At 20.4% G+C, this 59,966-nt stretch overlaps 8 protein-coding genes across 8 annotated transcripts; 5 read left to right on the top strand and 3 right to left on the bottom strand.

Annotated features, from left to right (window-relative positions):
• Positions 1-1,600: 1,600 nt before the first annotated feature.
• Positions 1,601-2,534, bottom strand: MKS88_005244 (uncharacterized protein; the record flags this gene model as incomplete). Its single annotated transcript, XM_067218488.1, has 2 exons — positions 1,601-2,302; positions 2,460-2,534. 2 exons carry the CDS (start codon positions 2,532-2,534, stop codon positions 1,601-1,603), a joined length of 777 nt encoding a protein of 258 aa, XP_067070459.1.
• Positions 2,535-8,372: 5,838 nt separating this feature from the next.
• On the bottom strand, positions 8,373-9,252 carry MKS88_005243 (uncharacterized protein; the record flags this gene model as incomplete). Its single annotated transcript, XM_067218487.1, has 3 exons — positions 8,373-8,620; positions 8,678-8,990; positions 9,166-9,252. The coding sequence occupies 3 exons, from the start codon at positions 9,250-9,252 to the stop codon at positions 8,373-8,375; spliced, it is 648 nt and encodes a 215-aa protein (XP_067070458.1).
• An 8,597-nt stretch (positions 9,253-17,849) lies between these two features.
• Positions 17,850-18,434, top strand: MKS88_005242 (uncharacterized protein; the record flags this gene model as incomplete). Its single annotated transcript, XM_067218486.1, has 2 exons — positions 17,850-18,026; positions 18,174-18,434. 2 exons carry the CDS (start codon positions 17,850-17,852, stop codon positions 18,432-18,434), a joined length of 438 nt encoding a protein of 145 aa, XP_067070457.1.
• A 6,572-nt stretch (positions 18,435-25,006) lies between these two features.
• Positions 25,007-30,251, top strand: MKS88_005241 (cytoadherence linked asexual protein; the record flags this gene model as incomplete). The annotated part of the gene is made up of 7 exons (XM_067218485.1): positions 25,007-25,772; positions 25,880-26,455; positions 26,781-26,843; positions 26,985-27,302; positions 27,524-27,682; positions 27,830-28,596; positions 28,785-30,251. 7 exons carry the CDS (start codon positions 25,007-25,009, stop codon positions 30,249-30,251), a joined length of 4,116 nt encoding a protein of 1,371 aa, XP_067070456.1.
• Positions 30,252-34,543: 4,292 nt separating this feature from the next.
• Positions 34,544-36,104, bottom strand: MKS88_005240 (uncharacterized protein; the record flags this gene model as incomplete). Its single annotated transcript, XM_067218484.1, has 2 exons — positions 34,544-35,857; positions 36,018-36,104. 2 exons carry the CDS (start codon positions 36,102-36,104, stop codon positions 34,544-34,546), a joined length of 1,401 nt encoding a protein of 466 aa, XP_067070455.1.
• Positions 36,105-42,465: 6,361 nt separating this feature from the next.
• MKS88_005239 (uncharacterized protein) lies at positions 42,466-43,191 on the top strand (the record flags this gene model as incomplete). The annotated part of the gene is made up of 2 exons (XM_067218483.1): positions 42,466-42,545; positions 42,678-43,191. The coding sequence occupies 2 exons, from the start codon at positions 42,466-42,468 to the stop codon at positions 43,189-43,191; spliced, it is 594 nt and encodes a 197-aa protein (XP_067070454.1).
• A 5,288-nt stretch (positions 43,192-48,479) lies between these two features.
• MKS88_005238 (uncharacterized protein) lies at positions 48,480-49,495 on the top strand (the record flags this gene model as incomplete). Its single annotated transcript, XM_067218482.1, has 2 exons — positions 48,480-48,581; positions 48,698-49,495. The coding sequence occupies 2 exons, from the start codon at positions 48,480-48,482 to the stop codon at positions 49,493-49,495; spliced, it is 900 nt and encodes a 299-aa protein (XP_067070453.1).
• Positions 49,496-57,412: 7,917 nt separating this feature from the next.
• On the top strand, positions 57,413-57,908 carry MKS88_005237 (uncharacterized protein; the record flags this gene model as incomplete). Its single annotated transcript, XM_067218481.1, has 2 exons — positions 57,413-57,499; positions 57,693-57,908. 2 exons carry the CDS (start codon positions 57,413-57,415, stop codon positions 57,906-57,908), a joined length of 303 nt encoding a protein of 100 aa, XP_067070452.1.
• Positions 57,909-59,966: the final 2,058 nt, after the last annotated feature.

Here is a 59,966-nt window from a genome sequence, read left to right as displayed (position 1 = left end):
TTTTTTAATACTGGATTTTTTTATGTGTAATTATATTAATTTAATTTTTATTTTTAAATGAACACTATATTATTAATAAAAAGAAAACAAGATTTATTTTTCTCGCGCAATATAAGCTGAGTATTTAAGTAATTAAGCAGACATTGATGTAATTGGAACAAATTGTAATTATCTTTAGTTATATTTTGCTATTTATATGTAAGCATGAAAAATAACATTCTTAAATAAAAATATTTTTTTCGTAAATTTTCATTTTTCATATTTTATGAAGAACATAGAATTTATATTTGCAAAAACATTATTTAAATGACAAAATATTGCACCTTTATTTTTAGAGAAAGCAAATTAGAATTTTTGTATTATTAAAATAATTCAAATTTCAAATACTTCATAAAAGTATTATAACTCCAAATTATCATAAAAAAGAAATACGTCTTTTGCTTTAATTATATAAACAATTATATATATCCATATATATCTATTTATATAGATATAAATATATGTTTATTTAAAATTATTGTTCTTACACATTATGGTTAAGTTTCTTCGAACTTAAATATATTTTGTTAGCATAACATTTAACCTAGTATTTTACACAATATACAATTCGAATATATTTTTTAATAAAAAAACGAATAACCATATTTTACTAATTACAGTTAATCAACTCCACATTAACGTGAGTTATTATCATTTCCATATATTTTTTTATTTCCTGAAGAATTCTTTTTCTGTTTAAAAAAAATTATAAAATTATAAAAATAAAAGTAAAAATGTTTTTTTGGTAGTAATATTTGAATAAAAAACTTTTTGGTTTTCTTTTATTTATACATTAAATTTGTATGCATACAATTAAAATAATGAAGGACTCTTTTTATATTTGAGTTTTAAAAATATATTATACCCATTTACAACAATAAATTCAGTTTTGTAATGTTATTGCTATATAATAAAAGTTAAAAATAAGGATAAAATAAAGTTATACAGAAAAAAAAAAAAAAAAAAAAGAATAAAACCTTTAGGCTCTAGAAAATTGTGACTGAGTACATTATTATATATTTTATTAAATAATAATAACAATAATTTCTTTAATTTGCGTCTTAAATTTTTTAATTTGAAACAACCAAAATTTTGGAGACAGATGAATGGGCTTATTTAACATAATATATAAATAGTCGTTATTATCAGTTGGAACATAGAAAACATTAATACATTCGCTAATGAATATATATTTATATATATAAAAATGAGAGAAAACTTTTTAAAAACATGCGCCGTGCGTGCATGAGAACTAACAAAAAATTTGAGATTTATCTAAATTAGAAAATATTATTAGCGTAATACTTAAACCTAGGTTCATATATATAATAAAAACATATTAAAAAAGATTAAAAAAAAATAATTTATATATAACCATCATATATAAACTATACACAATTCCGAAATAAATAAAGGTATTCTTCAAATATTATATATATATATATATTAATTCTATTAAAATTTTTATATAAAATTTAAAAATAAGTTATAATAATAATTTTTTTTAAAGTTATTATTACATAAGCATCTCAGTTGATTCATTCATATTTCTTTCTTGATATCATGCATGCTTATTTTTAAATTTTAAACGTTTTTTGACCTTCATATACTTGAACAAAACAAAAGCTACGGAAATTGCAAAAATAACTAGAATTCCATAACCAAGGTTGGTATATTGTGATGCAAACCTAAAAAATAATCCTAGAATTCCTAATATTCCAACTGCTGATAACAATTTATATTTCTTTAAAAAACTTTTTAAATTACGTGCCTTATTTTTCTTTCCGTTCGTATTATATCCATTATCCTGCATTCCAGAATTAATTAAACTAACCATTTCATTTTCAACTCTTTTATTTATATTTTTAAAAAAGTTTCCTAAGCTCCTCTTCTTTGGAGCATTACTATAATTATCATATTCTCCATCATTATCTTCAGTAAATAATTTATCTAGGCAATAAGTAAATTGGGCTTTTGGATCTATATTGTTAATCATTTCCAATAACGATACTGAAGATCCTCTGCCATTAGTAATATCGTCTTCCATCATGTCATAATAATCCTGTGTTAAAGCATCATATCGACTTTCATCATAATTTTCACCATTGTCCGCATTTTGTGAATTTCCAGTTTTCATTGTTGTTTTATTTGGTTTATGGCGTCCCATTCCTTCACGTTCACTTAGTGATCTTATAGTCCTTACATCTGACGTTTTAGTTTGATTGTTGTTATTCCATGATTTACCAAAGGTCGTAGTTGTTATCTATAAATTACGACGAAATACAACGTATAAAAAAAATATTTTTTACTTTCATATATTTAACAGAAAAATATTCAATTTAAAATCAACAGTGCAAGAATAATATAAAAAGTATATAATACATATTATTCGTTCGTATAATTATTTATTATAATCCTACATTATTAAAACAACTCCATGATAGATTTAAAAGGATAAATGTAAGAACATTAATAAACAAGCTGTAGTTATTCATTTTTTCTTCCTATATATATATAATATCATAATAGCAATATCAAATAATTTCTAAATTTATTGCATTTAAAAACTATAAAAACTACTGGAAGTTGTCTTTTTAATATTAAAAATATATTCAACAAATAACTAAATTATTCTATTTTTTAATTATTATAAGACTATAATTACAATCTTAAATATTTTTTTTCCTTTTATTCAAATAAATAAATAAATATATATATATATATATATATATATATAATTATATTATTGTTTAAATAACAGAAAAAAAAAAATACATTTATAAAAAAATTTCGCAAATTGTTTTATATATAAAAAAAAAATATTATTTTAAAAAAATTTTATATATATTACATTTTAATAAAAATAATTAAAAAAAATTTAGGTTTTTTTCAAATAAATACTCAAATTTTATATAATTATGTTAAATACAGTTATTCTTCAATAAAAAGATATTTGAAAAAAGAAAATTTAAAAATAACATATATGGGTAAATTTTTTAAAAATATTAATAACATCATAAATACAGTTTAAAAATAACTCTTACAATAAACAATAATAAATATGTTTTATAATATTAAATTATTATTATTAAGCGTACGGGATCGACATATCTAATTTATTTTTTTTTTTCAAAAATTTATTTTGTAGGTTTAATATTACAAAGTGCTGAGATAATAAATAAAAATATATATAATAAAATATAAAATATTTAAAAAAAATATAGTATGTTTATAGGATAATTTCATTATAAAAAATAAAATAAAAAAAATAAAACAATAATTAAGTTGTTTCTATAGTAATACGAAAAATTAATAATCATTATGTGTATAAAAATTATATAAATGTTATGTTTAAATAATAATATTTTTGCCTTTTTTATATTAATTAATCATTATTGGATGGAATGAATTATAAAATTGTATCCTTCTATATATAGGTTGCATTACCTTTTGACGTCAATAAACCCATATGTGGGTTACTTTATAAATTATTCTATTTACATGTTATTTATATATTATTTCTTTATAACTAGGTATAAAGAAACAACAAAATAATAAAAATTTAAATACTCGTAAAATATATTTTCTTTATTGAAAATATTTTTTTATTTAATTCTAATTAAAAAAACGAAAATCCAAAAAAAAAAAAAATACAAATTTCACAGAATAGTAAAATAGGTTAAATAATACAAAAAATGGCGTTTTTAACGAATGAATAAAGGTATTTTTGTGGAATCTTAGCTTTAATAAAATAGTCAATAAATGGATGTAATAAATTAATAAAAATTTAATTGCAATATTATAATAAAAGGAATTATAAAATCCGTTAGATCAAATAAGGTTTTATATCAGAAGTTTTTATTTAGTATGAATACAATACATATAGCTGTTTGATTATTGTTAAAATAAACTACTATACTAGTAGTATGTGATTAATTAATGAATTCTAAATTTAACTAACGACGTAAAATATAGGTTGAAATTGTTATATATAGTATGAAATATAAAGCAAACACATATATTAAAAATACTGCTTCATTATGGCATACTTTTTTCTGTTACAACATAAAAAGAAAAAGGATGTGGATTTTTTTATAATTAAAAAAAATAGTTTTTTAATTCCATGTAGTCAAGGTATTATGTATAGCAAAAAGGTTGTTAAAATAAATTGAGACACTAATAATAAAACATGTAAGTAATGTTTTCTTCGATGCAAACAAATATCATCTTAATATAATTTTTTTTTTTATAAATATTTGTTACTAAAAATTTTTTGAGTACAACATTTGGACTTATTTTTTTATTTGCAGAAAATACTTATTGTTATCTTTTATTTAAGAATTCCTAATAACCAAATGTAAGGTCTTTTTTGTTTAATATCTCCATAAGATCTCTAGTTTCATATTTTTAACGGAACACTTCATTAAATTATAGTACATTCAAAATAGGCATTTAATTTTTTTTTGTAAATACTTTTTATCAAATGTTTTCTCTATCTTGTGTGTCTTAAGATTAGATATATTTTTTCTTTTTTTCTTTTCATTAACGAAGATCCATTTTAAATAAGCATTGTAACAATTTTATATAAAAATATATGTAATTTTCCAATTGATATATTATTGTAATGGAATTTTATTTCTTATTATACTATTTTATATGAAAATAAATTGTGAAAATTTTCATTGTTCTCGAATGCTTTAAATTCAGCGCTGTAAATTTTATTGTCTATTATAATGACATACAATAAATGTCAAATTTAAAATGAGACAACAAATATAAGTAAAACTCCTAGTAACAAATTACTATGTCAAAGTATTTTTGTAAAAATAATTCAAAATCAAGCTTCAATTTAAATAAGCTTTTATTTCTTATGCTATTTTACTATATGGAACTACGAATTTATAAAGAGCAAAATGTTAATTATAAATATTTTTTTATAAAAAACTTTAGAGGAAATTTATTTTTTAATGTTACATTTTCACTTTTTTGTGGTGCTAACTTGAATCATACCCCCAGGAAGGACTTCACTATAATATTATTTAAAATACTTCATATAAGCAGAAAAAAAGAAAAAAAAAATATTTACAACACAAATTAATAAAAATATAGAAAAATAATATATTTGTTGAAAGTATTATCCTCGTTTTAATGTATATTCATTTTATGGTAACCGGACACTACATAATTATTATCTAGTTGTCATGAATGAGCAGTAAAATATAAGCTCTTAAAAAATTATAATCTTCTTGAGTTTCCAACTTAATTAAAGGAATAGTGAAAGAATTATAATAGATACATGTTTGCAATTTATGGATGTTGTTTAAAAATTTACTACAAAGAAGTTCTATAAAATGTTGTAAATGACTATATTATCAAATTAGTGTTTAGCAAATTGTGGCCTCCTTAGAAAGTAGGAGTTATATTTAGCAATATTCATACATATATATATGTATAAATAGTTTGAAACATAAGAAGATCCTGTGAATATGTCAATGGTGCAGTTAGAGCATGTAATTGAAGCTTTTCCTCAGGCACAAACCATAATGACGATTTCAAAATTATAAAAAGTAAGAAATTATCGATTTTTTTGAAAAAACTAGCTGATATTTAAAAAGATCAGTTTTATGTAGTAGTTTTGACATGTCAATACGTATTGTTTTCACTGCTAGATCTTTATTTAACTTCACACGTAAAATTTTATAGGTTTAAAAATGTGAATAATTTTTATATGTTAACCAAATTAAATAGAATAGTATAGAATTAACAAAAATATTAATAAGCGCAATATAAATGTAATTTTTTATGCCATTAATATAATGAATAATGATACAATACTAGATGAGCACCAAAACGGTGTTATGACAAAATGAGTATTATATTCACGATATACTAAAATGACGAAAACGTATACTTATATATATGAAAAAAATGTATATATGCCAAAAACTGAAGAATGTTGTAAATTAATGATATTATGCCTCCATTGTTATTTTATTTCTTTATATATTTTTATGGTTTACGAAAATCATATGTTAAGACTACAAATTATATCTTGGGAAAATTAACTTTGAAATATATTATATATAATGTATCAGTTTTTTATTATATTGTTGTAAGAATTTTTTAGTTAATATGGAAAATTTATTATTACAAACAAATTGTATATAATTTTCATTCATTTGACTAATGGGTTAATTAATATGCATGCTAAAGTATTTCTAAGTCATCATAAAAGTTAAAATGAAATATAATTAACACATTCTCAAGTGATACAGAAGTAATCCTCAATAGAATAACAAGGCAAAAATAATGTTTTACTTGTGTTTTATGATGTAAAAAGAGCTGGAAATACTAATATATATTTCCTCTTACTAAGGGATATCGCAATAAGAAAAGTTCTGCTTGTTCATAGAACTCTATATAAATAGAAGGAAATTATATAAATTTTTTTTAATTTTTTATTTTTTATATAATAGCCTGTACTTATTTTATATTTTATGGCATAGTTGTTCTAATGTGAATATTTTATTCTTATTAGATTTGACTTATAAAACGAAGTGAAAAAATGTACCCTATTCGAATAGCAAATAATATAGCACATAGTAACGATTATATTATAGCAGGACTACATTAAGGTTAAATGTTAAAATTTAATATGTCTTGAATAAATAAATTATTATTAAAAAAAATATATCTCATGAAAATCATATGTTTTAATTTATGTATACATGTATGTGTACAATAATTTATATAATACTTTAGCATGTACATGGATTTCCCAGTCACTTTTAGAATAAAAGTGAAATAGAACTTTAAAGATGTTATCATGAGAGCGCTTAATCAGTAATTAAAAAGTGAAAAATAAGATATATAAAAAGTATTATAACAATGTCCTTATGAATATAGATTCTTTAAAGAAATATCATGTCATTGTACTAAAGGAAGGAGAATTCCGATTGCAGTTAACATAAATATTATGTTCAATTTTTACGAACAGTGCTTATATGGTTTTATGTTTCTGGAAAATATAAATGTATATATATTTATATATTCATATATAAATTTTTTTTTAATATATCTTTGTAGCATATTTTTTTTAAGTAGTAAAATTTGAATAGAATAATGAAATTCAAAATGCACAAAATGAATAAAAAAGGTATTTTGTCTTAAACATTTCAAATTATGAATTATACTGATGTATTTTATTATGTAATTTAAATATAACAAATACATATTTTTACAGAGGGAACTGTAATTTCAGATAAAAAACATTAATTCTTTTACCGTATAGAAATTACTTTAAATAACTGAAGTACAAAACATATTTTAAAAAGCACAAAGAAGAATATAAATATGAATGCACAGGAATATGCGGCATACAACTCTTAACGTAAGAGAATATAAATAAAATTAAAATTAGGTTTTAAAAGAAGATATTCGTTTTAACAATTCTCTATTATGCTTTTTCGTATTTTCTTTATAAATATATAATAGTAAAATAAAGCATCATGGACATTATTGGAAAATTTGCATGAGATTTATTGTCTATATGACTAATAAAAATAAGAAAATGTATAATACCTTTGTTCATTTGACACAATATATATTTTTAATAATTGTAGATTCCTTTTTTGTATGGAATTATAGACATATGAAGTTTTTACTTATGTTTCAGTTAAAATAAAAAATTCATACTTTAAAATTTTATTTAAATGAATCATTTAAAGATGAAACAGAGTTCCTGCTATCTATAAAAATCTACAAATACATATATACACATGTATGCACGTACTGTACCATAACATCAACATAATTACATAGAAATTAGGTCTAACAGAAGTTAGGTGCAGTACGCATATATATATACATATATATATATACATATGTACATTTCCCTTTTTTTTTCATTCAAAAATATATTTGCGTGCAAAAGACGCCTATAAGGATAACACAATTTGCATGACAAAGAATAAACACAATTTAAATATATTGGTAAATTATGAAAACAATATAAGATTACAAAAAAAATAATAACATATATTTAACATTTTTTTAAAAGCGTAAAATTACGAAATAATAAATTACTTATAAATTATTCATGAATGTGGGAACTTTTAATTATATTAAATTTATGTTATTATATATACTGATTTATATTGTTTACTTCTTTGAATAAAGAAATTCTCTACATATTATTAATTCCTAGCATCTATGTTAATTATTTTTTCGTGAACAAAATTTTTATTAAAAAAAAATATACGTGGTTTGTTATCATTTCACATTTTTCATTTGTGCAGTCAAGAATATGTAAAATTCTCGAACAGGTCAAATGATTAAAATAGTTTTAGCAGATTACGAAAAACATAATCCTCAACAAATGAATAAACTTCTTTAATCAGATATAAGAAAATAAATGGAGTAAACATAAAAATATACTTAACAAACTTTTTAAATTTTTTTTTAATGTTTTTATCACCATTTTCACAATCATTTTTTACACTCCAATTTGTATCTTTACATTCATCCATTGCATCTAATATTTCATCAATGGATATAATTTCTTCTTTATCCACATTTAAATCTACATTTAATTTAATATTTTCCACATCTTCATTATTATGCTTCCTTGAATACTAACTGCATACTTCAATCTCTTTCTCTTTCGGAATATAAGCATTCTGTTTCTCTAAAGACGCTACATATTTTTTTAATCCTGATTTTGATGTTCGTTCCGTACTTTTTTTTAAATAATCATTCGTCTTTTCTTCTAAATTTTTATAGAAACCCCCCTTACTATATTTTTCCCTTTCATTATATATATCCTCATCTAAAATATTTACTTTAGGCACATCTTCAAAAAGGTAATCATATTCTAGTAATACCCTAGGAGTTTTAAAACATTGTTTGTTGTGTTCAATTTGTCCGTTATTCCAGGGTCTTCTAAAAGCACTCTAAAAATAAGAATAATCATTAGGTGTATATAATAATAAAATAAATATTTTAATATTAATGAAAAAATCATAGTTGTAATTAAAAAAATATTAAATAAAAAAAAAAAAAATTATATATAAATATATATACATTTATATATATGTAAATCTTTATATACATGTGATTATTTCTCACATTATTCAAGTATTGCAGTGCCAAAATGATAAAGGTAATTAAATATCGTTCTGTGTAAATAAGAAAAAAATTCCTTTTATATTTCATTGAACATTCATTTATATTTTTTATATTTTAAAATTATAATTTTAATATGACCGTATGGATTTTTTCTGGAATAGAAGTATATTCAGAATAATAATATAATAATGTTTATTTTAATTCTCCATTTATTTTTAAAATAAAAATATATTTTAAAATTATTTATACACAAAAATTAATACTACTAAAATATTTTAGTACTAAATAAAGAATATCAGTATGCACAATGTTGAAAACATGCATAACAAAAGATTACAAAATATACGTTTTAAATTTTAAAAAGGAAGAAAATATTGAATATTACACTAATACAAAAGTTAAACATTTCGTAATTATACATACATTTATTTAATTTTTTATTTTTTTTGTTGATAATTTAAAAAAAAAAAAAATTGAAAAATGAATATAATGGAATAGATTTTAAAATTTTCAGGTAATTAAAAAAGGAATAAAATAAAAAAAATAGAATAATTAAAAGTTTTGTAGGACATTTAAAAAGTAATAAAACTTTTTTTTTTATTTTTTTCGTAATAGATTATAAAAAAAAATTAATATTGGAGCAAATATTAAAAAAGTATGATATACACTGTCAATCATATATATTATATATAATTTAATAATGATAAACATTTTATAATATTTTAATTTGTAAATATACATATATTTAGTTCAATAGGTGCATAAACATATTTATTATATATGTACAGCATTACAGTTTTAAAATTTTGAAGCCTGAACATATCAATAATTTAATGTACTAATTAATTTTTTAAGTAATTCTGAGTAATTTTCATTAAGAGCACACTTTAACAAATAAATATCGATTTATAGTAAAATTTATGATTCAAGGATTTATTTGACATAATTTGAATAGTATGGATATAAAACTGGTAATATTTTCTATAGCATTTTTCCATAAATGTGTTCTTTTACTACAAGGAAATATATAAATAAATACATGTATGTTTACTTTTTACGGATAGCACTAGTTTATACATAAAATACTACCTATGAAGAAGTTAACTAATTTTTATTTTACATTTATAAGATGTACTTTTAAAGTATATAATAATGAATAATAAGTTTATTTCTTATTATATGTGATTGAATATATAACGTATTTTTATTAAATACTCATTTTTTTTATGAATTATCATTTTATTTCCAATTTTGTATTTTCTTTTTTATTCTCGTATTATTAGTTCAAATGTTATAGTTAAATGTTGTAAAATATTTTATGTATTTTATTGTTTTCATAAATTAATAATATGAATACGTCAAAGTATGATTTTTTTTTTTTTTAATATATTTACCTGTAAAATATAATTTATTTAACAAATTGTACGTTAGTTAAAAATGATGTTTTGTTTATTATTACTATTATTTATTAATCTATATGTTGCATAATTTAATGTAATTTTTTATCATTACTAGCGTTACACATTCGATTATCTATAATTAAGAAAGGATTAAGAGTGAATTATTTGGTTGTCAATGACATAATCATTAAATATATTAGTAATATTTTAATTTTATGATTCACCACTTATTATGTACATTATCTAGTTAATTTTTTGTTTATAAACTTTTATTATGTGCAAATTTTTTAATGAATGTTGTGTTTTACCATAACCGTCCATATGACAAATATTGGAAAGAAATCTTTTTGTGTGTGTTCACTAATTTTTAGAATTTTTATTAAATGTCATTTGCTTAAGAATTCTGATTTCCACGTATAATTGGCCTATGGATGTTTTTACACATTTAAAAGGTAATGCGTTTATCCCAAGTTTTTACGTGCATTTTTTTTTAATTTCTTGTTCATTGTAACCATCTATGCATTCATCAAATTTTAAACATGTTCCTATGACGTTAATTTATGTTTTTATTAAATGAATGTCTTTTTATATGTGTTCCGAGGACGCATTGCGCGCATTTTTATAGTTTTATGGCTGATGTATTTTGTTTGGATTGTACATTTTAATATGTTGTAGAATCCTAAGATAAAATGTAAAAATTCATCGTTCAAATATGATTCCATTTTTTCTACACTGCATTTAGCTACACACACACAAATATATATATATATATATTATATATATATGTGTATATATAACATAGGATCTGTTAAAACAGTTTTTACCTTTATATGTTTGTATTAGATTCAATTATAAAAGTCCATAAATTTTATTATATTACGAAATTTTTTTTTTTTTTTTTTTTGACGTACGATTAAAAAAATATCTCGCACATTTTCAATATATTGAATTTAGTATATAATAACATTTTGTATAGTGTCATCTGATTTATAAATTTGTGACTACATATTTTGAAAGATTTTATAGTAATTCACATGTTTCTTCTAAATAAAAAGATCTTTAAATTTGTTATTACGTTCACATGTAAATGTATATAGCACACATAAAATATATTTAATTTATTTTTAAGGAGATGTTAATAATAAGCAATCTAACATATTATATTATAATATTAGAATAATTCAGATTAGATGAAACTTACATTTTTTGTTAAAGAATAGACAAAAATGGTTTATACAAAAAAAAAAAAAAAAAAATAGTGTGAATATAACAAGTGTGTTTTTTCAAAAACGAACTAGTTGAATTTAAGATATCAGTTTGATAATATTGAACGTTATTAATTCGAATGTATAATTAAAGGGAGGCTTATTTTTCAATATAAATGATTGCGTTTGTTCTGTGATTTAAAGAAATTAAAGTTTATGATTGAATGGGTTGTGTAACTTCTTGCTTTGTGTAAGCTATACGTACAAATAATATTTCAATTTAACGTATAGAATGATTGTTATATAGGATTATAAAGCATGTTTTTTCTCGTTTTTTTTTTTTAATATATCCATTTATTGATTTCCTATATATATATATATCTATTCAAAATATATATTATTTTTTTATAAAATTCATATTCATTAGCATTATAATATAAATAACTCTATGTAATTAGTAACAAATAATTTTATCAAACATTTTTTATAATTAGCGGCAATAAAAGAAACAAATTTCTTAATGAAAAATCACAATTTTCTAATATTAAGAAAGCATGATACATAAAAAAAGAAAAAAATTGTATGTATGGCAAATTCAACTAGCACATATATATGTATACACTTACATAATATACTTCGTATAAATAGAAAACGATAAAAATTTTTATTGGTTATTTAATCACGTTTTTAAGAACTGCTTTTTGAATTTATTCCTTATTTCACATATAAAAATTAAGTATGTTCTTATGGTTTAAATTTGTTTACTTTCAGAGTTTATCATTTTTTATAAATCAATATAACTAGTTTCTGTTGAAAAAAAATATATAACAGATAACATCAAGATTAGGAAATTTTTATTATTTGGATCTTTTAAAGTTTTTATTTATTTTTTGTATGTTTATTTATTTCTCTTTTTCGACAACTATTGATTAAAATAAATATTTCCAAATTAATAGAAGAGAAATTTTAACTTATTTAATTTGATCCATTATATGATCTATTATTTATGAATAATTTTTTCTTAAAAAATTGAAGTTTTTCATTTCTATAATCAGCACATTTGTGCTTCTATGCAAGTATTTATATCTAACAAAGTATGTTATCTATTCATTTTAAATTAAACACGTTTATCACTTTTCCATTAAAATTATTTATTCTTCGTAATTATTTATATATAAATTTACTTTGAACGAAAAATTTTCATTGATTCTTTTATATATTCGTCCTTTTTTCTTTCCATTAGGGGAAGAAATTTCCTTCTGTACTTTATATAGTCATTTTACCAATTTAGTATTGTTACCATTCCTTTCAACATTTATTTTTTGTATTCAGTTTTCTATGTTAACCATGGTGTACTTTTTTCAAATAGATAATTATACAGTTCTTTACTGTTCATACATTAAAAAAAAATTAATATTTAGAAATCTACACATTACACATAATATTATTATAAAATGCTTCCCTCTTTTTTTTTTTTTTTTCATAATACATTCAACCTATAAAATTTCATGGTGTATTAATGTTTCTATTATCACATATTTTTCGTTATACCAGCACTGGCTCTGTGATTTTTTTAACTAATTCTTCGTTCATTCCTTTTTTGTTTTTCTTTAATATCATTTGTTTATTTCATATTTCATAGACGCGTTTTATTGTGTCCCAGCAATTATCAAATTATAATTAAAAAGATTATGAACAACTGGCATTTTTCTCTGCTTCGTCTTTTTTACTACTTTTTTGATCTGCTCTTATTTTAATTACTTCATCATCTAAGTCTTTTTCTGTTCTTTCCTGAAAAGATTAAACGATATATAAATTATTTTTAATAAGAATAAATTTTTTATGATATTAAAAAAATATACTGTATAAAAGAGGTAAAAATGTTTGTATAAAAAGTTGTATAAAATTTTAATATTACCATACTGCAGGTGTTAAGTAAATAATTAGCAGCATATACCGAAGCTATACCTATAATTATAGCTACAGAAAGTGTAAATGTATTAAATTTTAAAAATGTCTCAGAATTACATTTTAGAAGTAAATTTTTCAATTCAGAGAAATCAAAGCTTCCTAATAATTCCTTAGCTTTATCCATGTTTTATATATTTTAATCAAAAATAAAAAATAAAAATTATTTAAATTAAATATAAATGTAAATAAATAAATATATATATATATATATATATATATGGGCTTTAAAATACAATGGCAATTCTGTATAAATTTTACTATAATTAATATTCACTTTTTTGTATTTCGAGAGAGAAAATTAAATTACTAAATTTGGTTCTACCAAAAAAACTTAAAAAATAAAATAAAATAAAATAAAATTACAAAACAGTATCAAATTTCTAGTTTAATCAAAATATATATAATAAAATTTTATAACATAATTCGTAAAAGAATAACCAAACATACATAGAAAAATTATAACTCTATCCTTTTAAAAATTAATTTTTTTTTTTTTTGCAAAATTATTATATAAGCTTCCACATTTAAGAATAGATTATTTTTATGTATTTTATTCATGTACGTATATTTTATCGATTTGAATTACCTCTATGATGCAAAATCTTTGGAATATTTTATACTATAATATTTATTTATTTATTATTATTTTTTCTGTTCTAATTTAATATTTTTCTTAAATATAGAAATAAAGAAAACATGAAAATAGCGTTAAAATGTTAATTAATGCATAGTGAATTGTCTCGTTTTTATTTAATAAATTTCATTCATTTAAAAATATATATTTTTATCAAGGCTACAACATTTTATGGTTTCGCGCAAACATTTTTTTCATATATAAAGCTATAGTGCTAATCTTGTTATACTGTGAAGGTTTCATATTAAAAATATCTTTATTATATAACAATATTTTAAATAAATACAACTTAAAAAAAATTACCCATATTATATGTATATATATAAAAATAGATATAAATAATTAAAACAAAATATAAAAATTCAGGATAAATTTTAGCGTAAATATATGTGTCCTTTAAACATAAATTCGTATATTCTTTAAAACATTTGAGTTTATCTATCTTTTTTCTTTTTTTAATTGCTCTCAAGCAAACACCCCTCATATTTTTTAGGTAAAAGCACACATAATTATTTTTTTTATTATATTATGTATATCGTTAAACAGATAAGTTTTTTTTTTTTTTTTAATTATCACATTAATTTTTTCTCATGTTAAGTGTAAACTTTTTCATATATAAAAAAAGAAAAAATGATATAAAAAGACATGTTTAATGGCTTACTACGAAGATTGTTAATAGATAATGAATTAACAAGAGACACTACAACCGTATTAAACATAATGATACCGGAAAATGGTATTTCAATTTTATGGAAAATTTACTATATACACATTTTATAGAAATTATATTTATTTATATATAAGCGGGGTTATTTACCTTTGTACGTCATCCTTAAATAATAATTTTAGCACATATATATTGAAGACATTTATTTATTTATTATAATTATATTTATATTTACATTTCTTTTAATAATAACCATTGGGAGAGAAGCATAATGTTCTTTTACTAAATGATTTAGCTATTGATATAACAATAAGTAAATTATAAAAATTCAAACCAAAAGGTGTGTTAAAATATTCAGAATTCGATGCTATATTATAAATTAATAAGAGAAAGGGTTGATCAATTATATAAAAATTTACGGAAAAAATTATTTATATAATTTTATTTGTTCATTTAAATATAATTTTTTTTTTTTTAGATCTGTAGTATGTACCTTAGATAATTTTAAATTTTATCATATTTTAGTTATCTATTAAACTATGCATACTGTATGAAGTAATCTTTTTTTTTAGAAAAACCATATATTTTATTAATATAAGACATTAAGGAATTTTTATAATTAATATTTTCGACTAATTTCATTGGATTACATATTAGTATAAATTTTGTATTACCGTAGTTATTAAATATAACGTTCTAAAAAAGATAAAAGTTTTACACTTTCGTTCATTATGCAAGAATTTCTATTTAAAATATAATTATAACTTAATGTTTCGGATAATACTAATATTAACTTCTTTTGTAACATTTAATCTTGCATATATAGAATGAATATTGTATGCATAAGTTAAACTTTATATAAATGATATTTTAGAAAAATGTTGAAAAGGCAAATATTTAAGGAAAGAAAAAATATATAAAATGATAAAATTCATAATAACTAAAAGAATTCGACTGAAAAAATTGAAGTAGGTTAAATTTTAAATTTATGTATATATATATATATATATATATATATATATATATATATACAAAAAATCAGTATGTACTATCAAGAGTATTCCACTTTGGATGTAATGTAAAAAGTTTTAATGCTGTTCTATTATTTAATACCTTTTCAGTAAAAAGGTAGAAAATATATGCACTAAAAATAATTATAATAGAGTATAATAAGGATTTAATATAGTATGCAAGGAAAATATTTATAATTTTAAAATTAATTGAGAATGCCAAAAAAAGTATGTTATATTAAAATAATATACATAAGTAGTTTATGAGTGTAAATGATAAATTATTTAAGATATTTTAGTGTTCCTCCTTTTATTGTATATAGTTTATAATATAGATATATGGAGAAGAAATTTACAGATTTTAAGAAATATTTAGTGAAGTGAAATATAATTTTATTAATAAAAAAAATAAAGTTATAAAAAGTAAAAAGGTTTACATTAATTTAAATCTTAATGATCATTTAATATATCTTAACCTTCTAAAAGAGTTTTATGTAATTTACTACATGTTAAATATAATTATTGCTTAATTGTTATTTGTTCTGTTAACATAAAGGGTAAACGAATAATATGTTATGTAATTACGTAGGAATGAAATAAGAGAAAACTACCTTAGGAAATGCACCTTTTTTTTTTTTTTTTTTGTACTTAATAGATCATGTTTTTATCATTACAATAATAGAAAAAGTTAATTAAGAAAAATGTGTAACTGATTGATTAACCAAAGTAAGCGTAATATGTATTTTGTTAAGAATATTTAAGAATATTTTACATATTATAACATTTTAAAAAGTCAATACATTTGCTTTTTAAACAAATTACATTATATATATATCAATATTTTATTCTTATGTAAAAATTAAAATTACCATGTTCAAATTCGTTATGTTAGGGGGACACTTAATAGTTCATTAAATAAAAGCATAATTGCTTATAGTATTGATAATATATATATATATATATATATATAATTATGATTATTTTTAAAAATTATTAGTAATATGTTTTTTAAAGCAAATATGGATGTATGCATAAATTTTTATTAATGATTTTAATACTTCCGCATTTCAATATAAATTCATAAATTTAGAGACAGATTCAATAAAAGTTTTAAATATTATATTTAAAAAAAAAAGAAAAGATACATTTCATAATACAACATATAATATAAATAATTTGAATAAATTGTTACATGAGAATAAATTTACGAAGATTATGTACTGAAAAAGTTTTTTTATATGTATAATACACACTATTACCATTTAAGCTTTTAAAATATAAACTAAATTAGCTACTATGTAAATGTTCAATATTTAATGATTTATATCATCTGTAATAATATTTCTCAATAAATTAAAAGTGCAGTACGCAAAAATAAAGCTAATTTATATATTCCAAATTAATCTAAGTTTATTTTTAACTTAGTGTAAAAAGGTGAAGTATTCTTAATTATGTCTTCGTTACGCTATATTATTATAAAAAAAATTTTCCTATCATTTTTAATTTTGATATTATATAGTTCTTCCTCTATAGGTTCCCATTTTAAATGAAATTTAAAAGAGGTTAAGAAGAAAAAGCGTAAAGTATGAACATCAAAATAAGTATTTTATAAGTTAAAATTATATATTTATATTTCATTTTAAGCGTGTTTAAAAATTATTAATATTCCTATGTATAATTTTAAATATTAATTTACTTGAGTATTCATTATTGAATATTTATTTCTAATGCTAAGTAAATTTATTTATATTTTTATATTGAAAATAATTGAAAGTCATTTAAATTAGTAGTTTTAAAATGCCAATTTACTGGAAGAGAACGAATGATCGATTTAAAGATAAACCATTTTCAACAGAAGGTATTTGTACCTTAACGAATAGTCCAAAGAAAGGAATAATAAGTTCATTGAAACTTACTATCAAATATTTTATTTCAGTCCTTTTAATTTTGGCCATCCCAAGATCCAATAACTATGTAATTGATTAATACGGTTTATGTATAACTTATAATAGATTTTGTGTGTGTGTGTGTGGGTGTAGGTGTTTTGTTTTATACAATTACATTAAAAATAAGAAATAGCAAATATATACTTTTATATTTAATTCAATTATAAAATCTTAGCCCTCTTTTATAGAATACGAGGTTAGCCAGAAAAATTTATTAAAAACATTAGATTTAATAAGTAAAAGACTATTGGGTGAGAGTGGAAGTTACAATGTATTAGGAGAAAATGTACATCATAATACGCAAAATGTTAGAAAGAGAAGCGAATACAATAGTAACTCTCGTTATACGTGGGGAGAACATAGTGATACAGAACCATACACGTATGGTGGAATATATAATAATATAGATACTAGTGAAAGGAATTATAAAACATGACTGATATTAATTTAAATGATTTAGATATTAAGATATATGAATGGTTAAAGAAATATGATTTATATCTTATACCAGGTATTGTAAGAAGTTATTATGCGTGGAATACTATGGGAACACAAAGTTTTTTATTATTAGTTACTATTATGGGTATACTACTATTTATAAGATATTTCTCGAATTAAATGAGTTTATGAGGGAAAATGAAATACAAAATCCTTTTTTTTTTTTTTTATAAAATATTAAGTATTAAAAATGCTATTATGTAAGGTTAATGGTATTTTTTGTTTATATTACACATTAACGAATGCACATTATAAAGAATCATTTTATATAATATTTTGATATTGCATAATGATTGAAGCGTTAACGGATTGCTATATAAGTATTGAATATATTGATTATATTCAATATGCTTAATACTGAATATACGTAATTCCTTTTTGTATTGCGAATTTATCCTTTTAACGTATTTGTATACGTACACATTCCATTTCTGATAATGAATGTATCACGTTTTTACTTTCTATATTTATTCTCTTTTAACTTGCATAGTTGTAGAATCAATTGAGTGTTATACACATTAACGCTAAATCTTGTTTGTATATAAATATATCCCGATTTTATTGTTTTTTATGCATAGGGTAGATAGTTTTATTGTGATGAATATAATTTTTTATGTTTTCCGTATCCTTCTACATTTAAATGAATAATTTTAATTTTAAATTCGATATTTAATACTTGTATTAAGAACTAATTTTTATTTTTATTTATTTATTTATTTTCAATTACATTTAAACATTTATTATTAAGATTACGAAGAAGTCAAAATGATTGAATGTTTAACGTTGTCACACGGTTTATGTAAAATAAAAACATATTATATATAGGAATATTTTACTGCTAAAGATATTTTTAAAAAGATTGTTTATGGTGTGTGTCAATATTTTGCTAGTACTCTATATTGTAAAGAATAATATCTGTTTATACGAGAAGGATGTACATCTTATAAATAAGCCCAATTGAACCAGAGCACAAAAATTTTTTTTTTTTTTTTTTAATTATTATAAAATCAAAAGTTTTATTAATAAAGTAGTTATTACTTTTGCCATTAGGGCATACTGGAAAGGGTTATTCTACTAAAATGATACATGAAAGAGTTCAAAAAGAACATGTGCTGATAAGAAAATATACCAATTCCTTGCGAAAGCAAAAGGAACTCATTTATTGAATTAAAGTTAATAGCATGTTCAGAAAGGAAATTAGTATTTAATAATTCTTTATTTTCTGTCAAAAACAAAAAAAAAAAGAAACAAAAAATAGAAGAAGAAACGTAAATATATTTTAAATTAAAAAAAAATATAGCGATATTAATGTGAATTAATATTTTTATTAAAGAAACATATTGTTAGACTAATTAGAACATAACCTATAATAGAAAAAATAACTATTAAATTTAATTAAATTGAAAATCGATGCAGGAACCGATATATTGGAAGAAACAAAATAATGCAAACTTTTACTTTAAATTATTATGAACAATATAGTATGTCATTATAAAATTACAATAAAAAGAATATAAACGTTTTATTATTTTATTATACATAATAAGCTAAGGATAACCTTAATAGTAGACTTTTTCTGTTAGATAGATAAGATATGTTAGTTAAATAGTGTTATGAATAAAAATTAAATTAGATTTTTTATATTATTTACAGCTGGAATTAACCATTTTACGAAGAAAAAGTTTTGTTTGTATTATAAAATTAAAATTTTTTGTAATATATTTAAAAAGTTTTAACTTTGTGGAATATTTTGTTCTAATATCATACTTTTTTATTCGATATTTTATAGGAGTTAAAAATGACGATTAGAAAATGGTTTCTATAGGTACTATATTTTCTATATATGTGAACGCAAAACATGGTAATGGAAGGCATAGTATAGATTGCATCAAGTATTCATAACATATGTTGAATTTTTAGAACTTTAATATTTTTAAATTCTGGAAAGAAAATTTGTTTCAAAAAAAAAAAGGAAAAAAATGTTTTTCTTTCGGTTATTTTTGGTTTAAAAAAGAAATTTTCCATCTATATGTAAAATTTTAACACTTAAAATTATTTTTTGATGGCTTAATATTTTATTCTGTTATCAAATATTGAATGTATTTGTTAAAATATAATACCTCTGACTTGCCAAATTGGTTTGTAATTTATTAAATATTTACTCTTTGAAAGTACTGTGAGCGATTATACTTATTTATAGTTAAAAGTAAAGTGTAAACATTTATAACACTGTATCATATAATTATTTTTTATATATGTGAAAATTAACTTTTGTAAATTACAGATGTGTATCCGTTTTGACTCAAATGTATGGAAATAAGCATGTACGAATGGTATCTATTTATAGGTGATAATTTTTCTATATTATAGTTTTTATTTTACTCAAAACATGATAATATATTTTGAATATCGAATATTTAGTAATGCTAAACATTAAGTTAAATTAAGAATTTACTTTGAGAATATTAAATATTTCATTTGAATAAATCACTATTAAAAACTGAATATATGGTACTGTTTATTATTAAACAACAGTACTTGTACCTAAAATATTAATGTTTACAATTTTGTATTGTATGCATATCGATAGTGATATTGAAATTGTCCTTGCAAAGAACAAATCGTAATACAAATTAAAAAGAAAATAAAAGATATATTCAAAAAATATGCATTTTGTTATTGAACATTCTTTTCTTTTTTGTACAATTTATTTTAATAATAATTTGAGAATAATATAATTTTAATTAAAAAAATTTTTTTTTGAAAGTATATTACTTAAAATTTGAAATTATATTTATATCCCTAGAAATGAGTTTATTCCTATATCTAGGACTTTTTTCGTACAATAATGTACAAACTAAACTGTGAAAGTACTTTAAGACTTTCCACATATTTTATTACATTCATCAAAGAGGATACTGTCAATTCATATATTTTACTAAGTCTTCACAATAAGATGAACCTGATGGTGAAAATAATATATTAATAAAAATATAACTTTGAATTATTTTTGATTATTGCGCAAAAATGCTCCAACACATGAACAGCAAAAGGTACAGAACTTCAAGAAAAACTATTTTGCTTTATAATGCATCGAGCAAACTTTATCTAATGTTATAATTACTCTTTATAAAGAAATATGTTGATTTTAGTTGCTATTAAAACTTATATTAACTAACAATGTGTATTGTTAACCACTTGGTGAAAATTTATTTATTTTTACGGTTCATCGTGTAAGTCAAATATTAAATAATTAAAATTATGCATACATATATATATATATATATTTAATGAATATATTATATCTGTGAAATGAACAATCCAAATATTTTATTTTGCTTAGAAATTATTGGTTAAGGAAAAAGTATTCACATTTGAGCTCGAAGTATTTAATAGCAATGAAGAAAGTTAAGAAAATTAAATATATACCAAATGCATTAAAACAAATTAAGGCAGTTGAGGATTTCATTACTGAAAATTTTGTGGTGTAAAGGCATATATATTGAAATATTTTGAAATGGCAAATATTATAATAACCAATTAGGTTATGAATTATGAAGCATTATATTTATATTGTTAAATAGAATATAAAATTATATATATATATATATATATATATATATATATATATATATATGTATCAATAGTGGTATACATTTTAGTGGATTAAATAACCGATAGTTTAGGAAAAGAAAAATTCATGTATTTTTAAAACTAAAGATATGTTTAAAGTGATGTATAAATAACATATATAATTAAATATTAATACATATTCTACATAAGGAAGCAATAAATTGGATATAACATTAACTTGTCATAAAATTGGTTAAAACTTTCAATTTGAAGTTAGTATTAATCCGCATTACCACTCTTTATACGAAAAACGAAGTTATGTTTGTGAGATTATGAAAATTTCCTTTTTATATAATAGTCCCCCAATAGATGATAGACATTGTTGTATTAGAATTTGTCAACTTTTTTGGATACTATAAATAAAGTTATTGTTTTAATATTCTTCAAATAAAAGTGATTGTGAATAAATGAAGAAGCGCCGATGTGCATTTACTATCATAAAGCACCCAACATTAGTAAATTTATAAATGATTTCAACGTAACAAAAGATATGTATGGTATTTTTTATGGGTATAGTTTTTGAATTATGTATCTAAGGATTTCTTATTCACTACACAAAAAATTGATGGATGTTAGTAAAAGGAAGATCATTTAAGTTTTATGTTTGCAGTTGTAAGAAATATTCATATATATACAATTGATTTAGGTGTTATTATACATTAAATACTTTAATAAAGGTAAACATGAAGTTGAAAGTATTAAAGAAGTAAAATAATTTGGCTTATGCAAAACATTAATATATATAGTATCTTAGAGAAGGAAAAATTAACCTTTAATAAACATATTTTATTTCAATATAGGAACAAGTAAGAGCTTTAACATATGCTATGTTTCAATGTTTTTAGTTCAAAATACTCCCATTAGTGAGGAAGGATTATATTTGAATTAAAGGACCAATTCAGATAAACTCAGTAAATGAAAGAATAACATAAATTTTGAAACGTTACAAAATTCTGGTAGAAAGAAAAATTCCTTATATAAACTGTATAATTATAACAAATTTTAAAAAATTAATAGGAAGACTTCAGGAAAACTGTTAGATAAAGAATTATACAAAAATGAGGGAAAATGTTAATATAGTTTCATTCACGGAAATATATATGTTAAAATAATACACAAAAAAAGATTCCAACATAAATTATAACAGTATGTATACAAAAAACAACAAAAAAAAAATGCTAATAAATTAGAGTTAAAATTAAAAATCAAAATGATTAAGATGTATAAGATAAATAAATAACTACCCAAGTTTATTTATTCATTACATGTACATCTCCTGAACAATGTTGCATGTTACAAACGTCCTATAAAAAAATTATACAATATTAAAATTTTAAACTAAGGAGATATAAAAGTAATATGTGTTATGTAATATAAATTCGTGCATTACCAGTAATATAAAAAAACCTTAGAGTTCACATGCGAAGCGAAAAATACGACATAAGTTAGAATTATAATCACAAATGGTGCCAAAATGATAGTGGCGTTTATAATTGTTTTTATCACGGAAGCAATGATATTTGAGAAGTGAAATAAACAAGTAAATTTAAATAAAAGGGAATACAAAAAAAAAAAGAAAGAAAAAAAAAAATTAATTGAAAGAGTAAAAAACAAAATCTGCTTGAAGTACCTGAATAATATTTTTTTGGGTTTTACTAAGAATAAAAAATTTGGTGAATATATACACACAAAAAAATAATATATATGTAAAATGAAGCAATATAATTGAAAACCACAATGTATGAAATATATATTAAACAAGTTGTAAAGTAGTTAATAAAAAATGAAATTATATAATATTCTTTATGAATTAATAACTTCCATTATATTGCTATTTATCTTATATATCCTTGATTAAACATACGTAAAATATTTTAAAGGCGTTATAACAAGAAAAATTATATTTTATAGTATTTTACTGAATATTTGAAGTAACAGAGATGTACCGTCTAATAATATATTTTTTAATTTTGGAGATATATATTTCCCATATTAGTTTTCCTTTTTACGTTTTGAAATATCATATAATTAATTTAAGTTTAATAAATATATGTGTTTACAACCAATATTAAAGTGTCTTTACATATCTTAATACATGCATATAGAAGTAAATATATTTTTATATTATATAAAAAAAAAAACAAATTGTGGAAAATACATATATAAATGAATTTCCTTGATTACAACGCAGATTTAACATAAAAATTCATTTATATCATTTCAAAATAGAAATAAAATACGTGCGCGTAAAAACAATACTTTTTAAAAATGTTTTACCAGAAAAAAAAGTTAAACTAAAGTGTATATTTTTTATTTATTGAATTCTACGTTTTATATTTTTATTTGTTTCACTTTATAAATTTGACAAAATTTAGATTATTGTGTTATCATTTTATTATTATTTTTTACGTACAGAAAAATATAATTTTACAATTAAAAATATTTGTACTAGCTAAAAAAATGGTGTAAAAAAATATTTTTTTTAAGTTAATATTTATTAAAAATTGAAGTAGCGCAAACATTTTTTAAAATAAAAAAATTATGCGCATATATGCATAATTGTCAAGGAAAATTAATCTATAAAAGTAAAATAAATCTGTATTTTCACAGTTCATACGAACATTGAAATTACAGTGTTTATCAAAAAAAGAGGAATACTCTAAAAAATCTAACATAATTTGTAAGGAGAAAAAATAAAAAATAATACAATTATTTATTCTTTTTCAATATGATAATAATAATTTATTACGCGACGCATTTTAGTAAATTTTTAGTATTTTTTTATTTTTTTTATAAGTTAAATTAATATAAGACAACAATTTTAAAGGATATATGGAAAAATAATTGTAAAAAATGGTGCAACTGCTTAATATATCTATGTTCATTTTGCTTGCGGTCATATTTATATGGGAAAAAGTAACTTGTTATACAAATCAAGATAACATTGAACAATTAAAATATATGATTGCCAATGATGATTTATATAATAATTTATTAACAACAGAAAAGTTAATAATAGAATTTTTCAAACACGATGAATTAAAATTGCCCATATTAAATCCAGGGGTTTCGGAATATCTAAATATGTCTAATTTTACCATAATTAAGCATAATGTTGGTATAGAAAATGAAACTGATTATGTTATACCTAATATAAGTGCTAGTGCTCAGGATTTAATAAAATATGAACATATTACGAAACAGCAACTGGTGAAAACTTATAATGCAGAGGAAGCAGATTTATATAAGAAAAAGAGTTTACTTGTAAGATCTTTAAAAATTGTAAAATTTATGTTAATACCCATGGATTCTTATAAAGAAACAAAAGATTTAAAGAAATCACTGATGGCATTAAATGATATCCTCGTGGAAAAGGATGAAAAAAAAGAAGAAGAGAATTCGCAATTATATTCTAAATCGTATTTTCAAAGTATTTTAAATTATATTAATGATATAAAGAAAATAAAGCCAAAAAAAAATGTATATTCATATTCAATAATAGGTGATGATTTGTTAAAAATACAGAATTCGAATGATTTATTTTTTACAACAAATGATAATATTGATTTCATGAATAAGTTAGATGAGTTGTCACGTCATTTTGGCATATCTTTGTATAACTTAGTTGGTTCACATCTTATAGGTATTACTATGATCGTATTTGTAAATTTAGAATAAATTATTTTATTTTATTTTTTTTTTTTATATTTTTTTTTTTATATTTTATTTTTTTTTTTTTTATGTTTATAGCATTAGGACATTTTGTTACCCTAAATTTAGCCCTTAGGAAATATAATAATTTTTTTGTATTAGGAGATGTGAAATTTTTTAGTTGGGAAAAACTCTTAAGTTTTAATATATCAGATAGGTTTAAAACACTTGATTCAATGTGTAATGTCAATAGTTTATATAATATAGAAAAAAAAAGAAGAAGAAATTATTTGAGTGATAATAGAAGATTAGCATTCGATGAATGTAATATATTAGAGTTCTTGGTTCACAATTTTAATAGATATCATATATCGCTACTTATAAATATTTATCAAGATAATTTTAAACCCAATTTATTTTTAGAACATACACATACAAAAAGAGAATTCTTCAAATTTATATGTGGTGATACAACTAAATGTAACATATATAATAGTGGTCATTTTGCAATTGAAGGTGAAGATATAACTAATTTAAATAGTAAAGAATCTGATACTGATTCATTAAACCCATTTAGTATATACAAAAACTTTTTACATTTTTCAAGATGTTATACTAGGTTCACTCCAGAACAAATTTTATATATACACTTTTTAAATTTAACTGGAATTTTAAGTAATTTTTGTATAAATAGTATCACCACATCTACACATATGTATCATTATATTATTTTTATTAATTTTTTAATCATAATCTAATATTAATAATAATATATATATGTATGTATGCATTTGTTTAATATTAACAGATAATGAGAACAAAGCTTACGTGAGTTCTCTTTACTTACCTGGATACTTCAATGGCAAAGGAAACAAAAAAGAAAAATATTTCATGTTGATATGCATTAATTTCTTTTATAAAAATATTAGATAGAGTTTCTATTTTATAATTTTTTTAAACAAAATTTAGTTATCCTTGACATATTTTAATTTTTTTACAGCTATTGAGTTAACTTTTGATGAAGATTCTAATCTCTCAGATCTAATGGATAATTTACTACAATGTAAATTTTAAGGATTTAAAAAAAAAACAAGGATATAATTTTTATTTAATAATTTATAAAAAGAATTTTGTATTTTAGTTTATATAATAATAACAATTTTATAGGGAGAAATTATAAATATAATTATATATAAATTTTTAGGTGTTGAAAAATGCAAATCATTAGCTACAGAAAATATAGCATCAAAAGATGAAAATAATAAGATCTTAGAATATGAACAGAGTACATTTACAAAGTGTAATATTTGTAAGGGAGCACTCGTATATATGAACTTGAAGCATGAAAACTCATCGTCCATGTTGCAGAAGTTTTATATGTATACTACTAAAGTTGTTAACATAAATAATATAAGTACCTTAATAAGAAATATGAATGTTTATGAAGATTATGATAATTTTTTAACGAACGATTTAAATTGGTATACATTTTTATTATTACTGAGACTTACGTCTTTTAAGGGTAACTAAAAAAAATTAAAATTATAAAATTTGATTCTTTAAACAAAACGAAGCTAATAAAAAATATATCAAATAGTTTTAATTAGACAATAGAAAACATTTTATACAACCATTAAGAAAAAATAATAAAAATAAAAAAATAATTAATGAAATTTTTTTTAATATAATTTCTATTATTTTTTATTAGACAACAAAAAATATATATGCTTCATTATTCTATAGACATTGCAGATAAAAATATAGGAGAAGCTATGTATTTAAGTTTAGAAAAGGAAGATGATTTTAATAAAACTATTACTACAAATTATTGGTATCCATCCCATTTGAAAAAGGCTTATACTTTATTCGTAAGAAGTAATTTAGCTGTTAACTTAGTAGAAAGTAAGATTTAAAATAAAAGGTGACTGTGTATTATTTATTTATTTGTAACATTCTTTTTAAAATTTTTCTCCCTATTTTTATAAAATATTTTTGAATATAAAATTGTAAACTATTTTCACATTTATACCAACCTTTTTATCCTTTTAGAATTAGAGAAATTGTTAAGTTCTGATGCCATAGAAAAAATGAAAAAAAGTATAAGATTTATAGTCCACGTAAATTCCTTTTTACAATTAGATTTTTTTCACAGTCTTAATGAACCACCAATTGGAGAACAACGTTCATATCCTCTAGCTTTGTTACTTGAGAACCAATTTTTACAATGGTTTCACAATTCTAACTTAGGCTATTTTTTTTTAAATTATGATGATAATAATACAAGAAAACGAATGCATGAAAAAGTTCTATCACAAAAATTTATGGCACCCAAATATGTTAGTTGGATTTTACATTTGAAAAAGCATATAAATAAAGCATATGCATCATATTTTAATCAAAGGCATGTAAAAAATATATATAAGAATCATAATATTTTTAATATAAATAATAAAATAATGCTAATGAAGGATTCCTATGAACTTTACGAAAATAACTATAAAGATATAATTTTTTTTGCAGATATATTTAATTTAAGAAAATATCTAACAGCTACTCCCGCGGCAAAAAAGTTTACAGACAGGCTTCTATATTTCATGCATTCAATTTATGGTAACGCTTTAAATTTTTATAAATACGGTATGATATATGGGTTCACAATAAATAAAACATATTTGAAAGAATTTAGCGAAGAACTATTTTCAATTTATAAATTGAACAAAGATGACTTTTCAGATGTCTCCTTTTTACAATCAGTTTATTTACTCATTAGAAAAATTGAAAATAGTTTTCATGGGCATAGGATAAATGATAAAATAGTAAGACATATTTATGCACATACACATGTATATATACAGTTTTAAGGTTTACTATTATGCAGTTTATGTGCTATTTCATTTTGATATTTCCTTTTTTGTAGTTTTTTACATTTGTACTTATTTTACTTAGGAAAATATATAAATTATATTATACTATATTATATATATATTTTTTTTATTTTTAACAGAGTTTAAATAATTTGTTTTTTTTCAATGTTTCAAATCACTATTCAAAAATGAGCAAAGAACAGAGATTTGAAGAACTCAATAATTCCATGGCATCTAGATTCTTTTCAAAAACATTATTTTCTATATTTCAAATGATGTTTTCTACAAAATTAAGTAATTATGCAGATGAGCTTGATAGAACGTATGGAAAAGAAGAAATGCTTGGTTTAACCGTAAATGAAAAGGCCTTTTTTAATTTTGCATATGCATATTATGGTAGTATAATGGATAATATAACAAATAGTCTTTTGCCTCCGTACGCCAAAAAGCCAATAACTCAATTAAAATATGGAAAAACATTTATTTTCTCAAATTATTTTATTTTATGTAAGCAAGTGTTTTCATTATTAAATTTAAATAATTTAAGTCTTTTATGTGAAAACCAAGCAATAGCTAGTTCTAATTATTATTCTTCGAAAAAAATGGATCAATTTGTTGATAAAAAGTTTGTATCTGTTGTTGTGGGTTTTGCGTATTTAAGAGTTTTAGATGTACAGAATAATGCAAATGAATTGCAAAAAATATATAGTGAACTTACCGATTTTCCAGGAAAACCTAATCCTCTGCTTTGGCTTGGTATACATATGGCTACTAATTTATACTTTGATACTGGAAGATTTTTTCCTGTATCGCTGACTGATAAATTAAATGAACAAACTGATCATATTACAACTGAAAGTGCTAGCATAAAACCAGGAACTTTTGGATTCTCAAAAATTTACCCTTTACAACTGCTTAATGGATTGACTTGTGTTTTTTTTGTAAATACTCTTTTTCGATACTATGCTTTTTATCAAAACTTTTCCTTTTTTTTTATAAAACCTGTTCGTTTTATGACAAGATATCATACTGCATTTGAAAGTTATGTTAACAATATTATAAGAACAAATTTTAGAAAGTATACGACTGATGAAATATTAAAGTTTGCGCAAACAACTTATTTAAATATTAAAAAAAGGGGTTTCTTAAAAGAAGCTATAAAAGCTAGGATTAAAGCTAAAAATGTTAACTATCATCCTATTATAAAAAATTTGGATGGAAGTATGCCTATGTTAACACCACAAGAATACGAACGTTTAACAAAAGCTGATTATACATTGTATGTAGATGATGGTGCATCTTTTGATGAAGTAGATGAAGATGAAAAATTCTTAAATGATAAAGATTATATATGTTCTAATGATTTAAGAGGTGAAACCAATGCTTTGTCACAGTCTACTAAACTTCAGGAAGAGGAAAAGAATAAAAATGATAAAAAGTTAAAACACAAAAATGAAGGAATGAACGAAACAAACAAGCAACATCAAGAAGAGGCTGATAATGAAGACAATATAAAAGAGAAAGATGAAGAAGGTAATAAAAAAGAACAAAATGTTAAAGAAGGTGTGGTTGATGAAGTCCTTATGATTACAAGAAAACCAGATTAATTGAAATAAACATCTTAAGACCCTATAATGTTTTATATATTACCTTGGAAAATATGATTATATTAATTTCATTTTTGCACTATTATTATTTAAAAACGCTGTATGCGTACATATTATATATATATATATATTAATGGAAGTATTAACTAAAAGCAAATATATTCTTATCCTGTACAATTTTAAAAAAATATTTTAATTTATTTTTCGTGCTAATAGTTACTTTATTACTTTCATTTGTTCAAAAATTATTTTTTTTATCTTTGTTTTTTGTATTTTAAATTGTTCTAAGATTTAATAACAATTTGAAAGTTTTTAATGAAAACCATTAGATTTTAAATAAATCTTTAACTTTTCCTTTGAAATATTAAATAAATTTGTAAATATATACTAAAGTGTACACTTTTTTGTATGTCAGTAAATGGTTTTCTTATGGAATTATAGCTAATAATGGCAAAATTTTCCCTTTAAATATAGTAAAATGGAGATATGTGGACAAAGAATATATAAAATTTAAAAAGTAAAATAATATAAAATAAAATATATTTAATGTATTTATATATATATATATATATATTAGAATACTATTTAAATATATTGATACATTTAAATACTACATAAGTTATTTTAAGACTAATGTAGCCGAAACCGAAGAAAAAGAAAAAATTACTTATCCTTATTCCCAATAAATACCTAACAATGAAAAGAAAAATCCTTTCCATATTATATTAATAATAATTATAATTTTTTCTTTTATTTCATTTTGGAATTTTTTAATTTTTGAAATAAGCATTTTGTGAATATTAGTAACACACAGTTATAGTAATAAGATAATTACCAAATCAAATAAAATGGAATGTTCTAAGTAGAACGTTATTAATCTTCAAAAAGAACTAATTTTTCCTAAACAAATGACTTTTATAGTTTTTATAACTTTATACATATATATATATAATATTCTAAAGGAATTAAAATTATAAATATTTCAATACACATTTTTTTACACTTTTGTATATTCAAAATAAATAGTATTATTTTCGAATATATTAATAAGCATTATGCAGAATAAGTGTAAATCTATGGTTAAAGATATAACGATTAACCAATTATTTGTGCGGTGTAGTAGTTATATTTTATATGTAATTTCGTTTTTATGCTTTTTTTTTAATAAGAGAAGTTTATCTTGTTTAATATTAGTAATGGTACTACAATTTAAGTATAAATGATAATTAAGCAAGATATTTTTGTATGCACTTTTTACACTTAATAATAAAAGGATGTACAATGCAATAATGGATTTTGTTGTGCTATTTTTCATATGTAGGTACCTATATTCTAGCAAATTTGTTTATATAATTTAAGTCGTACATCTAAAAATAAAATGGAAGCTAACTAAAAAATTGAAGATAACGCAGATTTTCATTTTTTATTAAAATGGTTGCATAAAAGATATAACTTGAACACGTTACTTCTCTTTATGTAGATGTATAAGCTTTTTAAGAAATTATGTATATTTTAATTTATATATCATATTTTTTATTTTTATTTTCTAATATCCTTAATGCAAGAATTACCTGTAAATGAATTTTATGGAATATATAAAAGTTGGTATGATTTATGATTATGCAGACATAGAAATATTATAATACAGACAGAAAAGGAAAATTAAGAAAAAAAAATTTATAATCAGAATAAATAGACTATAAAGTTAATTTTTAATGGTTGCTACTATTAATATTATTTGTCTTATTAGAAGCTATCCATCGCCCTTCATTAGGAAGCAAATTGTCTATATTAGAATATTTAAAAAAAAAATGCATATTAATCATGGGATTAGTGTAAAGGTCAAATTAGTAGAACACTTGGTATAACTAAGATATATCTATTTATGTATTTTATTTTAGTTAAATTAAAGCTTCTTTTAAAAAATTATATTACGTTTCGATATTCAAATTAAATAGTTTATAAAAAATAATCTTTTGATCCATGAAGCCGTTAATAATTAAAATGAGATGTCATACTGTATTAAAAGCTTAACATAACATAAAATAATTTATAAAAAAAAAAAAAAAAAATACATATATTTATATTATTTAACATAATTTTTGAGAATTAATAATCCTAGATAAATTTATTTCTACGTAGACTTACATACTGAATTATTGTATATGCCTTAAATAGCTTAGTCTTGTATGCTGACATATGTATATATAAAGAGGTGTCTTAAAATGTTTTGCAAGGCAGCTTTGTTAAAACATAATATATAAATAAAAATTTTCTCCAAATTTTAAGTCTTCAAAACATTATTTTGTATTATATAGAGAATAAATGATAAAGAATAAATAGGAAATTGATACTCATTATAATGTTCTTTCATTCAACAAAACATATTGCATTCAGAGTGTATGAAGCAATAAAAGTTTTAGATTAACCATACATATTCGCATAAAATTGCAATTAATATATATAAAGTTCCTCCAAAAATACGCATATTTCTGTTTGATATAAAGTATATTAAATGTCTATAAAATGAACTTACTGCACATGATAATAGTATAGTCAAGAAGAATAATTATTAAGTAGTACTATATGTGATATTCTATACTTTTAGATATTTAAAGTAAATATATAATTATCATTTTTAAAATAATTTAAATGCAACATTTAAATTACATCTTATGTTTATTTTAGGGTTTAACAGTTTATGAAACTATAAGGTACATTTTTATTTAATGAGTTCTAAAATTATTTGGTGATTAAACTACATATTACATAAATGCGCATAGTTGGAAAAATACGACTGATTACTATTACATTCAAAATGGGACCTTTAAAATTATTCCTTTTTTCTTTTACTATTACATTTTAAAAACTGTTCATTAATATATGTACTTGTATAGCACCTCAATACATAATCCAACGAAATTGAATGTAACTCAGAAAAAAATACCACTCACAACATGATATTTGTTCGTGAATATTTATATATATATATATATATATATGTATATATTACCAACTAAAATGTCTATTGGAACTTCTCCCAAATGATATATTATTTAGCATTTTATTGTGTTTCTTCTCATTTCATTTTTTTTTAATGTTTTTATGATCATGTACAAGGTAAAATAAAATACCTATAATACTATCTTAATTCATAACCGTATTAATCTGAATGAGAATAAAACGAAAATTAACACTTGTGAACACATATATGTATTTTTCATATTTCTTTAATTCATATTAATATTATGTAAGATATCGTGACGTAAGCAGTATTAAAGCTATATAATTATATTTTAAAAAACAAATAAGCTCAAAATATATGATTAACATAGAGTGATATATGATAAGGTAAAAATAAGAATACGAAAACTGGTGTAATATCAATTTTAAATATATAAATATGAATTAATAATTAGGATATATGACCTAATAAAAATAATTCTACACTATATTTTTCTGATACTAAAAATTATTTATCAATTAAAACATTTTAAAATTCCATAACAAAGTATTATTGTTACGAAAATTTATATACTTCTACTGAAATATGCCTTTATATCTATATCATTTTTTATCCTTGGCTGAGATGCTTTAAATTAACATGGGCATTCATCATCTACTTAGGTATACCTTTTTAATGGTATTTTTATTCATAAGGTGAATTTATGTGTTAATAATTAACAATTTTACAATATCAATTCTTGAAGAAATAGTTATAAATAGAAGTGTACATATGGAAATTATAAAAATTACTCTAAATAAAGATTGAGCATATGAATAAGTAAAAATGCAATATAAAGTAAATTAAAATTCATAAAAATATAGATTAAAAAAAACGAAAAAGTTATAGAGTTCAAGTTTATATAATTCTTAGGCGAAACTAACAATTTTAATAAGGTATAAAACGTAACTTTATTATATTAATTAAAAATACATAAGCATACATGAAGCTCTTCTCACAAATATTTATAATAAAAAAAAAAAAAAAAAAATTCTCATTAAAAAAGTACATTATTCCAATTAATATTATACAAAGCTAATAAATTAAATAAATGGTTAAAAAAAATAAAATTCATATTATGAAATAAATTTAATTATAATCAAAAAAACTTGCACGATTAAACATGAAAAAACATTTAACTAAAAATATTATGTACACACCATATAAACAATTTATTAATATTTACTCTTAGGTTTTATATAAAATTTAAGAATACTAATATTACCTCATAAAGTTTACAGATATCTACAAATCACTTTTTGGTAAGTTAATTTGAAACTGTTTACTTTTATTTATTATTACTTTTCGCTTTTGCAACTTTATTCTTATAATAGCATTTCTTTGCTTTAAACAAAGTGTAACCGGTTGATGCTAGAATAGATAGAACTATTATAACATATTTTGCAACTTCTTGCGCTGCAATAAAAAATCCTATAAGTAAAAAACTTGCTATAATTGGTATAAAAATTTTCATATATCCAATATAGTGCATAGCTTTTTTAAAATCACTTGCATCTTTCAAATTGGTTTTATCTGAATTATTAAATAAACTGTATAACTGATTTTCATACATTTGGTCGAATTTTTTGAACACATTAATTATAAATGATGTGATCAAACTTCTCTTTATTTTTAACACCTTCTTTCCTTTCGATTGTACATCTGAAAATGTCATTTTTTTTTCATTTGAGGTTTTACCATTATCAAAAAATTTTAATACATAGAGTAGCTTTTCTATGTTATCATTATTATTTAAATCATTAAGTATATCCTTAGAATCATCTGCATATTTTAACATATAAAAGAAATTTTCCATAACATTACCTTGTATTAACTCATCAATAAGTTTTTTGGTTTTAGAATCTTTCTTTAATTCAGAAACTGCAGTTTCCATATTATTAAAATATTTAAATTTATTAAGAAGTATTTGAATGTTCTGCGCATATTTCAAAGCATTTGCTCTGTTTGCAAGAGAAGTACTATCCTCTTTTAATGAATATTTTTCTTTGTCTGATTTGTTATGCATGTTTATATTTGGAGAATTAGCTGTTTTGGCTAAGCTGGTACTTGAATCACTCTTTTTTGACAAACTACTTTCATTTTTCTGCTTGTTTCTGTTTCCAGATGATTTCATATTAAATTTAAATGAATTATGTAAATTTTCAAAATCATTACCAGAATTTTGAGTGTTTCGTTTTGAAGTATTATTATCTTGTTTTAATGAATTATTTTTTTTTGCTAAATCATCTTTAACATATATTGGATTCGATTTCTTTTCAGAATTATTGTTATTCACATATAAATTATATATCTTACTAAATTCACCATCATAGTTGCATGCATCCATGGATTTATCAACATTTGCATATTTATTAAATTCATTTTGGCCAGAATTCTCTTTCATTAAAACATTAAATTGTTTTGCAAAGGTAATATCATCTTCAGTATTATCTAGCATTCCCATTAATTGTTCTCTTAGATATGCATTTCTTTGTTCATCTATTACGTCTGCTTGTCCTTTTAACAATCTACTGGCACCTATCTTCAATGAATTGCTACTTTGGTTGTTTTTCTTGTTCCATAATTTACCAAAAGGACTTGACTAAAAATTAAGGCAAATATTTAAGAAAATATATTAATTCAAGAATACGTTAAAAAAAAATTTTTAATTGAAAATGTAAAGAAAAAGAAAGAAAAAAAAAAAGTTACATAAAATGAAGATAAAATAATTATACAAATTTAAAATACTATATTTATCTTACCTCATTAGAGTAATGAGATACCCAAAAAAACAAGGTAAAGGTAACAAATTTCGTTAAGAAACTTAAGTTACTAATTTTTTCCATCATATGATAATTATTTAATGATTTTTTTGACACTTTTCTATTATCAGTTGTTTCAAATAATATATTATACCAAACTTTTCAATAATTTTCAACAATTACTTGTGCAATATTTTTTTTTCATTAAGTACTTTAACTGTTATTTACATTACAATATGATAAAAATTCAAGAAGTCTTTCTTTCTTTATAATAAATACAGTTTTATAACATATAAGCTAAAATATAAAAAAAAAAAAAAAATGAAAAATATTTTATAAAAATTATTTTACGTAAAAATATTTCTAATTAACATAATAAAAGTAAACAAGAACTCATTAATTTTAATAAATATAAAAAATTTACAGTTATATGTATATTATGTTAAATACTATATTATAAGTCAATATAATAGATATTTTAGGAATAACATAATTTTTTCTATTTAAAAAAAAAAAATAATAAATAAACGATGAAATGCTACTTTTTATTTATAAAATTTTGCATTTTTTCATATATAAAATGGAGATAATATAGTTAAAAAAATAATAATATACATTTCAATATATTATTATTTATATAAATTATATGGGAATAATATACATAAAAAAATATTATTTTTAATTACGGGGTTAAAGTTTAAAGGAAAAACGTAAATCTCCAAAAATGATAAAAAATCACATCTTATTCATATTTGTAACACTGAAATTAACTGAAGATAGAAAAAATGATATAAAGGAAGTAAAAATATTTATATATATTATTTATTATATTAGGAAATAAAAATCAAAAAAAAAAGTAAATGCAATATTTGTAATAATTTTAAGAATTAAAATTAAATAAAATAATATTTAAAATACTCATTAAAAAGAAGAAAATAATTTTATTAAGATCAATTAAAAATATATAAATATTTAATTTATTTCAATTTAATTTTACTTTTGTTATTATTAAATTATTAATATATTTACTTATTCATTAATAATTAAAAAAGAAGTTACTTTTAGTGTTGTATTAAGTTCATTTACGTAAAAATTTAGTAATTGTAATAATATATTAGAAGAAAAAAATTTTTAATTTGATAAAAAATACGTTTAGTTTTTGTATTATAATTATAATATTATCTTTAACATAACAAATAACAAAATGAATTAGGAAAAAAAATAAAAAAATACAAAAATTTTAGTAATTTGAAAAGTACACATTGAAAATTTAAAAAAAAAAAAATGTAATAGTTCAATAAAATTACAAATTGTAGAAGGAAATAAAAATATATGTTTATGATTTATGATGAGAAAAATACGAAATAATAATTCTACAAAAAAAATGTTAGAAATAATTTAATAAATAATTAAATATTTAGCGTTGTAATATAAAATTATAAAAACTTTGGACTCCTTAATGTAGAATTTTTATGGCTATATATATATGTGTTATATCTTAATTTAATTATGCAAATTTTAAATGGTAGTCGGAATATATTATGTATCCGTAGGTGATAAAAATTGCCTAAAAATACTAAGACGCAAAGTATTTTACTATTTTTCAAGATTCATATATTTATGTTATATGTAATTGAATGAGTTGCTTAGAAAAATAATATTTTCTATGTCATAAAAATAATAAATAGCATAAAAAAGTTATTTTTTTAAGTAATAGTTATGACACACATCCATGTTGTATTATTTTCTGCTGAGAAGATATCTAGTTAACTCTAAGAAAAAAAAAAAAGAAACTTAAGGTTAACCCAAAAATAAATAAAATTTCTTCGTTTTTGTCTTAATCTATATTTGTATGAAAAGGGTGCAGGTTAAACAAATTCGCGCTCTTTTATACGTTTCAATGCCTATTTGAAGTAATTAAATTGGTTTTAATAATTAATTGTAACATGAATTGCACACGCATATTTTTAGGTAAATAAATTATTTTATTTATTGTAAAATATTGATTTGGAAATAAATAAAAATTATATATATACATATTATTTTTTATATGATTCTATCAATCACTTCATGTAGATGAATATTATGAGCACCTTTTTTGTACCATAAACAGTAGGAATAATAACATATGTTATTCTCGTTAAATGCATGTTTTGTACATAGGGTATTACTATTGGATTAATTTATTTCAAATAAAACTTAAGTATAATATAAGGTATAATTTTATGATTCTCTATGTGTACGATATTATCATACAAATTAAGGAATTATAAAAATTTGAAATCAATACTATTATATGTGTAAAAATCATACAAGTTATAAGACACTTAAAATAATAGATAATATAAGCATATTTTTTTTCTTAATCCTCTAGAACAAAAAATAGAAATTATCACTATACTGTACATATGTACATGGGTACATATCGTATCACTGTAGATGATTTTTAATGATATATATTTTTTCTTGAATGCTCAACAAATAATAATATTTCTTACATATTTATAAATTGATTAAGCTTAAGTACGTATATATATAAAAGAATATACTTTTTGAATAATTTAATTTGTTATAAGAACGAAGTGTGCCTGTGGAATAATGCACAAATATGACAAAGAAATAATAATATAGGAATAAAATATTTTTATTAAAAATATAATGTTCAAATAATATGTATATGGTTGTTTTAAAATTCACAATAAAAATATGTTTTACAAATGAGAAAGAATTCGTTAAATGAAGAAAACAGCTAGTATAAGGGCTTACATTTATTATTAAGTTAAAAAGAAATGTTAATAAATGGGGGATGTTTTTTTTAATAATTTATAATATTAAATATTAAAGTTTTCACTAAACTTAATAATCCATTATATATTATTGATGTGTTGTTTTCTCGGTGGCTGTACTAGTATTATATGCAGTAAATATAGTGATGATTTAAAATGTCCTCTGATGGGTTAAATCAGCATATATAGATTAATTATAGAAAAAAATAATTGTAAAAGTTAATAATAATTATAGATTTAAAAACTTATAACAATATTCTTATTAATTCTGTTAACTATTATTTTTTATGTTAATATTTAATATTAAGACACAACTTTGTTTTATGGAAAAGTTATTACTTGAATTTTAATTAAAGGTAATCATTTATTTCATTTTTTCTTTTCTTTATCCTTTTTTTTTTTCTTTTTTTTTGTTATTTATCGGGACTACAAATTTTAGTTGCTTATTATTTTTATTAAATAAATTATATTTTGTCTTAATTTTGATATATTGTTTTTCCACTGGAACGTTTTTACTACAACTTAGGTTTTCATTTAAAATGAAGCATGCAGAATCCTATGAACATTTTTTTAATTACATTATTTAAAAAATTACAATCCCATAAATATATAAATATTTCTGTTATTTTATCATTGAGAGATTAAGTTATTCCTTAGCTTCCTATGGAATAAGTGCGCAATCACGGAATTCGTTACTAAAATGGTTGTGAAGTGATAAATTGATGTATACATATGCATGTATAAAGAGTTCGCATATATAGTGTTATAATGATGCGCACAAGAAAAAAAAATAATAAATAAAATAAAAAAATAAGATAAATATATTATAATTTTTATTTAAAGTGTTATATTGTTATATGATGTTGTTCCTAGTAAATTAATAAAACAAATAAATTAGCCTTTTTGAAACAGGGATAAACCTTGAAGGTTCATTCGGAATTGAAGTATTTCTTTTTTTATGATCTAATAATATTATATAAAAATTGTTTCTATCTAGACTAACTCCATATAAATACCACAAATTACAGTGATATGATGCTTGTGATCATCAAATAGAACTTTCACAAAAATACCAAAATTAAAAAATATTTTTAGCTTAACATTATTTTAATAAAATATATACTTAATTTATTTATTATTTTTTATAGAATGTAAGAGGTAGCAAGTAAAAATTCATAATCTTCTTAGAATACATTTAATGACGTTACTGTATTCGTCCTAAAAAATTAAATATTGTTACCTAAAAAACCGTGTACATAGGAGCAAGATAAAACACAGGACATTCTTTTTTAAAAATATTACTCAGTAATAGTTCACTATTATTTTAATATATGCAAATTAATAAAATATGTGTAGTATATATAAAAATATTAATTTAACACAGTAAATTATATTTTTTTAAAATAACTAATTAACTAATACATGAAGAAATGACTGAAAATTGATTTAATAATGTAATTAATGAAATAATAAAATATGATTAAGGCGTTCCTCATTAAGGGGACAATATAATATAATGGAAAAACTAGTTGAAAAAATTATATATGAAACTTGCATAAGACAAAGAATAATTAAAATATTCTATTATTATTATATGATTATTATTATATCATTTAAGAAATGTGTGAAGTTTAGTGACACAAATAAACTAATCATTAAAATAGTAGAGTATCTTTTTTTGATGAAAATAAACCTGTTAAAAAACATATACTGTAAGTAGTTTAATGTTTATATTTTAAATTTTTATGAGGTAATAGTATATGTATTAGCATATATATTTTTTTTTAAAAAAAAATTTATTTTCACGAGGAGCTCGCGAAAAACTATGAATTATAAGGATTGCTATCATTAAAGTTTTCAGCATTTATAAAATAATAAATTAAAAATTTTATTCTTTAATTAAAATGTATGTAATATGCGTATAAAAAAAAAGTGGTAAAAAAACGAATGATGTAGTAAAGAATATAAGGTAAAAATGCATAAAGATAAATAAGGATAATAAAGCGCTGTGACAAGTGCAAGAACAGCAAAAAAAATTTTTTTTTTTTAAGAATTATACATAATTTTAATTTAACAAGAAAAAAAAAATAATAAATTAAATTAAATTAAATAAAATAATAGGGGATTACAATTACATAATAAAATGTGTAATTACATTAAAACTTAACCATTCAAATTGTTATTTTAACAAAATACTATTTTTTTATTTAAAATTATTGTGACTTTAAGTTTCACTTTTAATTATTAGTGATATATTATATTAAATGTATTAATCTGTAAAACATAAAACGGTAAATGCATTATATATAAGACGGCATGAGGAAGGTCAAGTCATCATGATACAAAGAAGTTACATGGTTATTTTTCTTTCTATAGTTAGTATTATAAAGAAATTGTTGAAGAAAAAGAATATTTTTTAGATCATCTTACATAAAATAAAATAATATGAAAAAAAATATGTAAACGCTGTTTTCTAATTTTACATAAAAATACTAGTGCTATATATACAACTCTTTATAACATGCAACAAGTAATATATATGAGAAATATATTTAAAAAAAAAATTAGTTGTAATGGTAACATTTGAGGGTAAGATTATTTTCATTCCAATAAGGTTTCTTTGTATTAATTTTATTTTATTATTATTTTATTTTTGCTTTATAAAAATATTTAAATAAATAATACTATATACAAACAAGTACCCAATATTTATTGGCAATAAAGATTAAGGTAAAATTATTTGAAAAAAGGCATTTTTTATGTTACTACAATTTTAATATGTAGATTAATCTTTTGTAAATCTCATAGGAATAAAATTTATTATTTACTAAACAAAATAAGTTATTTTAAAAATAATTTTATTGTATAAGTATACATACATTTGCAGCATAATTTCGAAGATTATAGAATTAAAGATAATAAAATGTTAACTGTCTTTTAAATACTGGCATATAATAAGCAAAAATATTTTTTCTTATATATATATATATATATATATATATTACTACGTTAGGCATCAGCTAGAATCAAAAAAAGAAAAAAGAAAAATATATTATAGGATATTACTTAAGGAATATAAAATTTGTAATAATGAAAAAAAAATGAAAAATTCAGAAATAGTTGGAATTATGTATATAAAATTTAAGAAAAAGTTTCGAAGAATCATGATTTTGTTAAATATGTTATATTTTTTTTTAGATAAAAAAAATATTAATATTAGACTAATTCTTGTTGAATATCCCATAAATGTGAATATAATATTTAATTAAAATAGTAAGTACTAATAAATTTTTTTTTTTTTTTTGGTACTAATTTTAAAATAATTAATTGAAAGTATAAAATTATAAAGTTGTTTTTTTAGAACTAGTAATTTTTTTTTTTCTGTTTCCAACCAAAAATATGTATAAGTGTACATACTATTTTATAAATTAAAACTATATAACTCTTACGAAAAAGATTATTTTTAGTTAAAATAATAGGAAAAACAAAGGATAACTTGTTAAATGTTATTTTTTATTTTGAGAAAGCGTTAATTAAAAACGAACACCGAAAATCTATCAAACAGTAGTTGAACTTGTAGAAATAGAAGTCAACTAGTAAAATAAATAATTTGTACTTTTCTTTTCATCAATATTTATAAAATCAATTTGGAAAATACAAGAATGAATATAGTTAGACTTTTGTTACACGTTATCGCTGTAACATTTGTAATTTGGAAGTCCCATAGTTGCTATGACATGAAGTAAATTTTATTCATCAACATTGTTAAGTATGTACGTATATATATACACCTTCATTATCTGTTTACTTTTTAATCAACATAAGAAAAAAAATAATAAATAATTTTTAAAAACGTATATAATTTACACTACAGAGATCCCATTAAATATTCAGTCAATAAAAAGAATATATTGGAACGTACAATAGAGAGAAAATTTTCAAGAATTTTAAGTTCAGTAGAGAATATCTCAAATTTGAATGATGAAGACTGTGAAGTACCATATATAAGATATATAGACGATTCAGACTCGGAGGAGGATGAACCACTATCGGATGAGGAAGATAAAAAGATTATTGATTATCAATTTTCTGAAAAAGTGGATAAAAAATATGGCTTACTCTTTGTAGATATGCGCAACAAATATATTGAATTTACGGAACTAATGGACACTAAGTGGAGAAATAAAATGTGGAATGAAAAATGGTTTAAATACTTAAAAACCTTGTATTATGATTTACATAAATACATTGTCCGTTCTAATCTTCCTATAAGCTCTCGGGATTGTATTTTCTTAAGATTACTTCGTCTTATTCAGGATGATTTTAAAATGTTTTTAAATTGGGTAGATGCTGAATGGAATAAGAAGTTGAATCAAAGTAAGATATAAGAAAAATAAAATGAAAAAAAAATTTAGAAAAATGATTTGTAGGGAACATTCAGTAAAAAGAATATAAGAAACTAACGCTATCCTATAAGAATTGCTTTTCTTACGGATTTATTTATATTTTTAAAGTTCTTTCTTATTATATTTTTACATGTAAAAGAGATAGATGGTATTTAACATATTCTTTTTATATTAATAAAAAATTGCACTTTATGTAATAACATGTAGAAGTGAATTTATTTCCAATAAAATTATATTCTAAATAGATTTTGAGATATATGTTTTATAATTATCCATTTAATTTGCATAATTAAAATGGAATTGTTCTAAAAAGAACTTGAAAAAAAAAAAAAAAAAAAGAGGTTTAATTTTATTCCATATCTGGAATTACATTATAACAAGAGTGTTAAGAACTGATATTAGGTTTTTATGAATATGAAAAGATATTTTTAAAAAGTTAATTAATATTGATAATTCTAATAAATCACTTTAAGATAATTTTAAGTAAACGGAAAACTATTAAATTAATATAACATATTAGGTGCAAATTTTATAGAAGTGCTTTTAAAAAAGAATATTGAATTTTATTTTTGTATAGAGAATGATTTAGGACATTTAATTTTATAATATAAAATATATATCCCTTAATTATTTTCCTTTTCTTACGGACGGTAATAGTGTGCTTCACACGAGAAGTATACATAAGGTTTTAAGACATTGTATTATGAAGTTATTTTAAAAGAAGAAAAAACATTTGTACTAAGTGTATAGAAAAAAAAAAAATAATATATTAAAGGATAATTAAACGTTATTGTAGAAAGAATGAAAAATGTGAAAGATTATCGCGAAACATAGGAAAAATATAATATATAGAAGAGTTTAGTAAACAAATGAGTAAGTCTCATATACATGCATAAATTAGTTTATATGTTAGACCAAAATATATACATTAGAATAGCAGGATTTGATTATTGTAATATATTGAAATTTAGGGAAATATGTAATTTTCTCTCATATATAATAGACCTTATATATTTCAGCTGAAGGGGCAATTATTATTATTAATATTATTTATATAAGAAGTATAGTTTTGTATGTTATGCTTTTCATGAAGAAAGTATTACATATTTTAATAACTTTTTTTTTTTTTTTTTTTTTAATTATTTTTCCTGGATTGTTAGAGTTCCTTTTTATTTTATTTTATTTTATTTTTCTCTCATTTTGTTTATTAATTTATGATTAAAAAAGAACATAGCTGTATGTTATGGATTTATCTTTCTTAATTTTATAGTGACCACATAGGTTATCACGTTTATTTATATGTAATGAATAAACAATAATTTAATTAAACACGTACATTATCTATAAAATCATAAAAAACGTTTTATAATATTAATCGTAGTTACTAAGATATTTAAAATGTTACATGTAAAATTAAACAGTTACCTAACTCTTGTAATGTATACTATTTATTTTTTCCACCCTATTATTATATATATATATATATATATACATGCACGTATATATAGTGAAAATTATATATAGATGTTTTTCAATTTTTAAATGAAATAATAATGAGAGACAAATGAACTTTTTGTTTCGTTTCTATAAAACTTGCGAAAAGTATAAAATTATTTAGCTCATAATATTCTGTTTTATTCATATACATATTTACTCATTGTATTAGATAATATATTATGCAAAATTTTGAAGTTCTCATCACAAGTAATTGAAGAATATTTTTAAAAAGGGAAAAAAAAAAAAAAGTTGAATGAATAATATTTACACTTTATTTTGTTAAACTTATAGCCATAGAAATATTCACATGTTCTGCATTAATACATGTTATATTAACTATTCAGTGGGTTAGGTTTCATAATTTAGATGTAGGTTTTTGATGTTTATGTATAATTTTATGCTATGATATATTTTTTTGATTGTTGTAAATTTTGGTAGATGATAAAATGATAGTTAATAAAGAATTACACTTTTATAATATTTATTCTTAGTGCAATATATACTGTTATGGTTATTTCTTTTAACTTATAATAATTTGATGAAATATCAAGAAAAAAAAAAGAAAATACATAATTTTTTATATAATCAAAGTTGTAAAAAAATATACATATTATGCATCCATAGAATGTGAACTAAATGCATATAATAATGTTCCTATTATATTTTCAAAATAGGACATCCCGTTGTCTGCATGTTATATAATGTTTTTCTACAAGTTTATTACACATTTCATTGATCTCTTAGAAATAGACGTATATTAAAAACATTATTAACACCCTTAATATATGATATAATATAAAAATATGTACCATTTTTGGATAATTCGTATGGTTAGTTAAAATGATATAAAAATAAAAATAAAAAAAAGGGAAAATATGTATATATTTTAATGATATAATGCGTTTTAGTAAATGATTTATTATCCAGATAAATTACCTTTATCAATAGTACACAATGAAAAATATAACTCAATGCTTTACTTTAAAAAATATACAACATATTTGCGCAGTTCATTGAACAATAAAGAGATGTTATTAAATTATTTAATATTATGGATAAGAATTGCAACTTCTAATGCCTAATAGTTCAGTACATTTATTAGAATATATAATAAACTTTCAAGGGTAAAGTTTGTAAATAAGTAATATACAAATGTATTAATATCAGGATATTTTCATATTTATTTTTTCGTTGGCATAACACATTTTTTTCTTGTAATATCATAAGAATATTAATGAAAAAGAGTATATATATTTATATTAGAATAAAATTGTCTACATTATATTATATTACATTTATTTAATAAAAATAAAGCACCTTTATCATTTTAAGTTATGCTTGATACATGATGTGTACAAGTTAGAAAAACTCTAAACAAAATATTAAGCAATTATTATAAATTACACATTTTTGAAAGTTTAATTTTTAGAAGAAACAGAAAATATTAAAGTCAATAGTAGAGGTATGCTAATATAAATATTAATAAAATGGTAATAATACGACAATAATAAATAAAATTAGACAAAAATAATTGTATTTTTAATTGAATGCTCAAAATTTCTTGTATCACTGGTAATGTTTACATAATAAAATATAAAAAAAAAGTTGCAGGCAATATTAACATTTAAAATATTTTATATATACTTTGAGTAGTATAATGTTATAATACTTTTTCAATAATTTATGCACATCTAAAATAAAAAAAAAAAAAAAAAATAATTTGTGTAATGGCCATAATTTGCCGTACTTAATAAATATATTATTTTTTCGTGCAGATTTAAATTTATTATATTTAATAAAAATATATAGTACTTACACTTTTTAAACTATATTATGTTATAATATATTTATTTTTCACAATTTTTTCATAAAAAAAAAAAAATTTAACCAATTTCGCTAACGGTTGACAACGAATTAAAGTTATTAATATATATCTTCACAATAAAAATATACATAAAAATTAGCAATTTTATACAAAATGTGTAAAAAAACTATAGAGCGACAAAAATTAAAAATATAAAAAAGAATTTTTTTTAAGAAAAACTTAGCAATAATTTTGCGTTAGCATTTTTTCTGTAAATCGTACCATATATTGAAATTTTTTTTTCATATGACAGCATAGTTCATATTACTACTATTGTACACAGGAGTGAAATAGAGGGCGAGAAGCATCTATTAAGAACTATAGATTAAACTGGAAAGTAATTATTAGAAATATTTCATACTGTGAGTTGCTTAAAGAAAAATGATACTCTATGAGCAAAGTATTATTAAAATCAGAAGGCATTTACCTATATAAATTATTTCAACATTTAAATGGTAAAAAAAAGAATGTTACTTGAAATAAAAATATATTATTCAAATTTGGGAGTAAAAGTAATGAAGAAAAATATAGTAAAATATTTAAATTAGCGCAATCTAAATATTTCACCTTTTGAATTTGTTTTTTTACAATTTTTGAATAATTTAAAATATTTATTGTTAATGTAATTTTTTTTCATTCTGTATATTTCAGAAATTTTTTGAAATTCATTAATAAATTTCTACTTAGATGCGTTTTCTGTAACAACACAGTTGGTAACATAGCACAGATAATTCATTATAAACAGCATAACACAATTCTTTTACTTTATGAATAAAATTAAGCATCTTTTATAAAGTACTTTATATTATAAATTTTTTTCTTTTTTTTTTATTATTATGAATTAAAAAAAAAAAAACTATATGATTGTATAAAACAAAAAATTGTAAGGTTTAAGAAAATTATACATATAATTCAATTGAAAAAAGAAGAGTAACTTAAATTTGCCTATTTTTAAAAAGAATTTATAGTAATAATTTTTATAAATAATTTTTAATCCTATATTTCATTTTCAATGAAGAAAAAAAGAAAAAAATTAATCTAGAGAATATTAATATATAAAATATACATTTTATAAATATATTTTTAATGCTTTTTGCGGATGCTTATTTATTTATAATTCTATTTTAAATTATATAGATGAAGACTTTCATTTATTTTTTTTGTATTTTGGCTAATTAAGCAGATATGCTATTTCTATATAAAAAAAATAATTTGGTCATATTTTATTCTGTAAAATATAATTAATATTATGTAGTTTATTTTTTTAACAAAATTTACGTTATTATATATTCATCAATTTTAATGAAAATGTAATCATAAAAAGGATAAAATTGTGGAGAAAATGAAATTTTTAATAGTAATAAATAATAATTCTAATATCCAATTTTTTTAAGGAAAAGAGAAAATAAAATTTGAATGATTATTATGCTTTTTTTGAAAAATTCTAAGTTATATATATCTGCAAGTATAAATATGAATATTATTATTAGCGCTGCTTTAATTTTGTGTTAAATTTTTATTCTAACTCATTAAATATATACGATTGTTTAACATTTAAAAATGGGATATATAAGTCTTATAACATATATGTATATATATATATTGTTGTACTGTACATTCTATAAATACAATTTAGAAGTAATATGTAAAAATATATAATATTTTATTATTTTATTTTTTTCTGAATGAAATTAGAGAATTCCATTTGGCAGACGTTTTTTTTGTAATTAAATTGTTCAGCAAAAGAAATCAAGGATAACTTTTTATAAATAACATTTTACTTGCACTTTATTTTTATATATAATAATTATATGTAAATATTTTGAACAAAACAAAAAAACGCTGCAACTCGTATCAATAAGTAGTATTTATATAAATGTTAAATGCAGCGTATACAGGCATGTAATAAATGAGTAAATTAATAAATATGGAAAATAGAAATTTGATAAAATTTACGTTTTTGCTATGCTTTGCTCAGTCCACTGTAGGAGTGTTATTTGTGGCCTTATGCGTAGGATATAAAATAAATTTTTTTTTTTTTTTTTTTTCATTTATCATAAATGTGTTTTTGAATTGATTTTTTTTATATATACATGCGCCTTAATTATTTGTTAATGTTTTTTGTAGAACATATATATATCTAAAAGTAGTACTGTTTCGGAAGTGAATTTAAGTTACACATATGTAAGAAAATTATGTGAGAATTATATAAGTGAGAAAAGTATGATAGATAAAGATTATATGGAAAGAGCTTTAGAAATAGACTATACTACAGAATCTTTTAAAATTAAAAATTTCTTAAAAGAAAAAAATTCTGATAAACAGCGTACGATAACTTATGAATCATTGCATAAAAATAAGACAGTAGAAAAAACATTAGATGATATATTTGGAATCCCAGAGAGTTGTAAAATTTATGAATTTCATACGTCAATATATAATGAAAAATTAAATAATATTATTAATTCATTAAAACATAAACCATCAAGGAGGGATATGTATAATATTTGGAATGAAATTAATTTTAATGAGAGAAATAAATATATTAGTGTAATAGAACAAATGTACAAAATATATAAATATTTAGGAAAGGTATACAAAATAAACAAATATTTTGGAAAAAAGGAATGGAAAAAATGCTTTCGTGAATTTAAAATTTTCGTGAGAGAGAGAAAGAATTACTTAAATTATTATTTTACTAATGTAATTAACGATAAGTCAACAACATTGCGAGAATTTAAATATTTCCTTAATTTTAGTGTAAATATTTCTAACATTTTGATGAAGAAAGCAATAGATAAATGCTTAATTATTTTAAATACAGGAATGCTACACAGTAGTACCTTAGATTTGGATCCATCAATTTTAAATGAATTAAATAAAAATGTTTCATTTTATAAATGTAAAAGAATATCATATAAATAAATTGTCCAGAAACAAATCCACGAAATATTAGAAAAAAAAAAAAATTTTATTTTGTAAAGAAAAATGTTGATGCATTTTTTTATTTTTTAGAAAATATATGTAACGGTGAAAGATATGTATAAAATTTCTGTTCATATATTGTTACCGTATGGTTTTTTTGATTATACGGCAAACAAAATATATTCATATAAAGACAATTTGTCATATATGTATATATATATATATATATATATATATATTTATTTATTTATATATATATATATTTATTTATGTATATTTGTGTATATTTACTTATTTATGGAGATAAATGAATATATTTATTAAAAACTATGTATATATTAATTTGTTTATGCTTCGTTTGTGTTTTAATTCATTTATACGCTTTTGTATAAAATATGTACCCGCTTAATTCCTTTTTTACGTGGTTGTAAATAATTCAATTTTAAATATACTCTAAAATGTAATTTTAATTATATATTCAAATGCATTATTTTTCATTAAATAGTAGTGGTATTCATAATATAAAAAAATTATTCTTTTCATCATAGAAAAAAATTTTTCATTTTATACTTCTTAATATAATTCACTGGTAGTATATTATTTCTCCTTTCTATAAACTCTTTTAAGTTAATTATATTTAACAACTAAAAATATTTTTTTTAACATAAGAATATTTATTTAAAATGTACACATACAAAAATGCTTTATAAATCTATTTGAGTATTCATCTTATAAATACACATTTCAATAAAAATTCTTTTGCTTATGTCATAAACGATATATAAAAGTAGATAATTTATTCTAGTATGGCGCTCAAAATGTTTTGTTATGCCTAATGCAATATTTTGTTTAGCAAAATTAGTTACTAATATGACGATAATTTTAATTGTATTTAAAAAAAAAAAAAGAAGAAAATACTAAGTCGTTAAATTCACAAAATTTTTATTTAACAGTAATAGAATAAAATAAACAAAATTAAGAATTATAACTTTGTAAAATTATATATAAGAAATGAAATATATATCTTTATTTATCTTTAAAATATATTTTTTTTCATAGATCAGTTAGTATGATATACATTGTATATGATACTTTTTAATATATATTAGAGACCGTTAAAAAATGAATATGTGTACGAACTGATGCAGATGCTATAAAAAATACAACGCATTTAGCTGAAAAAAATATTGTATTTTTCGTTTATTATTACTTTTATTATATTGTTATAATATATAATATTTTTTATCAAGATTATGCAGTTTTCCAAAAATAAAATGTTTGTAAAATTAGAATTATTAGTAAGAAAGAATCATTAATATTAGTAATTATTTTGTTAATAAATAGAAAATAGAAAATAGAACAATTCTTTGTCGTTAATTTAGGAATCCCTATATTGTGTATAAGCTAAATATTTCAAAGTACTTAGATGTCATCAATATATTCTTTTAAAAGGATTTACATAGGAAGTATTAAATTACTTATCTATGTTAAATTGTTAGTTTATATATTTTGAGTATTTATGAATATAAATTGAAATTGTACTATTTTAATTAAAATTTTTTATAACATTAAGATGAAAATTTTATGATATACTTTTAAAGTTGTTTTTCTTTGTCTATTTTGTAATATGCATTAACGTTATATACATTTTAATAGATTTTTAAAAATGAATGATAATAAAATAATTAAAAAATAAACATAAAATTCTTTACCATTTAGAGAAGTTATATTATTGTTAATTTTATCCTTAATATATTACAATGTTACAATGTTACAATATTACAAATATATATCATGGAACAATAAATTAACTCACTCTTTTTTATTAAAATTTCTGCGTATATTCTTTTGACGTGGATATGCAATTTTAACAATGATGTGGTAAGATTATATCATTTAAGGATATCTTCATTATTTAATTTTTTCACTTTTTGTTTCTATTAATACAGTTTTTCAGCTTTAGATTATTTAATATAGTATATAATAAATATATGCATATGTATTTTCTTTTTAGAGAACGTTTAACAATTTTTTATACGAGAACTACGACTTTGATGTAATAATAGATAATATAACTTATCGACTAACATCAATATATTAAAAGTATAACGACCAAATTATTTCATGCATAAAACAATGGAAACCAAACAATAGAACATACAGGAAAAATGGTATATAAAATAATAAAAAAGGGACCAAAAAAAAAAGAAAAAAAACCTTAATAGTTCGTTAAATAATGTGAGATTCCATGCACTAGTTATGGATTATAATTATAGTATGGCAGATAGAAAACATTTATATTTTGAAAAAAAAATTTATCATAAAGAAAAAATATGACGATATTCTTGAAATAAACAGGAAAATTGGTAATGTAGATTGTATAAAAATAAAATTTATAAAATGCTTATTTGGAGTTTATATATTTTTTCTATTTGGTAATAAGATTACCTTTATTACATGAAATGAATTTGTTGCGTAATGTGGCAGAAAAAAATGTATTTAGAACTTGTTGTCACTTTATAAAAGGGTTTCCATTTTTGACAAAACAAAATTTTTTACTAATAATATTTGGAATTCTTATCATTAAATTAGTTGTTACACTAATAATAAAGATTCCAAGGATCTTAAGAAGATTTGGAAAATGTAAAATAATTAAGTTGATGATGAGTAAAATGAATAACAAGAAATATGGATCATTCTGTAAAGAAGTCATCAATATGAAGTAATAAATGTAACAATTTTGGCGCTATACATAATGAACATATATATAATTGCAAAAATATTATAAATGAACCTATGTATACCGGGACTCTTTTATTGGAAGCAAATAAAAATATATATTCTTCGTTTTTTTATAAATATGAATGTTTTAATGTTTACAAATTTGTATTTTAAATTATTACTACGCCTTAACTATGTTTGGTACAATATATACATATTTGCTTATTTCAATATAATTTTATCAATATACCTTTGAGCTTTAACATAAAAATATAATAGCAGAATGTGTATAATTATATACAGCTAGAATAATTAATATTAGTATAAATATGTCCTGAGTTTTACTTCGTATCATGTTTTATATTAAAAATATTATTTGTTGATGGATTTGAAAATAAAAAATATATTAGTTTTATATTTAATAAAACGAGGTGAATACATTATTCTGCACATATATATATATATATATATATATATATATATATATGTAAATACATTTTTATATTTAGAAACACCCTTAATATTTATTCTATAAAATAAGTTTCATGATAAATATGCAACTATTTATATTTATTGTAAATTTCATTTTAGCAAACTTTTATATTTTCAGTAGCCGTAGAAATGTTATATTATAAATATTTAGAGAAATAAATTAGTTACCTTATTAATTGTGGATTAATTATAAATACTTATGTTCATGGGGCTTTCAAATCATTATAATAACGGAAAAGCTAAAACCATTTATTATAATATTGTTTACTTATAACTTTAATATAAGTTTGTAAAAATTACTTAAATACATATTACTTTGAAGAGTTACATATAAATAAGCATATATCTTATTTGATCTTTATATCATCATAAGATTAAATTTATCAATTAAATTTAATAAGAGATTAATAGATCATTTTTAGAAATTCATTGTTTCCTTTTTTTCCGAAAATTATTTATCTCGTGACAGCTCTTTGGAGTAATTTAAATTCTTTTTTTCTTAGTAATTGGTACGAATATTAAATTACCCATGATTGTTATTTAATATTTATCAGAAAAATTTTTACGATTGAATCAAAATATTTTGAGAATAAATAAAAAATTACAGGAGTTTTTTTTTCTTATAAGACAAGGTTTTTATTTCTAGTAAAAAGGAATATATTGAAAATGTAGCGTCTTCAGTTGTAGTGATTAGAGAATTTTGCAACTATATTATATTTCTTTTTTTATTATGGGAAAATAATAGTAATTACATGAATTAAAAACTAAATATATAGTTTAATCATTTCAGTAGTAATGTTTTTTTTTTTTGGATTTGATTTTATTTTTGTTAAATGTTCCCTTTTTTATATAATATTGTCGAAGCTCTTTGAAAAAGAAAATTATCGTTGTCTTTGGACAATATACATTAGACTATTACATGGTACTTATTTTAATAATTATTATCGTGTTGGTATTAATTCCATTTATCTTTAATGTTATATGTAAATGCTTTATTTCAAGTATTTATTAAATTTTTTATTTCATTTTTTGGGAATTTTTTATAAGTTTAATAATTAGTGATGAAGCTTCATTTATACTGTTATCTCTTTTCATTATTGTGTAATTTATAATAACTGTCAAGCAATATAAATATTTTCTCAAAAAATATATATTAAGGTTTATCTCTGATAAGAATAATATTTATTACGTACAGTTTGTTCATAAACTTCTACACATAACGTATGGTATTGTTAATGAATGCAATATTGATGAATATCAATATGAATTTATCATATTTTTTGTTTGGGCAAATAGAATGACAAGAAATATTTGCATGAGTAGTTTTAATAATATGAAGTGATCAAGAATGTAAAGGATCAGGTAAGTGTATACGAAAAAGTTATTGCATTTATGTAAATTATTTTAATGGTCTTTATAAAATGCGCACTCAGAAATTTTGAATTTGTTTTAATTGTTCATTGTTTTTCGGGAAAACTGATAATATAATTTTTAAGCTAATAGAATTTATTTTCTACATTATCTCTTATTAAATGTAAGGTGTAAACATGAAGAATCCAGTAATAACGAATGACAAAAATATATAAAGAAGTAACCACCAATCGTGAACATGTGACTGGAAGTCAAAAAAATGGCGAAAGTATATAAAAAATCATTGTGTGTTCCTTTTAATTTTGTTTTGCTTCTTAATTTTCCACTGTAACAGAGTTTTTAATGTTTTTAATTTTTTTTAGGGTATGACAAATTTCCATTTAAAATTGTGAATATTTTTTTTTCTTTTTTATAGTATATTTTTATAAATTCTTATAATTATAAAATAAATGAATATATATATTTATATATATTTTTTATTCTTTTCTTTTTATATTAGTTTACTCGAGTTGGATATTGATTAGATAATGGGATATTAAATTAAAGAAATGTAAACTATAAGCACTGTGAATGGCTAACGAATGTATTATTGGAGCGTGGACCATAATCTATAGACATAAAATTTGGTAAAAGATGAATATATATAGCTTATCACCCTAGGTGCGATTATTTGTTCTATTTTCATGTGAAGTGTTAAATGTTTTAGAATAGAGGTACTTAAGGTGATACAAATAGGTTATCATTACATTCTGCTTAATAGTATGGGCAATGATAATAATAAAAAATTATAATAATAAATTAAATTATTACTAAACTTCTGTTTATTTTGTAAATCATATACTAGTGAATAAATTCATATGTATGTAAAGTACGAAAAAATGGAATGTCTTCTGATTATAATAATGCCCTTCGAAAAACAAATACAAATAAAGGAAAACTTATAAGGAAAATATTGTCACTATAAAAAATAGAGGAACAGGAGTACCTATTTTCGTCGAATTAAGATATTAAAATATATAATGTTGTATGATTACATAACTAAAATTACTAATAATTATATGTATGAAAAAATGTAATATTTTTATAGTAAGGATATTAAAAAAAAATAAATTAATAAATCATTTTTCAAAAAAACTTTAAGTCGACATATATATTACACTTCCGCCATACTGAAAACAAATTGCTGGTATAAATAAAATTGTTTACAAAATATAGGAAGAACATTGAAAACACAGAAAAATGAAGGAGTAATATGAGAATATAATAGATCTATTTGCAAAATATAATTACTAATAATAATAATATATTAATGTATAAATGAAAGTAATTTAATACATTCAAGAGAACATAGATACAAAAGAGTAAATTCATTTATGATTTAGGTAGATACTATGGAAAATATTAAATATTTAAAAAAAAATGAAAGCATTCGTAAATATACTTTGATTTTATGAAAAATAAATGATTTTGAAATCTATAAGTAATTTATGTTAAGAGAGAAAAAAAAGTTTAAAAAAAGTAAATATTCCCAAGAATGCTTGAGAATATGTACAAATTAACTGATTAAATTAATGTTAGTATATAGAATTTATATACTTTTGTAATTTGTTTCATATTTCAAGTTATATACCAATTATTTTTTCCCAAATTATGTAGTATGTTAATCCACATTTTACGTTAAATCATTTATTTAATTTGTTAAAATATACGTTGATTAAATGATAGAAGCGTGTAAAGATTACTGAGGGTTTTTATGGATATCAAAATAGGTATAATGTATGCAGTGGAATGAAAATATAATTGATGTTTATTCAACATGATTTAGCAATTCAAAAAAATATTTTTATTTGTAGTTATAACTTTCTTTTTTTGTTTTTTTTTTGATAAAAATAATATTTTCTTACATATAACAACTATCTAGTTATTATCCGCCGTGTTACAATCTTTTACGAATAAAAATAGTACTATATAAAATAATTTTCATGTTATGAAACATTATATTATGTAGAAATATTAATTTTTTATGTTTTTGCTTAAATATATGTTTTTAATAGTATGTAATTATGTAAAGTAGCATATTATAAATTATTTCTAAATATTTCCATTAAAAAAATTAGCATATCTTGGATATTTCCCAATTTTTTTTTATCCTTTTATATATCTTAAATTTATATTCTCTATGTTACTTTTATTTGTAATATTATATTGCTATAAATATTTTTAACGTAATTGATATGCAAACAATTGTTTTAAGCTAAATTTATTTTTACCTTTTTTTTTTTTTTTTTTTTTTAAATATTTTAATATATCTTTAAGAGTAGATTGATTTACATTTTTGAAAGAAAAAAAAAAAAATAGAGAATTTGTTAATTATTAATTTTTATTTAAATAACTATATTTTATATTCTGTTTTAGACACAAAATACAATGCTGTAAAATTGTTATACAAAATATAACTCTCATTAGTATAGTTCTTTTAGAAGTATATATAAATTCAGAGAATTTTTAGTTACTATATATTTTTATTTACTATATATTTTTATTTACTATATATTTTTATTTACTATATATTTTTATTTACTATATATTTTTATTTACTATATATTTTTATTTACTATATATTTTTATTTACTATTATATAATAGTTTTTAAAAGAATGTATTTTTTTTAGATATATAATGTTGTATATTTTATATAAGAAACAGTATTTTTCATAATTTTACATTTTTTTTCTATAATTTATATATAGAATAATTTATATTATTTAAATATTATATATATCACAGTAAAAAAATATGTATAAAATTAGAATTATTTGTTGGAAACATTTTAGAATGGCGTAACTATACCTTAAGTACAAATTGGTATACTTATTCTACATGTTATAAGTTCTTTTAAATAAATGTTAATTTTTTTTCACTAATTTAATAATTTTTTATTTTCTTATATCTTATATAGTCTTTTTTTTGCGAGTATTATTTATTTTTTCTTGTTAACAATTAATAAAAAAAAAGGTTTCACCCCTTTATCATTAAATAATTAAATTAAAGATTTTAAGCATAAATCGTTTAGTTTTATTGAACAAATTTTATAATGACTTTTTTATTTTATAATATCCATATGTATAGAATATGTTAAATCCATTTTAAAGCTATTTTACATTTGTAAAATTTAATATGATATGTAAAGAAATAAATTTAATTAATTACATTTGTTAAAAAAAAATACATAAAAAATAATAATATAAATAGGTTCTTTTATTATTTGCGTTATTTAAAATATAGTGTATATTTTTATCGTTCAATATATATAATAGCATTTAAAAAACATACAATGAAAGAAAATTTTAAGTCTCTCGTCTTTATTAAAGTCCTTGTATTTATCCTTTTATATTTTACAAGTCATTATAAGAATAATGTGGTATTATAATTATATTTGATATATATTTTTTTTACTTTTTTGTTTTATATCTTATTTTTAAAAATAATATTTTCTTGACACCGAAATATCTATTTTGCTAAATATTAAATGTATGCACTTTTTTTTTGTTTAGAGGAATAGTGATAAATCATTGTATAACAAGAATAATGCGCTAAATAGTAATTTATATTAGAGGTATAATCGAATACTAGAAAAGGAGTCAGTAAATGTAAATTATTTTGACGGTGCATCATATAACAGGGGGGATACTAAATTACTAGATGAAAAGGAAGATGTATCTAATAATGACCATGCAACTTTTTCGGATATTGAGAAATTAAAAGAAAGCTCATTGATTGTGAAGAAACAGAATAAAATACATAAAAAAAAAAAATCCTTCCTTACTTAATAGCATAGATACATTTTTTAAAAGAAAAGTATTCAACTTATTAGATTCCATACATAATATCGCGAATAACATGGAAAATAATAAATCGATTGCAAAAAGAACGATATATAGAAAGATTTATTTAGCATTTACTCCATACCTTTTAGTTTTGTTCATAGGATTAGTTCTTCGGACATTAACTGCATTATATATTAAAGCTATAAAAAAGACTAATTATTTAGCTCTCCCTGCATTTATAATTCAATGCTTTTTGAAATTGCCCTTATTTTACTTATATTAGGTATTGGTTATGTTTTAGCAAAAATTGTAAAATATGAATTAGTAAAAGCAAATAATCCTATAAATGGTTATAATGAATTAAGCTCTTTCGTATGAAAAATGTTTAATATGGAAAAAAAAGATAATTAGTATCCTTAAAAATAAAGCATATGAATAAAATTCACATAGAGTTACTTAATTTTTATAATATCATCTATATGCATATATCTATATTTATATAAATTATAAAAATATGTATTCTTAATATTTATTAATTTTAATTATTTTATCGTTTTTAATTTTTATATTAAAGAAGTACTCGAGAGTACTTTTATATTTTAGTATTACAGATGTGTGTGTCATTAAATATATTTTCCAGTAAAATATATATTTGTTCAATGAATTCTATGTATTAATTTACAACGTACACTTTTCATTCAATTAGTGAGATTAATAAGATTGTTGAGGTAAAGTAGTAAACCCATTGTGTTTTCATTTGTTTTATATTTCGTTTTAGTTCAAAATTATTATTTAGTTAAAAGAAATATATGAATGTTTTAAGCTAATTAATAATGCCTTTTTTTGTCCATAGTAAAACGAAAAGAGAATATTTTATTTTGTTTCCTTAGAAAATTTTAGAAATATGTACGATAAATGGAAATATAATAAATGTATCGTAGTATGTATTTAGTACAAAAACGCTTTTTATGCATGTTTAAATATTTGAATGATTTACATAAGAAGTAATAAATATGTAAAAGGACATTATTTTTTATATAACTTATTTATATTCTGTTACTAATTTTCAGGATTAAACATTGCTGTACCACAATAATGGATGAGTACATTTAATATTTTGCTTACTTAATTTATGGATTTAAGTCAAATTAATGAGAATTACTTAAACATACATTATAAGGAAGAGTTATAAATATATATTATATTCCCATTTTTATCTTTTTTTATTGAAGTGATTGTACAAATCATCTACGATTAATAGATTATTAACGGTCAATATATAAATGATATTATTCTTTTGTAATCATAATAATCTTCTAAAGTTGAATTATTTATATGATGTTTCAGTTAAGAATATGGGAAAAGAAAAATCCTTTTTTTTGGAATAATTGAAAAAATGCATATAAATAATTTTTTTATATATCTGTGTTATTATGCATATTTGTTTATATATATTGTAAGAATACTGTTATTAGGGTATTAAAGATGTTATAAAATATTTAAAATATATGTTATGAACTACCAACATTTTGAAGTGAATAATTCCCCTTTTCTAACATTATAAAAAAGGTTAAAAAAGTATATTGATGCTAATATTGGTTTATTTACAAATATGTCCTTTTGTGTTTATTGATTTGCAACGATATTATAGGAACTAACAAATGTATTCTCGTATATATATGAAATATTTAATTATATAAGAAATAAATATATCATTGTGACATAATTATTTATATGCGTACTTTATATGTTATTTTTTAATGTATCAAATTTTGTTCTCTATAAATACATATAGAAGCAAACATTATTTTTAGTATATGTTTTATTTATCGATGTTAAGTATATTGATAATTCCTTTATTTTGCAATTAAGCTACATTTATATTCTTAATCATTTATCTATTGATTTATAAGCTATTAAATGTGAAACTGTTGAAGAATTCTCCGTTATAATATTTATAATCATGGTAATAAAAATTTAAATATAACAAGATTAATATTATTTATATATTTTTAGTTCATATTGTATATAGCAAAATTCTATAAAAATATTCAAATTTAT

This window comes from Plasmodium brasilianum, chromosome 14 (assembly GCF_023973825.1).
Source record: "Plasmodium brasilianum strain Bolivian I chromosome 14, whole genome shotgun sequence".
Classification (NCBI taxonomy): Eukaryota; Apicomplexa; class Aconoidasida; order Haemosporida; family Plasmodiidae; genus Plasmodium; species Plasmodium brasilianum.
Note: the sequence above shows the minus strand (reverse complement) of the source record. Positions and strands in the feature narration are given on the sequence as shown.